At 46.0% G+C, this 60,948-nt stretch overlaps 1 protein-coding gene across 1 annotated transcript; it reads left to right on the top strand.

Moving 5' to 3' along the window:
* Window positions 1–3,603: 3,603 nt before the first annotated feature.
* TMEM64 (transmembrane protein 64) lies at window positions 3,604–34,875 on the top strand. The gene is made up of 3 exons (XM_044294708.1): window positions 3,604–4,351; window positions 26,332–26,487; window positions 31,154–34,875. The coding sequence occupies exons 1-3, from the start codon at window positions 3,716–3,718 to the stop codon at window positions 31,337–31,339; spliced, it is 978 nt and encodes a 325-aa protein (XP_044150643.1). The 5' UTR covers window positions 3,604–3,715; the 3' UTR covers window positions 31,340–34,875.
* The last annotated feature ends 26,073 nt before the right edge of the window (window positions 34,876–60,948 follow it).

Below are 60,948 nucleotides of genomic sequence, written 5' to 3'. Positions count from 1 at the left end.
GGAGGGAAAAGGGAAGGCTCTGTCCAAGGGAGAGGGAAAGGTGGTGACCCCTATCTCACCTTGAGGCTGGCACCTGACTGCCCTGACGTCCCTAGACGGGTTCCTCACCCGTACGCTGATCGCGTGCCTAAAACCTGGCTTTCCCTAAGATGAGCCCTAGATAGTGAATAGGGCGGTGGGAACACTAGTCCGCACCACTAGCTCTAAAGGAAAACACCAAGGGGAGGACAGACAATACAGACAACATATAATACTTGGTGGGCGACAACAGAAGACAACAAAAAGCCCAACAGGGATCCGGAGGGTAGCACTCTGGAACAACAACCAGGAATCACAGCTCCAGTGGGTCAGTATAGAAGTCCAGGCAGGAAGCTCTATATCTGGCAACCAGAGAAGTGGGAGAGGAGACTATAAGGAGGTTGGGAGTGCTGGACAAGGAACAGCTGAGGAGAAGGAGCTACGGATCCCTGAGTGAGACAAAAAGGATAGTAAGGCAAACACAGAAAACTATCATTAAGAAACAGCGTGATCTTTAGACATAGAGCGCGCAGCCACCCGCTGCGACTTCCTGACCCCGGGTATAACGGAGTCAGACGTGGCTCTTGACACCCTCGTGACACCCACATATTGTAATTTCCAGGAAGTGCATGCTAATAATAAACTGTGTATGTGATGTTACAACATATATTGAGAAAGAGGAAATGTGTGGATATAGGCAGTTATCGTGCAAACTGTGTCGTCTGCATTTAGTTACAGCAAACACATCTTCTGTACCTACATTTGTAGCATGGGTAATGTTATATAGCATTGTGATGGGTAATGTTATAGGGGCTGTGATGGGTAATGTTATAGGGGCTGTGATGGGTAATGTTATACGGGCTGTGATGGGTAATGTTATAGGGGCTGTGATGGGTAATGTTATATAGCACTGTGATGGTAATGTTATAAGGGCTGTGATGGGTAATGTTATAGGGGCTGTGATGGGTAATGTTATAGGGGCTGTGATGGGTAATGTTATAGGGGCTGTGATGGGTAATGTTATATAGCACTGTGATGGGTAATGTTATAGGGGCTATGATGGGTAATGTTATAGGGGCTGTGATGTGTAATGTTATAGGGGCTGTGATGGGTAATGTTATAAGGGCTGTGATGGGTAATGTTATAGGGGCTGTGATGGGTAAAGTAATAGGGGGCTGTGATGGGTAATGTTATAGGGGCTATGATGGGTAATATTATAGGGGCTGTGATGGGTAATGTTATAGGGGATGTGATGGGCAATGTTATAGAGGGCTGTGAGGGGTAATATTATAGGGGATGTGATGGGTAGTGTTATAGAGGGCTGTGAGGGGTAATATTATAGGGGCTGTGAGGGGTAATATTATAGGGGCTGTGATGGGTAATGTTATAGGGGGCTGTGAGGGGTAAAGTTATAGGGACTGTAATGGGTAATGTTATAGGAGCTGTGATGGGTAATGTTAAAGGGGGGCTGTGATGGGTAATGTTAAAGGGGGGCTGTGATGGGTAATGTTATAGGAGCTGTGATGTGTAATGTTATAGGGGGCTGTGATGGGTAATGTTATAAGGGGCTGTGATGTGTAATGTTATAGGGGGCTGTGATGTGTAATGTTATAGGGGCTATGATAGTGTAATGTTATAGGGGGCTGTGATGGGTAATGTTATAGGGGCTGTGATGGGTAATGTTATAGGGGCTGTGATGGGTAATGTTATAGGGGGCTTAGATGGGTAATGTTATAGGAGCTGTGATGGGTAATGTTATAGAGGGCTGTGATGGGTAATGTTATAGAGGGCTGTGATGGGTAATGTTAGAGGGGCTGTGATGGGTAATGTTATAGGGGATGTGATGGGTAATGTTATAGGGGCTGTGATGGGTAAAGTTATAGGGGGCTGTGATGGGTAATGTTATAGGGGCTGTGATGGGTAAAGTTATAGGGGGCTGTGATGGGTAATGTTATAGGGGCTGTGATGGGTAATGTTATAAGGGCTGTGAGGGGTAATATTATAGGGGCTGTGATGGGTAATGTTATAGGGGATGTGATGGGCAATGTTATAGAGGGCTGTGAGGGGTAATATTATAGGGGCTGTGATGGGTAATGTTATAGGGGGCTGTGATGGGTAAAGTTATAGGGGGCTGTGATGGGCAATGTTATAGGGGGCTGTGATGGGAAATGTTATAGGGGGCTGTGATGGGAAATGTTATAGGGGGCTGTGATGGGCAATGTTATAGGGGGCTGTGATGGGCAATGTTATTGGGGGCTCTGATGTGTAATGTTATAGGGGGCTGTGATGAGTAATGTTATAGGGGCTGTGATGTGTAATGTTATAGGGGCTATGATGGGTAATGTTATAGGGGCTATGATGGGTAATGTTATAGGGGCTATGATGGGTAAGGTTATAGGGTGCTGTGATGTGTAATGTTATAGCGGCTATGATGGGTAATGTTATAGGGGTTGTGATGGGTAATGTTATGGGGGCTGTGATGGGTAATGTTATAGGGGCTGTGATGGGTAATGTTATAGGGGCTGTGATGGGTAATGTTATAGGGGCTGTGATGGGTAATGTTATAGGGGGCTGTGATGGGTAATGTTATAGGGGCTATGATAGGTAATGTTATAGGTACTATGATGGGTAAGGTTATAGGGGGCTGTGATGGGTAATGTAATAGGGGGCTGTGATGGGTAATGTTATAGGGGCTGTGATGGGTAAAGTCATAGGGGGCTGTGATGGGTAATGTTATAGGGGCTGTGATGGGTAATGTTATAAGGGCTGTGATGGGTAATGTTATAGGGGGCTGTGATGGGTAATGTTATAGAGGGCTGTGATGGGTAATGTTAGAGGGGCTGTGATGGGTAATGTTATAGGGGATGTGATGTGTAATGTTATAGGGGATGTGATGGGTAATGTTATAGGGGGCTGTGAGGGGTAATATTATAGGGGATGTGATGGGTAGTGTTATAGGGGCTGTGATGGGTAATGTTATAGGGGGCTGTGATGGGTAATGTTATAGGGGGCTGTGATGGGTAATGTTATAGGGGGCTGTGATGGGTAGTGTTATAGGGGGCTGTGATGGGTAATGTTATAGGGGATGTGATGTGTAATGTTATAGGCGGCTGTACAGCTTGACCCAAAAACAAACAAAAGCCCACCGAAACACAGAGGGGGGAAGCTGAAGGTAAGGCACCAACTAAAATAATGCCCATGGAAGTGTGTCACCATGTGGCAAGGCTAAACGCTCTGCCATTCTCAGGGATAGCCTGGAGCAGAATCTCCACACATCATGTGCTACTCACCACTATGACAAGTACACAAGTCATACAGACAAAAGGCTTGTGCGCATGCGCGGAGTAGCTCGTGCTCTTGCCTACGAGGTGATTGCATCACATGGCAGAGGGATCCTTCTAACTGTCCACATCTGTATGCCGTGGGCGGGGTAATGCCGGTGGGCGTGCCCTAACGATCCCGCCCTTCGTATTCAGAGAAACAGTGATTTGGTCCTGCAGCCCCGCCCATCAGCCAATCAGGTACGTCCTGGAGGCGGAGCTTTGCGTGACGTCGTCCCACAGTCGCAGAGCTTTGGATTTTTGGAAGCCGCTAGTAGGACACGAAATCTGCTCCCGTGTTGTTGTGCACGGCGCTGCGCGATGTACCGGAGCCGGGCGCCCCGGAGCTCGGACAGGCTGCGGAACTGAGCGGCAGGATGCCGGGCTCGGCGCTGCAGTTCCTCGCCTCTCATGGGCGCCAGACCCTGGGCCGCTGGATGCACGGCCGGGAGGACAGTGTGCTCACCTGCTCCGAGCTGGGAGAAGATGAGCGGCCGCTGATGCACGCTCCCCCGCCGCACGAGGGCGCCTCTGCCGGCGGGGGGGATCCGTGGGGCTGCCCGGGGGCGTGCTGGTGCCGGAGCCTGGTGCTGCTGTGCGCGGTGGGCGCCGTGTGCTGCTTCTCCCTGGCGCTGGCCCGCCACTACCTGAAGGACCTGCTGGTGTGGGTGGAGAGCCTGGACAGCGTGGTCGGGGTGCTGCTCTTCATCGTCGGCTTCATCCTCGTCTCCCTGCCCTGCGTCTGGGGCTACATCGTCCTCAACGTGGCCGCCGGCTACCTGTACGGCCTGGTGCTGGGGATCGGGCTGGTCATCGTCGGGGTGCTGATCGGCACCTTCATCGCCCACCTCGTCTGCAAGAAGCTGCTCACCCACTGGGTGCTGGCGAAGATCGAGAGCAGCCAGAGGCTGGGAGCCGTCATCAGGGTGGTGGAGGGGGGCAGCGGGCTCAAGGTGGTGGCCCTGGCCAGGCTCACCCCCATTCCTTTCGGCCTCCAGAATGCTGTCTTCTCGGTAAGTGCACCCACCTACCTGTGTTCGGTTAAATTGAGATGGTGGAACTACAACTCCCAGCGTGGTATGTGATAGTGCTGTCAGGTGACATCTAGGTGGAGCGGTCATCTCCAGCTGTGGGCCCTGCAGACTGTAACTCCCATCATGCTGGAGGGCCCCTGATGGGAGATCACATCTGGAATATTACTTTTTGCCGCTGCTCCAGGGGTCTGTGGTCACAGGGTCTCCATCTGCCCTGTGATCAGGACGTGTCCTCAGATCTCTGTATGTCACCGACGCGTGTAGACGGCGGTACGGTCCGGCATACGTGTCGGTGACATATACAGTAGCTTTCAGTCACTGACAGGCTATGGCCATATGTTTTAGATGCTGACCTGATGCAACCCCCCCCCCCCCCCCCCATACACATGCATGCTCTGATCAATTGAGGATCCATGTGTTCTAATCTCCGGTGGCAGAAAAAGGATCAGGCATGCTGTAATCTAACAGCCCCATCCTTATCTGCATCTCTGCTGTCGCGGTAGTCGGGAGGCCCCCGTGTGTGTTACGTGGCCGTGCACGTGGAAGAACTGGTTTTACTGACAGCTGTCTCTCCCTATTGCTCCGTACACATGCACGTGTAGTGAATGGGGAGAATCCAGTACCGGACACCTCTGATAGCCGCTTATCTCCCCAAGAGCAGAAGGATCAGGCGTCGAAATCCAGCATGTCCGATCCCGATCGCCTATTGGGCCGCACCGCCATTTATCTGATGTGGGGTCTTGTAATCGCAGACAACCCCCATCCTCCATAAGGCAGAGGGAAGAGCCTGACACATCCATCGTACAACGTTCTGATCTACTTTATCAGTGTTTCACCATTGACAAAATCTCTGCTTGGTGTCAGTGACTGGAAAGCTTCCTGCTTGCATCCAGAGGCTGGATCCCGTACAAGCCTAGTACTTCCCATATTGCTGTGAGGAGCAGAGGGCCAGGAGGGGTTTTGCTGGGTTTCACTCACGGCAAGAATTTTGGGGAGATTTATCCAACTGGTGTAAAGTAGAACTGGCTTAGTGGCCCCTAGCAACCAATCAGATTCCACCTTTCGTTTTCCAAAGGAGCTGTGAAGAATGAAAGGTGGCATCTGATTGGTTGCTAGGGGCCACTAAGCCAGTTCTACTTTACACCAGTTTGATAAATGACCCCAGAATGTAGTAGAAAGTAGCACAGCTTTAAGTGGCATGAAAGCACGGTGACACTCTGCTGGTCAGGTTCTATTCAAATCCAGCAAGAAGGCTGGATTCGTCTGTGACTGATTAGCTGCTGATTTTCACGTATAGCACCAGCAAAATAGATGAGAAATGTATATCTGATGGTCAGAGCCCCACCTTCATGATGCTGGCCCCCTCTTCTAAACGGGTTTTCTGATTTGCTCACGCCCCGACAAAAAAACACAGGGGACCTGGAAAGTATACAAAATAAAGAGAACCTGATTCACCTATTCGGTGCCGCCCCGTTCTCTCCAGCAAAGGCTCAGGAACACATTAAGGCTAGGTCTACACAATGACATTTGTCGCGCGACAGCGCACAACTACACGGCAACATTTGTAGTGCAACATTTTGTTGCACCAATGTTGCGCAACAATTTCTATAATGGCAGTCTATGGTGTCGCACTGCAACATTCAACATGCTGCGACTGTTGCGTCGCAGCATGTTGCAGTGTGACACCATAGACTGCCGTTATAGAAATTGTCGTCGTGTAGACCTAGCCTAAGGCCCCATGCACACAGCCGTGTTTCACAGCCGTGTGCGGGCCGTGGAACCGCGGCCTGAATCCCTCCTGAGATCAGGAGCGCACGGCGTCACTGGTTGCTATGACGCCGTGCGCTCCCTGCTGCCGCTGCAATACAGTAATACACTGGTATGATCTATACCAGTGTATTACTGTACTGTGCCGGCAGCAGGGGGCGCACGGCGTCATAGCAACCAGTGACGCCGTGCGCTCCTGATCTCAGGAGGGATTCAGGCCGCGGTTCCACGGCCCGCACACGGCTGTGAAACACGGCTGCAGTGCTGCACATGATCACAGGTAGGAGGTCACATTTGCAGTCCATCGGGAAGGAGCGGGGGACAGGAGCACTGCCACTAAAAATAAATGGCTTTTAGCAGGTGGTTGGGTTTTTCCCCCCCTTAATTTTAAACACTTTCTATATATATATATATATATATAATATATATATATTTTTTTATTATTATTACTCTTTCAGTTTAAGTGGTTTAAAGGGAACCTGTCACCAGGATTTTGTGTATAGAACTGAGGACATGGGTTGCTAGATGGCCGCTAGCACATCCGCAATATCCAGTCCCCATAGCTCTGTGTGCTTTGATTGAGTTAAAAAAAACGATTTGATACATATGTAAATTAACCTGAGACGAGTCCTGTCCCTGACTCATCTCACGTACTGGACTCTTCTCAGGTTAATTTGCATATGTATCAAATTGTTTTTTTTTTTTACACAATAAAAGCACCCAGAGCTATAGGGACTGGGTATTGCAGATGTGCTAGCGGCGATCTAGCAACCCATGTCCTCAGCTCTATACCCAAAATCCAGGTGACAGGTTCCCTTTAAGACTAGGCCATCAGTATCGCGGTCCTAGAAACCCCCTTTATCGCTGCTTTCCCTGATGAGGCATTTGCCCCGATACGGGGATCTAAGTTCCTGGACCCATGTTCTCTGTTCATACTTGTCACCTGTCAAGAAGATACATTTCCGCTGAGTTTTCCGTTAGGCCAGGTTCACATGCAGCAGATTTCTTGCAGATCTGCCTACGCTTGAGTAGTCGTTCCTGCCGTCGGTGCGTGGGTTTCAGTCACAGAAAGTTTGGCTACAAATCTGCCGCATGTGACTGGTGACATGGGCGATGATCACTTTGCCTGACGTTTCTTCTGCTTAGTTTTCTGCTCCTCTCTGTTCCCGTCCTTCCCCCGCTTTATCTTCCATGTCCAGGACTGGTGTGGAGATCCTCGGGTGTCTGCTCTGACAGCGGTAAAGACTTGGAGGAGATGGTTACTTTACGTTCCAGGCATCTGGAGGAACCTCGGGCAGCAGACCCGGGAAGGCAGATGTTTGCAGAAGATCAGTCGAGCGTTGTGATAGAGACCACATTCACATCTCTGTTCGGAGATCCGGCCCAGAACAGCTACTTCCCCACCGGATCCCCGCTGACTGCAGTGAGGTCCCGGGATGATCCGGCTGATTTCCGGCATAAATGCTGGGTTTTGACCGGACAAAAACCATTGTGTGCAACGGTTTTTGTCCGGCTGACGTTTATCTCAGTAATCGACTGAATCACCCCCTGACCTCATTGCAGTTTGTGGGGATCTGGTGGTGAAGTAGAGGATGCGGCAGGCTGCTCTGTGCGTTTTTTCTTTTCCGGCATAGAGTTCCGTCCTAGGGGCTCAATTCCGGAAGAATCCTGACCAGTTTTATCCTAATGCATTCTGAATGGAGAGCAATCCGTTCAGGATGCATCAGGATGTCTTCAGTTCAGTCTTTTTGACTGTTCAGGATAGAGATAATTCCGCTACGGTTTTATCTCCGGACAAAAAAAAACTGAACACTTGCCTGAATGCCGGATTCGGCATTTTTCTTTTTAATTTTATAGGAATGTATTCGTGCCGGATCTGGCATCCAAAATCCTGGAATGCCACATCCGTCCGTCCTGCGCAGACCGAAAAATCATCATTTCTGGCAGGCAGATCCTGCTGTGTATACAGTGACCTGCTTCTCAGAAACGGATGACATACGGAAACATTTTCAGAAACAACGGATCCGCAAAAAACGGACCGAAAATCGGGATATAGGAAAATACTGACGTGTGAATGTAGCCTAAAACTGAGCCCGCAAAGTGAAGGAGAGTGGACTGCGCAAGTGCTGTCGCCCTGCATTGACATGTATGGGAGTCCCATAGAAATGAATGGAAAGCGCACCGTGCAAGCACACCACCGTTCACTTCTAGCTCTTGGTTATTGTCAGCAGTCCCATAGAAGTGAGAGAAGAGCAGCCGCGCATGCGCAGTCTGCCCTCCCCTCTGTTCTAGAGATAGCTGTGGGACCTGCACTTGTCTGTCATTGGTGACGTATGCTAAAGACCCCCCTTTGGAGTTCTTTTACACATGCCTATGATTACCCAACAACTAGCATGAATAGAGGTGACCACACGTCCGGTGGTGACTCTCCCTCTACTTCTTGGCACGCTTACTCGGCATCCGAACTTCCATAGATGTGCATGGACAGACCCTCCATTTGCGGCTTCATGAGACAGGATTCCCATTCTCGAGACGGGTGCCCGTTGGCAGATCCTGTTGTCCAGGTAGAAATACTCCTTTAACCCTTAGTATAATAATAGTTGTGCAACTTTCTAATACTTTGTTTCAGTTCCTCACCATTTTTTTTTAATTTATTTTTGGCTTTCTGTCAGTGAATGAAAACCCTCTGGCTTATATTCAAAGGCTGCTGACCCTATAGAGGACTAATTCTGTTCTAAGAGGAGGAGTGGATACAGTTGCGTTCAGTGCGGGCAGTGCTCTGTGAGCTAAATACGTCAGCCACAGTCGATCAGAGCTCTCTGGTAGTTTGTTACAGTGTATCAGTCAGCAGTCCAGGCTGTTTGAGCCGTGTCTCCTCTTTCCGATTGTACTTTGCATTCATTCATGGAGGACGTGAAGCGTCAGCGCTGTACAAAGGTTAGAAGACAAGGCTTGTACTCTGGGATGGATAACACGGGAAACCATGGCGACTGTCATGATACATTCCTATGGCATGTGCTCCGTGTGTAGCCAGGTAACACCAGAACGGCCATTATAGAACGTAGGTTTCATCTCCCCGGTAGTCTATCTCTCCGGGTATCTGTAGACAAAATACTGACTATTCTGTGGTTTGAGTATGATGGGGGTAGGGTGCCCAGTTGCCATCATAGTTATCGGCCAATCACTTCTTTGGCTGACATCTCTCTTCCGACTCCCCCCATACACGTGCATGCTCGGGTCGGCCAAGCGCGTATGTGTTGTCAGCAGGGATGGGACATTGAAATTAAAGGAGCTTAACATACACATTAGATTGTCCTACCCCCTGGGACCTCACTGATCGCGAGAGCGGGGGCCTCGTACCCTGTGGAAAAGTGCCCCACTGCTCCATTCATTTCTGTGGGAGATGAGCGCTGTACTCACTTTACGACCAGCCACCCCATCCATATTGGGGGGGGGGGGGGGGAAGGGGGGCTCCACAGGTAAGACCCACACCAATCTGTTAGGTTTTTCTGCCAACCTGTGGATGGTGCATAACTTTCTATAACCGGAATGCCCCTTTAGAATGCATCTGTCAGCATATTTTCTAAGGGCTGTTTCACTCGAGTGGATACCGTGCGCGGATCACAGCCAAGACCCGCTGCGGACGGCAGAGACACGGAGCAGTAACATGACTGATAATGCTCTTTGCCTCTCTGTGACCTTTTTACTACAAAATCACAGTGACCACTTTATCTCGCTGTGAATTTGTAGTAAAACGGCCACAAAGAGTCACGGAGCACTAGCCATCATGTTAATGCTTCTGTCCGCAGCGGGTCTTGGCTGTCATTCACGCAGCGGATGTCACACATGGCATCTGCTCGTGTGAACCAGCCCTAAGGCTCATCTTATTGCACGTGTGGGGACATACTCTCCTCACTGGAGGCAGCAGGACCTGCGCTCTGTGATCATGTGACCTCATGCTGGGAGCGCAGGTCCTGCTGACTCCAGTGAGGAGCTAGCGCCCCTGCATGTGCAAGTGGATGAGGCGAGCATTTGGTTTAATTTAATCACTGAAAGACCCATTATTATTATTTTTTTTTCCCTCCAGCGTACCACTTTTTACCAGCCATTAGACCGGTGCGCTCCTTTCTAAACCACTGTTAAAACTGGTCCCATTATTTCCAGTGGGGTCCGCCTGGACATGAAAGCGGCCAAAAATAGGATATGCTTTATTCTTTGACGGCTACTATTCACTTGCTGTGAAAGTGTTTTTCCAGGATATTTTCATTGATGACCTATCCTCAGGACAGTTCATCGATATCAGATCGGCGGGGGTCCGACACCTGGCATCCCCACCGATCAACTGGTTGAAGAGAAGGCTGGGTGCTGTGCCAGCGCCTGCTGGCGTAATTGCACAAAGCTGCCCAGTTCACTTCTATGGGACGGCACTGTAGTAGACACTTGTATAGGAAGAGCCGTCCCATAGCAGTGAATGGGGGCAGAGCTGCAGTATCCCGCGTGGCCTCTACATGGTAGATGTCCCCTTCTGCTTTTCCATCCCTTCCACTGTTTTGTTCCCAGTGCCGGCGGCTGATTATGGGGGTGCTGGGTGTCAGACCCCCACCAGTCTGATATTGGTGACATATCCTGAGGAAAACCCCTTTCGTGACTGGGTGCAGCCAAAATCAATGCACCTTGTTTATTTCAGAGCTGATTAGCGGAAAGGGCTGTTTGCATATGGATCAGCAGATGCTATAGTACGGTATATGTATCATCTGCTCACTCGCTTGCGGTAGGTGCCTGTTCTGTATTACGTGGTCATTATGGTCTATAATTTGTTTGCTTTCCTGCTATTATTCTGCCTCCTTTGTATGCCGGAGCAATTCTAGTAAAGATGCCGGGCAGACGTATTGACTACTCGCAGCTTTACCATTAGTGTGGTTGATGTGATTTAGCGCGGTTTATTAGCCTTTTGTTCCTTGTTGTACAACTTTCTATTTTTCTCTCTCTCATCTGTAATGAAAAGCGCACGCACTGACCTTTCTTTTATCTGTGCAGTTCTATGGAGCGGCGTGATTTGTGGCTTCTCGGTGTCTGACAAGCTCGTTCCCACTGCAGATCTACAGGTGAAACTCGAAATTAGAATATTGTGCAAAGGTCCATTTATTTCAGAAATGCAAGTTAAAAGAAATTGCATTAATGCAGCTTAAAATAGAATTTTGTGAAAAGGTTCAATGTTCTAGGCACAGTGTCACACTCTAGTCAGCTAATTAGTCCGTACCCCCTGAGCAAAGGGGACCTCAAAATCGAGACTTTGGGGTTTCATAAGCTGTAAGCCATAATCATCCAAATTATAGCAAATATAAAGGCTTGAGATATCTCACTTTGCATGTAATGAGTCTATCGCATATATTAGTTTCACCTTTTAAGTTGCATTACTGAAATAAATTATCTTTGCACAATATTCTAATTTTTCGAGTTTCACCTGTATTCAGTAGTGGCCGCAGATCTGATGTCTGTAAAGGGGGTGGGGAAGAATTAATAAAACATGGCTGCTTCCTTGGGCTGTCTGTGGTATGACGACCGTATACGTTATTGGGATTGCGTTGCAGTACCGGTTACAACCATTGACAAGAGTGGCAGCTATGTTTTCTAACCTCATATAACCCCTTTAAAGTGGTTTTCTGGTCCATTTAGGCCTCATACACACACAACCGTATTTTTAGTCTGTGACTGATGCACACTTTTTGCAGATTGTACATGGACTTATTCTTGTCCGTTTTGCGGCAAAGAATAGGCATTTGTAAAGCCTCATTCACACGTCCCCGTTCGTTTTAATGTGTCTATTCACACATCAGTGATTTAGCACTGTTCGTGGGTCCGTGTTTTCAGCACGGATGCATACTCTTTGAGCACGGTTGCATTTTTTTTTTTTTTTTTTTTTTTTTTTTTACACGTAGGATACCCGCCCGATCAGCTGCAGGGGTCCGACAGTCACTGATAGCTGGACCCCTGCTGTATGTGCCGGCGTTGGTGAAAACACTGATGCCGATGCATTAACCATTGCACGGCTGCATTCGGCGCTGAATGTGGCACGTTCGGTATCCTGACGGGTTCGCTTGTCCATCGGGACCCGTGCTGCTGTGGCAGGGAAGACAGCCCGATGCCTTCCCCTGTAATACACTTACAGCTAATGCATTACAATACAGAAGTATTGTGATGTATTGTAAAGGGGATCAGACCCCCAAAAGTTGAAGTCCCAGAGTGGGACAAAAATAAAAAAAAATGTAAAAAAAATTTGTTTACAAAATGTATTTTTAAAGTTTCAAGTAAAGGGGAGAAAAAAAGTCCTTTTCCCAAAATAAAGTGTAAAAAAAAAAAAAAAAAAAAATAGGGAAAAATGAAAATTAGACATATTGGGTATCGCCGCGTCCGTATTGACTGGATCTATAAAAATATCACATGACCTAACCCCTCAGGTAAACACTAAAAAAAAAATTTTTGTCGCCGTACATCGCTAAAAGTGCAACACCATGCGTTCAAAAAGGCGTATGCCCCCCCAAAAAATGGTACCAATCTAACCGTCACGTTATCCTGCAAAAAATTAGCCCCTACCTAAGACAATTGCCCAAAAAACAAAACAAAACGATGGCACCTGAGAGGTTAATTGCCGGTGATCGCAGCACCCTGTCATAGAGGACAGGTGCCGGGTATGTGATACTGGCACCCACTGTCTACACTTAAATTAATGTGTTAATTATATTCATTGATAGCACAGTGGCCACAGTCCCTCCCTTCCTCCGCAGTACTAAACTCCCACTGGTGGTAGCGGAAAAGTGGGGAGGGAGGGACTGCCTCCTCCACTGTTCTGCTGAGGAGAATGCGGCGCGTGCCATGTTCTCTAACAGATACTAAGCTGTGGAGCAGCGCAGCCTAGTATCGTTAAATAGTAAGGCCCAGTATCGTATCGATCTGGGTCTAAAAGTATTGATTGGGTATCGCAACATCGATACCTGCTGCAACTCTACCGTGAAAACCACAGATGCCATCCGTGTTGCATCCCTGTTTCACGGATCTTTAGGAAGAGATATTTTTTAAATGATTTTTCACACTGACAGATGGATCCTTCACAGATCTATCACTAACCACGGATCTATCTTGCGGATTTGAGCACGGACATGTTAATGAGGCTTAACATAGTGCGGGACCTGCGGAAGGGGAAAGTACGGGATGCGCACAGTTGGTTTTGGCGCTCAAAGCTGCACTGGAATACCTAGGGGGTGATTTATCAAAACCAGTGTAATAGAAAAATGGCTTAGTTGCCCCTAGCAACCAATCATATTCCACCTTACATTTTCCTGAGCAGCTCTGAAAAATGAGGTGGAATCTGATTGGTTGCTATGGGAAACTAAGCCAGTTTTCTTTCCTTTACGCTAGTTTTGATAAATCTCCTGCATAGTCAGGACTGCTGTGCTTATGTAATCGAGAGGACAGCAGTCCTGACAATGTATTTCATTGCAGCTGAAAACCCTGGCAATGGGGGGGGCAGTAGGAAAATAAAAAATGGCGATCTGAACGCCCTATCTGCAGTACTGGTTATCATGTAATACAGCCGATAACAATGCAAGATTGTGGTGACAGATTCCTTGTAAATTAATAATTGTCCATTCAGCAACGATCGTGCTGAACTTATGTACAGGGGAGGGGGCGCACTCTGACACCCCTGCTTTGGGCACCTAGACCTCTTATCCCAGCCTGTTGGTTATAATCCAGAGGGAAGACTGGCATGGCCTGGTTGATGCTGAGGGGCGCAGTCTGTTTGCTCCCTTACTAATCCATGGTACAGAGCAGCTGCCTGCCATCATGCTGTATGCCGGAGACAATGCGCTCCTCCAATCTGAAAGATTATCTTCATGAAAGCGTGAGATTGCCCGTCCCTAGAAAATGGCTTTATTTAAGGCACCACTCCGCATTAAGACTTTCTTTTTATCTTGGAAAGTGTACACTGTAATCTTCTTACCACGATGAGGTGACTTACTCTGAAGTCAGCTTCTATTAGCCGCTTAATCCTCCCAATCCTGGCTTTACATGGTATCACTTTTCAGGATGGCGGTGTAATTACTTCTCCTACAAACTTTTATCTTTCCAGTTACACCAGTATCGAGCCCTGTAAAAGGCTCATCATTGTGATATTACTTCTTTCCCTCCTGACGTTCTGTGCCCGCAGGAAAAGGCTGCGTGAAAAGGTGACTATGGCGGGTTTTACAACCATTGCGCTCTATGGGGATATTCGCGTGGCCGTTTTTTATGGCAAGTGAATAGCGGCCAATCAAAAAATAGGACATGATGGCCTGACTGACATAATTTAAATTAGGACCCTTTTCAACGGCCATGCAGACAGGAGTGCACCCTGGGCATTAAAAACGGTAGAGTAGCTTTCAGGGTTTAAAATAAGTACAATCTGTATACTCGCCTCATCTAGTTGACACTCACTTTACACTGGAAGGGCCTGACGCTCCCAGAAAATAGATGCACACGTGGGCGCAGAATGGCCATGAAAACTGACAGCCAGTCCATTTTAATGGCTTTTTTTTTTTTTTTTTCAGTATCGTGTGCGTGTAGCCTTAAGGGCTCTTGCAGATGAGCGTGTCCTGTACGGAAATCATGCTCCGTTTGTGAGTGTGATCCCCCGTTGGACACCGCTGGTTTAGCAGGAGTGCACGGCATTATACTGATTTAGGCTACTTTTACACTAGCGGCACGGACCTGCTGCTAGTGACCGTGTGCCTTCGGACTGCCGCTCCATCCCCATTGACTATAATAGGGGCTGAGGCGAAGTTCAGGCGAGGCACGGCGAGAGGCTGCCGGAATAAATGTCGGACATGTCGTAGTTTTATTCCGGCAGCCTCTTGCCGTGCGCTGCCTTGCCTCCGCCCCCATTATAGTCAATGGGAACGAAGCGGCAGTCTGGAGGCACACTGTCACTAGTGGCAGGATGGATCCGGCAGGCTGTTTACCCGACGGAACAGCCTGCCGGAGGTCCGTGCCGCTGGTGTGAAAGTAGCCTTGTAGTGCTATGTGTCGCTGCATGACCTTACTTCTACAGAATCATGCTGACAGCGTTATGTCAGTGTAATTTAGTAGATGCAGGTGATGCAGAGACGCACAGCATTATAAATCTGTATGTCCATAACAGGGGATCACACTCGCACATAGAGAATGATTTCCGCACAGGACACTCTCGTCTGCAAGAGCCCCAACGGGGTTTTCTGGAAGTAAAATATTGATGATCTGACCTCAGGATAGGTCATCAATATCTGATCAGTGGGGGTCCAACTCATACCAAGTTCACCAATCAGCTGTTTGAAGAGGCCACAGCGCTGTAGTGAGCACTGCGGCCTCTTCGTTGGCCAGTGATGTCACGGTCATCGGTCACATGTCCTATATGTAGCTCGGTCCCATTCAAGTGAATTTGCCTGGACTGTAATACCAAACACATGCAGTATACAATGTATAGTTGTGGGGAGGCCACAGTGCTCCCCGGAGCACCCAAGCCTCCAGTAACAGCTGATCGTTGGGGTGTCAGGAGTTGGACCCCCACCTATCAGATATTGATGACCTATTGTGAGAATTGGCCATCAGTTTTTTTTTTTTTTTTTCTCCTGGAAAACCCCTTTAAAACTTGTGCATGTGGCAATATTACAGCTCTGGTTATTATCTATCCAGGGCTTTCATCGAGGAGATGCCCTCTACTATGCCTCCGATTTCACACAGAGGCATAGGCGAGTTTTATCTGTTAAATTTATACGAAAAAAATTGTGACCTAATCGTTGAATCTTTAGTGGAAGCCTCTGCTCCACATTGGACCTATCTGGGCCTATCTCAGAGGTGAGACCTGTATCTCTCAGACTTCTATGACGTATCCTGTGGAAATAAATCTCCATTTAGGCAAAACTGGAATAATTTGCACTTGTTTTTGTGGAAAGAATGACTTCTTATTCCAGTTCTCAGTATATAAAACCTAGAGTAGGAGCAGGATCCTGATAAGACCTCTACAGAAGACTAGACTGGTGAACTTGTATATTTCATGAGCCTGTGTCTGGCGGCGACGCAGGACAATCTTGTAAGTGTCAGCCGTCTCCGCTAGTTTCTGTTTGAAATGGAATTTTTACGTGAACTGCCGAATAGAGGAAGGTGCATCCCTTTATTACTGTTTAAACCAACACCAGCCATGGTCGCCGTATGCTTGGCGTGTAGCTCCTGTAACCCCTGAGGCAGGACAAACCTGTTCTACCACAGTTCAGTCAGTAGCTGAGAAATGCTATGTAAGTCAGTGTTTACCTGGCAAGGTTACCTGCTGCTTAATACTTATTGCTATTTCTATTTGCGTTTACTGTCCGTGCCTCTTCACCTAGCTGATCGGCGGGGGAGCTGGAAGTTAGACCGCCACTCATCTGATGTTAAAGGGTTTGTGTCATCACAGACAATGGGGGCATATCTCTAGGATATGCCACCATATCGGAACGGAGCCCCGAAAGTGTTGGAGGGCGCACTGCGCATGCGCAGCAGCCCTCCATTTATTTATGGGGCCACTGAAAATAGCCGAGCTCGGCTATTTCCGTCGGGGCCCATAGAAGTCAATGGGAGCGCTGGCGCGGTGTGCTCCCATTCACTTCTATGGGGAGCGTGCTTGGTGGTGGCCGGATCGGAGTCCTCCAGCCACCATTTCGCAGGGCTTTGTTCCTGATATAGGTGTGGATTCCAGTGGTGGGACCCGCACCTCTAAGACAATGGGGGCATATCCTAGCAATATGCCCCCATTGTCTGTGATGAGACAACCCCTTTTAAAGGGGTTGTCGGGGTTCAGAGCTGAACCTGGACATATCCCCTTCACCAAGGCAGCCCCTTTGAGTGGAGCATTTAGTGCTCTGATGCTCTCCCTTGCCCTGCGCTGAATCGCGCAGGGCAAGGGCTTTTTCAGCAGATCCAATGACATACCGGGTCTCTGTATGGGAATGCTGGGTTGACCCCATTTAAATTACCAGCACTAATGGGTAGGCTTTAGCTCTGACCTAGCCTGTAAAACAGCCTATTGCAGTGCTAAAGCCCGTCCATTAGTGCCGGTGACGTAACCAGGAACACTGCTAGGCGGAAGCCCCCGTCTAGCAGTGTTAAAATAGGAACAAAAAGCCCTTGTCTTGTGAAATAAAAGAAGAAAAAAAGAGAAAGTGTGGGCCTTTTGAGAGGTTTATCCATCGCACAGTATAGTAAGGGAATGTGTCAACTCCCACAGCACATTTGCGTGTTTTCTGTCATCAGAATTGGTGAATTCACTGTCTATAAAGATGAGGGCTTTGTTCACACTAGCATTATGGCTTCCGTGCATTACGTAGCTTATTAACATGATGGGTTTCTGTCAGGGTTGTGGTTTTTGACTATGACATAGCTGTTTGTGCAGTCAAAAATACCAGAACCTTGACTAAAACCTAAAAATACCAGTGTAAACAGAACCCAAGATCGTATCTAATGAATATCAATGCTGTGGAGCTAGCTACCAAACATGGGGGAAAAGCAGAGATGTGAAAACATGAAGGAAATTTCCCCCGACCTCACGAGAGTTTTCTACTTTGGTAGACTTGTTGCTTCATGCTTGCTACAATATTAAGTCTTGCACTATTCATAGGATATGCCATAAATGTCTGATAGGTGTGGGTCCCGTCATATCCTAAGGCCTCTTGCACACGACCACGTGTCCCCTGTGGCCGTATTGCGGCCCACATACGGTGGGTCCGCAATACACGGGACACCGGCCGTGTGCATTCCGCATCACTGATGCGGACCCGTTCACTTGAATGGGTCCCCAAATCCAGAGATGCAGTGCGGAACAGAAGCACTACAAAGTGCTTCTGTGGTGTTGCGTTCTGTGCTTCCGTTCCGCAAAAAGATAGAAGTAGTCCTATCTATTTGCGGAACAGACGAATCGCGGACCCCATTCAAGTGAATGGGGTCGCAATCCGCATGCAGCTGGCCCACAGTCGGTGGCCGTGCATTGCGGACTACAATTTGCGGTCCACAGCACACGTTGGTGTGCAAGAGGCCTAACAGGAATGAAGAGATGGACGCATATTGACAGCTCTTTCCATGCTCTTTAGTAACACTTCTGAAAATAAGCAAGAGTGTTGACCTATCGGACATTTATAGCATATCCATGTTCCAGGTGGGATTTACCCTTTAGGAAAGGATTGATAAAGTACTGGAGAGTGTAGGAGCTAGGTGAGAATGGTGATAGCCATGGGAAGAACCCTGGAAGATGGCATTAGAAGTTTATAGATGATGTTTTGACCTTGTGTCTTCTCAGCTCAAGTACCGAAAATATTTCTCGGCCCTTGTCACCTTCTCTAAACTTTGCTAAAATGAAACATGGACTTCAGGAATCCGCCATCCTCTGACAACATACTCCTTGGCACAGCTGTCACGTGTTCTGTTGTAGTCAAGGGATTGTTAATAGTTGACTAGTGATGGACTGTGTGTGAAAATGGAGACTTGTCCCTCAATGTCACCTGAGACGGTGAATTCTGGCATTGGGGGGATCATCGATCTTGATCGATGCACTACTTATGGTCTATGATCGATGGTCCCCAATCTGCATCTCTCAAGCTGACGCTTGACTACAACTCATAACCTCTCCTGACAGCCTGCAGCTGCTGGGAGTTGTAGTTTTAGCAATGGTTGGAGGTTCCTGGTGTTTGAGTATTAAGACCTGTTGCTGTGTCTTCACCTTTTAAGTGGAAGAGCTATAGAAATTGAACTTGCTCACAATCTAATGATCTGTAAGGCTGAGCTCACACTTCAGTAATTTGATCAGTTATGGTGAACCAAAACCGGGTGCGGGTCAAAAACACAGAACAGGTGCAGATCTTTCCACTATTCCTGATCTCTGTGTAGGCTTCACTACTGGTTTTGGCTCACAATAACTGAGGTTTGTACTCCGCCTTAGGGCTCATGCACACGACCGTATGTATTTTGCGGTCCATACGGGAAAACAGCTGGCTTCTAATAGAACAGTCCTATTTTTGTCCGTAATGCAGACAATAATAGGACATGTTTTATTTATTTGCGAAACGGAATTGCAGACCTACGGAAACGGAATAACTGAATGCACACCGAGTACCTTCAGGTTTTTGTTTTTTTTGCGGACCCTTTAAAATGAATGGTTCCGTATACGCTCCGCAAAAAAAGAAACGGTACGGACACGCAAAGAAAATACGTTCGTGTGCATGAGCCCTTACTGTGCTCTCCACCTATACATGCTGCATACTAGTAACAGACACCATTGAATTGATATATAATAGACCCTTGCTGACGTCATGTTGCTTCTGTGTAGGAGGAAGAGCGCACAGCTGATTCCCAGCCGGCACGCTCCTGTGGACACGGGAGAGGGCCAGGGACATACACAGAAGCCGCCCCTCGCTGAGTCTGCCCATCAGTGCTGACATCACATTGAAGGGCAGTCCTGCCCTTTGGGGGGTAAAGGGGGCATGTGATCCGTCGATGTGATGTCAGCAAGACAACCAACCGGGTCACATGACTGGTACTTGTGGAAGAGAACGCCAGTGGTTTCTATATACATTTGTTGTGTTACAGAAATTGTGTAGCAAGCCCCCAAAATGTGGTCATAGGGGGAGATTTATAATCGTTGAAGTCCTGGAAGTCTCTGCCATCGTTCCTGATAGTTGTGAGCCGCGCTCCCTGGCGCTTCCACTCCTCTCCAGCCGCTGGTGTTTGGCAGGTGCTGCTGGGTTCCGTGTGATGGAGGTTTCCTGTACATGTGGATCATGATTATTGCTGTAAAAGCCATATGTAATAGTTTGTACGAGTGATAATATCAACCGTTAATTATTTACGTATCACACGATGCTATGCCCACGGCGTCTTTGTACACCAGGATGATTCACACCAGTTTTCCATATTAGTTTAAATTATGTTTATTTTTCTTGGGGCTCATTTCCCTCGATAAACTTTTCCCTAACCCTTAGGATACCGGAGGTTTTTTGTTTTTGCGGTTTCCAATTTGTTCCCCATCTTTCTTGAGCTATAACTCCCCCCCCCCCCCCCCCCCCCCCCCGTTCACAGAGCTGTAAGAGCTTTTTTGCGGGACAAGTTGTACGTTCTAACGTTCTAATGCCACCATGTATGCCATATTAAAATGTAGTGGGAATGGGGGGAAAAACTAAATGGGGTCGGAATGGGGAAAAAACCTCATGGGTGGGGATGGGGGAAAAAAAACCCGAATGGGGGAAAAACCCCAAATGGGGTGGGTTTTGGGGGAAAAAAACCAAATGGGGGAAAACGCAATTCCTCCTTTTACGGCTTTTGTTCCCATGGCTTTCCCTTTGCGGCAAAACTGACTCGTGCTCTTCATTCTCTGATATAACGGTACCACATACTTATAGGTTTTTTATGTCTAAATAGTCTAAAAATAAATGTAAACTTTGAAAAAAAAAAAAAAAATCGCCATATTCTGGCCCTATTCCTTTTTAGAGTTATAGCTACTGAGCTGTGTGGGGGCTCATTATTATTATTTTTTATTTTTTTTGCTGGATGAACTGTAGTTTTTATTGATAACATTTTAGAGTGTGACTTTTTGATCACATTTTATAAAAAATTTTGTTGTGTAAAAGAAGCAATGGGAAAAAATGGCAAATTGGCCATTTTGTCCCTTCATTAGCAGTATTGGAAAAATATTTTTATATTTTAATGGTGCAGAGGTTTTTGGACGCTGTAATGCCCATGAGGTTAAAAAAAAATTTATGTATTTTTTTTTTTTTTTTATTCTATGGAAAAGGGGGTGATTTCAACTTGTTTTTAATATTTATTTTATTTATTTTTTTTATATTTGTTTTTGAAGCTTGTATTTGAGCCTACAAAATCCTTAATCTAAAGGCTTTAATGACCGTGATTGGCATTATTGCTGGTCGCGGTCATTAGCCACGGGTCTCTGCTGTTTGAAACAGCGTAGACCCGCCGGCCATGACATTTTTAACTCTCAACCTATCCTCAGGATCGGTCCTCAGTATCTGATCGGTGGAGTTCTGACACCTGGTACCCCTGCTGATCCTCTGTTAGAGAAGGCACAGTTGCTTGCAGTAGCGCCGCAGCTCACCAAGCACAGTGCCGTACATTGTATAGCGGCTGTGCTTAGTATTTCACTTCTATGGGACTGAGCTGAGCCTAGGAAATGTGGCCGATGAACGTGACATCACAAGGCCTGGGAAAAGCTCCAAGTAGGCTGCAGCACTACCATGAGCACCATGCCTTCTCCTTTAGCTGATCGGCAGGGGTCCCGGGTGTCAGACCCCCACCAATCAGATACTGATGACCTATCCAGAGGAAATCCTTGTAAAATCCCATTAATATTTCTACAGTTCCTCAGCTGGTTAGGCCGGCTTGTTATTCATACATGGCTGTTAGGGTTATCCATTGCCCGTATCTAGGTGGTCTGTACCTCGGAAGGTAAAGACTAGCTGTTGTGACACTACAACTCCCATTATGCTGCCTTCACTTCAGTGGGAGTTCAAAGAACAGCTGAGCAAGTGTGCATACTGGGAGTTGTAGTTTCACAACAGCTCGAGTGCAAAGGTTGCTGAGCAATGTTGTCTGGGAAAAGGGGTCCATAAAGAATAAATGGTCTCTCTACCTTGCACGTTAATGTCAGACCCTTTTAGAAAGTTTTAAAGGAGTTGCCCCCTAAAAAGAACTTGTCCACAGGTTTGGGACTAAGGGGCACATTTATTAGGACCAGTGTTTTTAGACGTCGGTCTAAATAAGCCCTATAGCTGGAGGTGGATCTGCCGGAGTTATGTAGAGGCACCGGCCTCTACATAACTTTGGCGTATTTACCTCCAATGCTAAATGTTAGACTGCTTTCTAGCTGACTTACATTTGGACCATTTTCTCCACCTAAACCAGAAACTTGCACCCCCGGTGCATATGATTTCCTACTCGTTATGTTGGAAAGTTTCAGCAGCTTTGGCACTGGTGGGTAGAGGCACAGCTAAATCCAGAGCCGGTCGTTCCCCAGCCCTTGAGAGGCTGATAGAGGGGGAGGTTTTTTTTTTTTACAGCACAGGTTTTTGTATGTTGATGTTTTTGTCTTCACAGACAATGTAAGTGAAGTATTGGTAATGACGTGTGATAATTTCTGTGTGCTCTGAGTTATCGTCTAAATTACTTCAATTATGCGGTTACCAGCAGCGCCACATAGATTTCTGGCAGTGCGGTTTCTCTTTAATTAAATTTCACTGAGTATTTTGCTGCAGACTGCTGGATTGAATAGCTCAAAATACAAACAGCAGCGCCAGCATCTCATTAAAGTAGGATCCTGAAGTCCTCCGAATGGGGTTGCTGAGATGTCAACCTGGGAGAGCGGCTTACTGGGTGAGGCTGTAGCGGCACGCTGCAAAAAGGGTGGGATCCTTAACGTAGCAAAAAAATTATGAGCATTATCATCAAGCACCTATAGAAACCTTTTTTTTTTTTTTTTTTTTATTGCTGCTCAAACGTTTTTGTTCAATAAAGGAGTTCACCTGTTTTATAATTACATTTTTCTTTTTCCACTCTAAGCACTGCATAATTATACCCCTTATACCTGTATTTCATGTCAGCATTTTCCTTCCCCTGTTCTCGGCATCCCTGCATCCTGGCAGGATGTTTACAAGCAGAGCTTCCTGTTTTCATCAGCTTCTTTTTGGGTTTTCTAACCAAACCCAGCATGCTTTGCCCTGTAATATTTCTCAGGGCTTGATCCTCCAGCCATGCTGCCACCTCTGCAGTGGGCATGTTTCCTATGACTCCTCTCTCCATATTAGCTAGACAGAGCAAGTCCTGTGAAACATTACAGAGAAAGCATGCTGTTTTTTGAAGAAACCCCAACAGGAAGCTGATGAAATCAGGAAGTTCTGCTCGTAAACATCCTGCCAGGATGCAGTGATGCTGAGAACAGGGGAAAGAAAGTGCTGACATGAAATACAGGTATATGGAGCAAAAATATGCAGTGTTTGGGCTTCTCTTGAGCAGATAAAAATTTAAACTAACTATAAAACTGGAGAACCTCTTCAATCATTACCATAATTTATTTCAGTGAACAGAGCGTGCTTCAGCCTAATAACACTTAAAATGAAGACTGGGAGCCGTCCATTCCACCAGCCTTTTTCTTTAAATTTTAAACTTTGCACGATTCACCTTGCTGCATAAATAATGCATTCTGCTGGTCACTCATTAACGAAGCAGAGTTCAGCTTCGTATTTTAATACAGTAATTTATGTGAATAAATTAAGTGATACATAATAGCGGCAAGACAAAGTAAGTCTCCGTAATAGAACGGAGACTATATTCTTAGCATAGTTTTTAAAAGAATTGGGTTTGGATACAGCAATCTGAAACCAATTCACTCAATCCGCCATTTCCTGAGCCATAATTTTTTTTTTTTTTATAGATATATAGATAGATAGATATAGTGGTTCATAGGATCCACTCTCCTGCTGTGCCATACATTTACAATGCATGATGCGAAGGGGTGTTAAAGGGGGAATCCTGTATTAAATAAATATATCAACTAGCCATGAACCATGGTCTCCATCATATGACCAGGACAGATTTTTATACACAGGTAGTAAACAGTGAAGGTTCCAATACAATGTCAGCAAGCAGAGATTTTAAAATTGTGGGGAATCCCAGAAAATATGATTTATAATTCTCATTTAAAGTATGAAGTACTATCTATTGGAAGCATACCTGACTGTATTATTGGCTGGGGACATCTGTGTTCTCTGACCTGTACTCTTTATAGAGCTGTTCTCTTGGTTTGTAGGTTCCATCCTTAGAGGAGGTTTTTAAATGATTTGTGATTTCCTTATTTATTATAACTGGATTTATGCAGCAAATCCATAATATCTGGATTTTTATGAATTTTTTATTTGATTTTTAGGATGCAAAAAAGGGTGAAACACACAATGAAAATGTGAGAAGGCCGCAGCGCTACTGCGTGCGTGTCTGCCTTCTCAAACAGCTGATTGGCAGGAGTTCCGGGTGTCGGACCCTCACTAATCGGATACCAATGACCTATCCTGAGGGTAGGTCATCAGTATATAAGACTTGGAAAACCCCTTTAACTTTCTGCCAGTCATCTAATAACCCTTATCTCTAAATTACCAATAGCGCAAAAACATTTATTGTAGCCACATTCTGATCAGTAAGATAAGAATTGAGCTGTTAGCCAGTTTTTGGAAACGACAAGACAGGCCTACTCGCTCTGACCTTATAACTAAGGCCTCTTTCACACTTGCGTTGTCCTTATCCGGCGTGTACTCCACTTGCCGGAATTACACGCCGGATCCAGAAAAACGCAAGTGTACTGAAAGCATTTGAAGACGGATCCGTCTTCAAAATGCGTTCAGTGTTACTATGGCAGTCAGGACGCTATTAAAGTCCTGGTTGCCATAGTAGTAGCGGGGGAGCGGTATACTTACAGTCCGCTCGGCTCCCGGGGCGCTCCAGAATGACGTCAGAGCGCCCCATGCGCATGGATGACGTGCCATGTGATCACGTCATCCATGCGCCTGGGGCGCCCTGACGTCATTCTGGAGCGCCCCGGGAGCCGCACGGACTGTAAGTATACTGCTCCCCCGCTCCCCGCTTCACTTTACCATGGCTGCCAGGACTTTAGCGTCCCGGCAGCCATGGTAACCATTCAGAAAAAGCTAAACGTTGGATCCGGCAATGCACCGAAATGACGGTTAGCTTAAGGCCGGATCCGGATCAATGCCTTTCAATGGGCATTAATTCCGGATCCGGCCTTGTGGCAAGTGTTCAGGATTTTTGGCCGTAGCAAAAAGCGCAGCATGCTGCGGTATTTTCTCCGGCCAAAAAACGTTCCGGAACTGAAGACATCCTGAACGGATTTCACTCCATTCAGAATGCATTAGGATAAAACTGATCAGGATTCTTCCGGCATAGAGCCCCGACGACGGAACTCTATGCCGGAAGACAAGAACGCAGGTGTGAAAGAGCCTTAATGTATTAGATGTTAGAAGAATGGTCGTGAGGGCAGTTAAGTATTCCAATCAGGTCGGACGATTTGACAAAATTTGGAAACCCTGGGATGATTATATTGATACGCTTGGTTAATACCATACTGTGTTTTCTTTGGCATACCTTCTCCCTCCTTTCCCCTTGTATCCTGTCTTGTCTGTCTGTCTCTTCTCCCTGGGTGACATGACTATGATTGCTGGCAATAAAATGCTCAATAACTTGATATTAGTCACCCAATAGACATCAACATGTCAAGTGCTGACCTACATTGTAAACTTGCATTGAAATCTGTTATTAAGATTCCATATGTTTAATACCTTGGAGAACACTTTTGGGCAATGGCCCAATGTTTTTATTGTCCCTTGTATGTATAAGTATCAAAAGGATAAGGCAGCACTCCAGGTAAAGTGAAAAAAGGTGGATCTTTAATCCCTCTGCGAGGGATTAAAGATCCACCTTTTTTCACTTTACCTGGAGTGCTGCCTTATCCTTTTGATACTTATCTACATATAGCCGCCTGAGCCCACGGCTGTGAGGACGTGCACCGGTTTTCTGTCTTGTGCTGCTGAGACCCGCATTTTGTGTGTATGTGTGTATATATATATATATATATATATGTGTATGTATGTGTAATATATATATATATATATATATATATATATATATATATATATATATATACACACACACACACACACACACACACACACACACACACACACACACACACACACACACACACACACACACACACACACACACACACACACACACACACACACACACACACACACGATTTTGGGGCTTAAAATGAGTACAATGTACAGTAATATAAAAAAAAAAAGATTGCCTCCCAAAAGTGTCCATAACCTTTAAGTCTCATAATATTATCAGAATTGTACTGTGTAAACCTAGACTCTAGCACTGCTGCTCGGGGGCCAGTATTGGGAAAGTATCTGCATTGCCTCAGCAGTCCATCAGTTTTTTTTTCTATATCATGTTTGATAATAAATGGACTGATCTGACTCCAAATTATTGTATTCTTTAAACTGCAAAAAAAAAAGGATGCCATATATGTTTGTTTTTATCACTTTTTAATTTTTTTTTTTCTCTCTCCCCCCTAGATTACAGATCTCTCATTACCCAACTACCTTGCGGCATCCTCAGTGGGCCTGTTCCCAACCCAGCTCTTGAATTCCTACTTGGGAACAACTTTACGTACGATGGAGGATGTCATTGCGGAACAAAGTGTTAGTGGATACTTCATATTCAGCTTACAGGTAGCGTTCACTTATCGTATTCAGACTTTATTTTTTGGGTATGTGCACACAGTGTGTATTATGTGTGAGTTTTCATGTGGAAAATCTGCAGCGTGATACAGTACCAGCTTAAGTAGATGAGATTTTCAAAATCTTGTGTGCCCGATGCAGAAATCTTCTTCTTGACCCGCGGTGCCGATTTTGGAATCTGCAGCATGTGAATATTGTGCAGATTTTTAGTCCATTGCAAAGACCTATCTGGGGGAAAGCTGAATCAAAATCCATAAGTAACAACATATGCAGATTTGGTGTGGAAAGGGCGCACTGCTTAGTACTCGCCATGGAAAGTCACCACCACAACAATGGTCCTGGTAACATCTAAAATTGCATGACTCCTTGCATTATATGCCCACTCTTGACATATTACATCCTCGTGGCATAAAAAGCAACAAAAGGAGTCTTTCACGATTGTGACATTCCGATATGTCATACGATAGTTCACGTTTTCCGGTGGGATCTACTATGTCTTCTGAATGGAATTCTCTACAGACATCATGGATACCCATAGACAAGCAGCTACGCATAAGCACCAACCTGATAAAGACATGGCACAAGTTATTCTGTAGATGTATGACACTGTACAAGTTCATTGAAATTCAGAAATGTAACACTATGAAAGTATTCTGAAAAGTAAGCCTATGCAGATGTTAAAGGGGTTGTCCGGGTATAGAGCTTAACCCGGGCATACCTCCGTTTTCACCTAGGCAGCCCCCCCTAACTTGAGCATTGGAGCAGTTCATGCTCTATGCTCTCCTTTGCCCTGTGCTAAATCGCGCAGGGCAAAGGCATTTTCAAGAGTTCCGGTGACAAACCGTGCTTTCCATTGGGCTGCGCTAAAGCACGCCCGTCAGAGCCGGTGACCTCACCGAACACGCTGGTATTGCGATTTAGAGCAGGGCAAAGGAGAGCATCGGAGCATGAACTGCTCCGATGCTCAAGTCAGGGGGGCTGCCGGGGTGAAAATGGACGTATGTCCGGGTTCCGCTCTGAACTCTGACAACCCCTTTAAGTGATAGTTTATTTTTATCAAATGGACAAAAGAGAAATCTAAATGAAATAAATATTCAGCGTGACCATCCTTTGCCTTCAAAACAGCATCAGTTCTTCTAGGTACACTTGCACGCATTGTTTGAAGGAACTCAGCAGTGGTTGTTCCAGACATCTTTGAGAACTAACCACAGATCTCCTGTGGATGTAGGCTTACTTAACCCCTTCTGTCTCTTCATGTAATCCCAGACAGGCTTGATGATGTTGAGATCAGGGCTCTGTGGGAGCCATATCCTCACTTTCAGGGCTCCTTGTTCTTTTTCACGCTGAAGATCGTTCTTAATGCTACTGACTGTATGTTTGAGGTGGTTGTCCTGCTGCAGAATAAATTTGGAGCCAATAAGACACCTCCTTGATGGTATTGCATGATGGCTAAGTATCTGCCTGGATTCCTCAGCATTGAGGAGACTATTAATCTTGACCAAATCCCCAACTCCATTTGCTGAAATGCAGCCCCAAACTTTCAAGAAACCTCTACCATGCGTCACTGTTGCCTGCAGACGCTCATTATTCTACTGCTCTCCAGCCCTTCAGCGAAATAAACTACTTTCTGTTGCAGCCAAATATTTTAGATTTTGATTAATCGGTCCAGAGCACCTGCTGCATTTTCCTGCACCCCAGTTCCTGTGTTTTCATGCATAGCTGAGTCTCTTGGTCTTGTTTCCATGTCGAAGGTATGGCTTTTTGCCAACAATTCTTCCATGAAGACCACTTCTGGCCAGATTTCTCTGAACTGTAGATAGGTGTACCTGGGTTCCACTGGTGTCTTCAAGTTCTCAATCTCTTCTGATTTTGAAGGGAAGTAAGCACGATGTGTCTTTCATCTCCTGCACTAAAGTTTAAAACAAATAGTTGGGGATTTGGTCAGGATTAATAGTGTCCTCAATGCTGATAAATACCGATGGATACTTAATCGTTATGCAATATCATCAGGGAGGAGTCTGGCTCCAAATTTATTCTGCAGCAGGATAACGACCCATAACATACAGCCAATTTTAAGATTTATCTTCTGTATAAAGAACGAGGAGTCCTGGTAGTGACAATATGGCCCCCGCAGAGCCCTGATCTCAACAGAGCAAGTCTACATCCACAGAAGATCTGTGGTTAGTTCTCAAAGATGTTGGGAGCAACCTCCCTGCCGAGTTCTTTCAAAAACTGTGTGCAAGTGTATCTAGAAGAACTCATGCGGTTTTGAAGGCAAAGTGTGGTCACACCAAATATTGATTTGATTTAGATTTTTTTTTAGATTTTTTTTTTTTTTATTTATTTTTTTATTTTTTTAAAGCATTCTAATTTAGCAGCAGTTTTTCCATACCTGCTTACAAGTTTTGTATAGTGCTGTATATCAGCAGAAGGTGGGGGACAAATGGAATAACATATGAGACTGCAGGGTTATGCCATACATAGTTTGCACAGGAGCTGTAAGAGCAACATTTTATTTAAAATCTGTTGCCAAGTTGCTTCATTTTAATTTTGACGCAATAAAAACGGTTTGTGATGGTGAGCAAAAACATTGATTTAAGGCTGCCTTGTTCTTCAAAGTTTACCTACACTTTCACATGATATTTCAGACTGTGGTGTTGTATTTACCTGTATTCTTCATTTTCACCAGTTTTCCTCTCTGCAGGGGCTATCTCCAGTCCTTAGTTGTCCCTTAGCTGGTGGGTGGAGGCTAGCTGCTATGATATCTTCCATAGACTGCATATGGAGAAAACGGGAGACTCCCTTGCTCATATGTACCCTATAGGACATTATGTAAAACTACTGAGCAGTATTAATGTCACTAAAGCACTTGTATCTGTAAAGAATAAATAAAGGCAACTGGACGTACTGTAGATTTCTTGAAAATGTCTTAGGGCTCTTTCACACTTGCGTTCTTTTCTTCCGGCATAGAGTTCCGTAGTCGGGGCTCTATGCCGGAAGAATCCTGATCAGTTTTATCCTAATGCATTCTGAATGGAGAGAAATCCGTTCAGGATGTCTTCAGTTCAGGACCGGAACGTTTTTTGGCCGGAGAAAATACCGCAGCATTAATTGAAAGGCATTAATCCGGATCCGGCCTTAAGCTAAACGTCGTTTTGGTGCATTGCCGGATCCGACGTTTAGCTTTTTCTGAATGGTTACCATGGCTGCCGGGACGCTAAAGTCCTGGCAGCCATGGTAAAGTGTAGTGGGGAGCAGGGAAGCAGTATACTTACCGTCCGTGCGGCTCCCGGGGCGCTCCAGAGTGACATCAGAGCGCCCCACGCGCATGGATGACGTGCCATGTGATCACGTCATCCATGCGCCTGGGGCGCCCTGACGTCACTCTGGAGCGCCCCGGGAGCCGCTCGGACGGTAAGTATACCGCTCCCCACTCCTACTATGGCAACCAGGACTTTAATAGCGTCCTGGCTGCCATAGTAACACTGAACGCATTTTGAAAACGGATCCGTCTTCAAATGCTTTCAGTTCACTTGCGTTTTTCCGGATCCGGCGTGTAATTCCGGCAAGTGGAGTACACGCTGGATCCGGACAACGCAAGTGTGAAAGAGGCCTTGCTCGTTCTTTCAATGAGCTTTCTCAATTCTGAGTGACTGTACAAGAATTCTCTGGGAATAAATATGTAACTGAATCAACATCTGGTAATTATACCCAGCATGGGGTCAAAGGTGTTGATTCCATTATCCTAATTGGAGTCAGTGGGTGATAATGACCTCCCAGAAAAAGGTGTCAAGACAGCATTGTATGTGGCAGACAATAGATGTCTAACCCTCCCGCCTTTATTCAAGCTTGGCTTCTCCATTTTTACGTAGATGGCCTCCTTAACACCTCGTTTGTACCAATCTGCCTCCTTATCCAAAACATGTACTTGACTGTCTTCTGAGGTGTGACCTGTTTCTTTTAGATGTAGGTACACCTTTGACCCCATGCTGGGTATAATTACCAGATGTTGATTCAGTTACATATTTATTCCCAGAGAATTCTTGTACAGTCACTCAGAATTGAGAAAGCTCGTTGGAAGAAAGAGTGAAATGTTTTCAAGAAATCTACAGTAAGTCCAGTTGCCTTGATTTTATTCTTTACAGATATACCATGACCTGGATAAATGAGAACCCTAAAGCACTTGGTTTGAGATATAACACTTAGGCCTCTGTCTTTTACGATCTGCAAATTATGGATACCGGGCGTGTACGTTCCGAATTTTGCAGATCAGTACGTCCTGCCCTCTGTTAGAACTACCTATTTTTGTCTGCAAAATAAATGTGGATTGGATGTGGACCCAAACCACGGTCGTGTGCATGAGGCCCTACTATTAGCTACTGCCCTATCAGTGCAGCTCACTCCTCCTCCCCTCTCATAGCCCCTATAGGCAGCTGTAATTCGATGTTCTGTGAGCTGACAGTCTATCTTGGTCTCTCAAGACATAGCAGAAACTTCAGAGAGGCTGTTATTTAAAGAAAGGGGAGATATGATAAGTGGAGAAAGGAGGATTTTTCTCTGATAAGACAAATATAAGAAACATATAGCTTAATTTATGCAGGGTTGTGTGAAAAGTTTGTGACTCTTTTTTATATATATTTTTTTCCTTTGTCCACAGATTGTAATAAGCATAGCGCTTATGTTCTATGTTGTTCACCGGGCCCAAGTTGAGCTGAATGCAGCTATTTTGGCTTGTGAAATGGAGCTGAAGACCTCTCTGAAGGACAGTCAGCTCAACGGCGGCAGCTCTCTATTTTGCAGCAAAAGAACCTTGTTATCTATGGGTGGGATCAACATCGTATGATTTCTGCTTGAGTCGTGCAGCCTTTTGTTATTGCCAAGACTCCAGTGACTTTCTCTTCGTTGAAGGAAGATTTTGGGCTCCTCCAGAACTTTCCAAATGAACCTTTTAAGTGGTTTTCCTTTTTCAAGGATGCCCACCCGGATCTCCATGTTGGCAGCATCCTTTTGATCTTCACAATCTGTGTGCCATGGCATATACAATGCACTTTTCCTGCACAGCTCTTAAGAACAATTCACATGGCATATTTATTTATTAATGCACATTGCAATTTCTTACAAAATTAAGAAAACGTGTAAAAAAAAAAAATATGCTAAATTGTATTTATGATTTCAAGTTTTTTGTTTTTAAAGTATTTTTAGAGGATTATCCCACCTGAAATATAGGGTGAATCCTAGAAAACTTGTACAGAAATCGTACATAAGTCAAAGAAGGACAGCTTTTTGCAACATTATTTTTATATTGTCCCAATACATCTAACAACTTTGCAGCTTCTTTGTGCCCCTGCTCTAATACAGACTGATGTGTCGCTATGGTAACAGACTAATAACAAACCCTGTGTAGTCAGATCCTGCTGTCACGCTCCCATTCAGCTGTCCCTACTTCTTTCTATCATACATTTAGTAGGTTAGCAAGAAGGACGTAAGATACAGAAGATCAGTCTACACTAAATTTGCTTGTAGTCTATTACCATGGAGATTCATTGGTCTGCATAAGAATTATAGACAGAAAAATATTTTTTTGAATGATTTGCAAAGCTGCTTTAAAGGGGTATTCCTATCAGACAGTGGGGGCATATTGCTAGGATATGCCCCCATTGTCTGGTAGGTGCGGCTCCCACCTCTGTGACCCGCACCTATAACGAGCATGGAGTGGGAAGAGCTGTGGCTGAAGGACCCCGTATTTCCCGGGGTCCGTCCACCACCAAGCGCTGCTCCCTTAGTAAATGGGAGTGCAGTGCGCATGTGCGGCCCCTGCTTCCATTCATTTCTATGGGGCAGACGGAAATAGTCGAGCCAGCGCTCTATTTTCGGCGGCCCCATAGAAATGAATGGAGGGTAGCTGCGCATGCACAGTGCGCCCTCCTTTCGTTTCCCCGCCCCTTACTCATTGTAGGTGCAGGTCCCAGAGGGGACACACACCTATCAGACAATTGGGGCATATCCTAGCGATATACCCCCATTGTCTGTGATGGGAATACCCCCTGGATTTTCATTTTAGATACATTGAACAGTATACAAAACTTGGATTTCAAGGTGGGTCTTCCCTTTACAGTTGGGTATTGGGGCAGAGGTTTCTCCTATGTAGAGTAGACTTCTCGCCCTGAAATCCGACTAACCACGTTAGACATTTTGTTGGCTGCATGTGGTGTGGGGGACGTTTACTTGCATATTTCCGAAGGTTTTAGTTAGTCCTTTTATATGAAGTAATTTGTTAGACTTTTATTAGTTCTTTTGACATTTGCCTAGTGATAGTGTTCGACAACCACAGGACCACTTTTCTTGTCCAAGGAAAGCAATTCAGAATTACCCCCTACAAAGTGCTCTTAAACCAGTTGTGTTTTGTTAACCTGTTGAGTTCCTTAGATACAACTGGAGTTTTGGCTTGTTGCGGGTAAAAGCCATGTTTATGTCAAGGGCTAGGTTTACAGATAGTTGTCGCTTACCTAAAAGAGTTCAAGCTGGGTATAGTCGGTAGCTAAACTGGGTTACATTAGGCTCCATACTCTGCTATAGATGCTGTGTGGTGTTCTCCCCTAAAACCAGCAAGAAGCGCCACTGTAATATGGCATCTGAAGGGGCATGCAATAGTTTTTTTTTTTTTTTCTGACAGATTCATCACGAATCCTATATAAAACCCCTTTTTATGCCTCTGTATGAGGTATAAAGTAGCGTCCCATACAGTTTTATGGGTACAACTTGGAAACTGTTGGAAGTATAATACTGTTAGGCACATGATTCTTTAGGGTAGTAAGGCAGTTTGTGAATAAATGGAGAGGTTATAATTCGAGGAAAATTATATCTCCTTATGGAGAGCGCCTAAAGAGCGTGAGGAGTTTGATTGGCCAGACAACGCTCCTCTGGAATTCTGGGAAGAGGATATGTAACTCAGTAGCTGCGCCATTTATCCAGGCAGATAAATGAGCTCTTAGCCTCTGATGCCACCAGATGTAAGACACCAGATGATGCCACCAGATGTAAGTCGGTGTTTGACCTTTTAAACAGGCCTTTAGACATGACTCTGATATTAAATAAACCAGCAACTCATCTGCAGACAGCCTTTTTGGGAGCTGGCTTAATTATTATCCATGTCTCAAGACCTGTTGAACAGGTTGAACATTGACTTGTAGGATCGCTACCTTACATCTTGTGGCATTAGAGGCAGAGTTTGCTAAGAGCTTTTTTGCATTCCCTCTTTCCAGAATTCCATAGGAGCGTTGCCTGGCCTATAAGACTCCTCACACCATTTAGGTGCTCTCCATAAGGAGAGAGAGTTTCCCCCGAAACCTGACCTGGCCTCTCACCCATATGAGATGCTGGCTTGATTATTATCCAAGTCATGTTTCAAGACCTGTTTAAAAGGTCGAACACTGACTTGTAGGATAGCTGCCTTACATCTGTGACATTACAGGCAGAGCTTGCCAAGAGCTTGTTTGCATATCTTCTGGAATTTTAAATTTTGACTTGAATTTTGTCTATATGGAAGGCAGAGTTATTGGTTGTCTTTATGACAACTATGTTGCTATTTGCTCACTTTAACCTTTAGGTATTTCTGGCCCTCTTGACTCTTTTTAGACTTGACATCTTCTCGTTGTGTAGGACTTGCCGATACACAAGACTTATTTACTCTACGGTACATGGCAATATGTATTGTACAAGTCCATTTTGGTATTCTATTTTTGTAGACGTAGTTGTAACAGTATCGCTTACTTCTTTACAAGGAACCTCGACAATACATGTATAGAAATTTGTGGAGATGGCAAGATCTTCAGATTTTTAAATGCTGGACTGTGTGCAGCACGTACTATTGAGTGGCCTTCAAATTTTTATGCCTCTTTTGTTTTTATTTCCACATGTAATATAAGCTTTAAAACTGTATACCCTATAGCCTTTGCTTGGATTTTGTATTTGACGTCTGCATTTGTTGCTTGCACACGATGGAGGGAGATGCTGTGGAAGAAAGCATATTTTTTTATTTTTTAGGTTCTTGTCAAATTTGGTTCCGCCCATAAAACGTCTTTCTCCATTATGTGTAGTGCACAAGTGAGCTTTGGACTTCTACATCCCTGTTCTGTTTCTGTTCCACTCGCTTTGCACATATTTTTCCATTTCAAAGGTAAGGTATCTGCTAAATTTGTATTCCGAGATGGTGAGACCAACCCGCCCCCCTTTTTTTACTCAGGACTTTTGAAATGTGAATTTTCATCTGAGTTACTACAGTTCGAGCTATGGAATATTAAACTCTAATAGAACAGATGTGTTGAGTAAATCTGTAAAAATCTGTTCTTGTGGGAACAAAAATAAATAAAATCTTCCTTGAATTTTTTTATCGTTTTATTTTCTATATACTGTACAGAGTATAAGGATTGTGTGGAAAACCCCTTTTAATACTCTTCCCATTTGTGAAACCAAACTTATCCCATTCAGCATGTACGGTAGAAGTCCGCACTTGAAAGATGGTGCCTGCTCAGAAGCTTGCCGGGTGCCTTCTGTTTTACACAGTAGGAGGTGTTGGTCCATGATTGGCAACAATGCCGATCATGGACATTTAACCCTTCAGATGTGGAGGTCAATTGCAACCACGGCATCTAAACGGTCTTTTAACTCCACTTCCGGGGCCCAAACTAGACTCACTCTAAATAGAATTATGAGCGGCACACTCCACGTCTTTCCTTTAACTTTAACCCAAAATTGCAGATCCCACAAGGTTTTCCTGATACCACGATCTCAGCGGTGCATGAGCCCAAACAACAATTAGACTAGGACAATATTCTTCTTTGTAGAGAGAAAGCGGGCGGCACTCGCCATCTTTAAGATATAAGATATTCCTTTATTGCTGCATCAAGTTAGGAGTCACTTCCCTGCACACTGAATGCCGCGACGGCCGTTTCATACAGTATGCGCTTCGTCAGGCTGCTACAGGTGTGTGCACCTGTCTCCACCTCTTAAAGCAAATTACGTCAAAGCATCAGCTGTGCAATCAGTGACGCTCTCCTGGTGCTGATACACATTGGTTACAATTAAGAACAAATTGCTACATTTACCATATTTGTGACATGTTATATAAGTTACAACAGAACACTGTAATCTAGTCCATCATTCAGGCCTGAGTTTCCTGTTGCCTGCGTCCGCAATATCCATCGCGCTTCGCACTGCAACAACTGGCGGTCTATCTCCCCATTCAAAGGAGGAGGGACAGACTCAATACCTGCACATCTTAATGAACTTGCATCTCCAGCGTGCACTTCCCTAAAATGTTCAATGAGTCTGGGTGATCTCTTCCCTGTGTCGACATACTCATGAATGTAGGAAAGAGTGAGCTTTTTTTGTAGATTTATTGGTGAGGGGTTGACGTTCATACTCGCCAACAATGTCTTCAAGTTTGACGATAAATGGTTCAGGCAAAAGTTAGAGACGGCCATGGGGACCCCGCTCTCCTGTATGTTTGCCAACATGTATTTGGCTAGATTAGAAGACAGATGTGTTTTCTCTTTCCAATCCAGATCTAAAATACATAAAAGTATTCCTCCGTTTCGTGGACGATGTCTTTTTGATTTGGTCAGGAACCGAAGAGTTATGTGGAGAATTTGTGGCATATTGAACAATAATAATATGGGAATTAAATTTACACTGACTTTTGGTGGCACGTACTTGGAATTTTTGGATGTGGCTGCCAGTGGTGAGGGACAACGAGTTGGTCACGGAGGGCTTCAGAAAGCCCACGGCGACCAACTCCTTGCTCCACCATGACAGCTACCATCCTAATTGGGTGAAAAGGTCCCTTCCATATGGACAGTTTATTAGGTTGCGGAGAATCAATAGTCATACAAGTGGTTACCTCCGCCAAGCCACAGAGTTGAAGCAGCGTTTGGTGTCTAGAGGGGACCCGGAGCGTGAGGTGAGCCGAGGGATGCACAAAGTGCTGAGTGATTTTTCTCAGCATGATTTATTGAAAAAACCGAGAGGTAATAATAAACAATTGACGAGTAAGGGGCATCGGAAAGAGGACAAAGAAATGGACAGGTTTACTTTTACCTTTAGGCTCAGCCCGATGGCTGAAAAAAATATTTCTTGTGATTGGAATATCTTGGAGAGGGATCCATCCCTAGCAATGATCACTAGTAACAAGCCCCGTATTTCTTTCAGAAGGCGCCATAGCCATACCATAAAGGATAAAATAGTGAGAAGCAGATTTGTCACTCCCCCAAATACCACTTGGCTCACTAGGAACATCCCAGTAGGAAATTTTAGATGTGGGGGCTGCTCCCTGTGTAGACGGAACTCAGTCCAAGTTCATCAGGGTGGCTGGTTTGAACTATAGAGTCCGCAGCACATGGTGACCTGCGGTTGTGGCCGATTTTTATATTGGCAAGACGATTCGCTGCATGTTTGAATGTGTTAGGCTGGGTTCACACCTGAGCGTTTTACAGCGCGTTCCTACGCGCTGTAAAACGCTCAACAAGGAGAAACCAATGATTCCCTATGGGAATGGTTCACACTTGGGCGTTTTACAGCGCGTACGATCGCGCTGTAAAACGCCCGACGCTCCAAAAAGTACATGAGCGACTTTTGGGGCGTTTGTGGCCATAGGACACTGTAGTGAATCACACAAACACGCGTTTACTATTACAAAAACGCGCATAAAAATGCGCGTCAAAAACGCGCGTAAAACGCGCGTTTGCGCAACGCTCAAGTGTGAACCCAGCCTTAGAGAACATTTGAGTTCAGTCGACACAGGGAAGGGATCCCCCAGACTCATTGAACATTTTAGACCTCATGCACACAGATGTTTTTTTTTTTTTTTTTTGCGGTCCGCAAAAACTGTTTCCGTTTTTCCGTGATCCTAGTCTGTTTTTTCTTCCGTGGGTCTTCCTTGATTTTTGGAGGATCCACGGACATGAAAAAACAAATCCTAAGTCAAGTTTGCCTTTGTAATGATAGGAAAAAACGGACGCGGATGACAATCTTGTGTGCATCCGTGATTTTCCACAGACCCATTGACTTGAATGGGTCCGTGAACCGTTAGTCCGTGAAAAAAATAGGACAGATTTTTTTCACGGACTGGAAACGGATCACGGACGCGGATGCCAAACGGTGCATTTTACGATTTTTCCACGGACTCATTGAAAGTCAATGGGTCCGTGGAAAAAAAACGGAACAACGGCCGCGGATGCACACAACGGTCGTGTGCATGAGGCCTTAGGGAAGTGCACGCTGGAGATGCAAGTTCATTAAGATTTGCAGGGATTGAGTCTGTGCCTCCTCCTTTGAATGGGGGAGATGGACATCACCAGTTGTTGCAGTGCGAAGCGCAATGGATATTGCGGACGCAGGCAACAGGAAACTCGGCCCTGAATGATAGACTAGATTACAGTGTTCTGTTGTAACTTATATAAATGCTCTGTGACAAAATATGGTAAATGTAGCAATTTGTTCTTAATTGTAACCAATGTGTATCCGCACCAGGAGTGCGTCACTGATTGCACACCTGATGCTTTGACGCAAAGTGCTTCAAGAGGTGGAGACAGGTGCACACACCTGTACTCCTGCGAAACGGCTGTCGCGGCATTCAGTGTGCAGGGAAGTGACTCCTAGCTCCGGTGCCGCGTGCGTTTTGCTTGATGCAGCAATAAAGGAATATCTTATATCTTCACGATGGTGAGCGCCACCCACTTTCTTTCTACAAAGAAGATCATCAAACTAGACTCGGTTGTGGGTGACCCCCTTTGATATGCAAGATTTACATGAAGCTTTTTTGCAGTAAGTACACCCGAGCGGCAAACGGGTGCATCGGACAGTCCGAATTTTCTGCTGCTGAATTAGCTTGCATAATCCACATTCAAAACACCATTGACAGCTTCAACGTAGAAAGCTCAACGCGCACACCTTATGCTCGACCGTGTGGGTTTTTGGTTTGTTTTTCAGCAGCTGATTGGAAAAAAATGCTCCGAGAAGTATCCTGCTACTTGATGGTGGTTTTCCATAGACCTCAATGGGGAAACAGAAGGGAAAATCTCAAAAGCTCTTCTAAAATGCTTATAAAAATAAATAAAAAGTCCAGGTGCCACACCAAATTACACAACCACAATCAAAGACGACCTTCTCAGCTGCCACAAATGTCTCTGCTGCGGATTTTGCTGTTTGCACAGAGCCTCCTGGTCCTGACGTAAAGGGATTATGGATTTTGCAATGTGAGCTTTGCCCTGCCAGTAGCGTTGTCTCATTTCATCAGTAGTAGGGTCGTTTCCAAACAGCCATAGATAAGCAGAGCGTCCAGTCACCTGCCATATCGTGTAATGACCGCTGTTTACCAGGATTATTCATTCGCTGCCTGGTGATGAGATGTGGACTCTGAATCCCTGAGTAATGTGGGAATTGGTTGAGTTTTTATTTGCTAGATTTGCATTCTTTGGATTATTACACATTATTATCAGCTAGACGTGATTACAGGATGGTCTGTATAACCAGTTCTCCTCTCCTCACACACGAACTTTGCTTCCTAGTGACTATTTAGGTAGGTTGTTTCCACAGTCAGTGTTTGGTCAGTGATTGTGATCCAAAACCAGAAGTCGGGCAACACAGAGACCAGGCTTTGTTCACATCACCGTTTTTTTTTTGTTCTGACAGATCAGAAGAACAGAAAACGAAACAGTGATGTGAACGAAGCCTAAGGTACAATGGAAAGATTTCCCCTCTTCTCTGGTTTCTGACCTGCACCTGGTTTAGGGTTCTTGCACACGACTGTATGCCCTCCGAGACATACGGTCCGTGAGCGGGTCATGTGTCCCGGAGAGGCATTGATCGTGCGCACGGGAGTACACAGCATCAGAGATTACAATGATGCTGTGCACGTCGGGCCGCCCGCGGGGCTATTGTCCTGCACTCATATGATCTTAGGGTCCATTCACATGTCCGTAAGTGTTTTGCGGATACGCAAAACACAGACACTGACAATGTGCTTTCCGCAATTTGCAGACCGCACATCGCCGGGACTATAATAGAAAATGCCTAATTTTGTCTGCAATTGCGGACAAGATAAGGACATGTTCTATTTTTTTGTGGAAACAGAAGTGCGGATCTGCAAATGCGGATGCAGACGGCACATTCCGGCCCCATTGAAAATGAATGGGTCTGCACCAGTTCCCCACCTATTTTGCGGACGTGTGAAGGCGACGCTCCATGCGAGTCCGCTTCCTCTTCATTACACTGCCCCTTAAAAAATCTTTCCCCACAAAATATCAATCTGCGCAGCTCCTTGTGCTTTATAATGTGCTGCTGACAGGTTTATACACTGCTCGTTTCCAGGGGTTACAACCAATCTGGCAGCGGTGGTCGTGCTTGCACAGCATAGGAAGAAGCGCCGACCTCTTTGGTGTGCAGGACATGGGAGCGCGTATAGACATGCATGTGCAGCAGCTCCATCCATGGACACCTATACATTAGTAAGTGGCTTGTATTAAAGGGGTTCTACAGTTTGTTTTAACTGATGATCTATCCTCTGGATAGATAATCAGCATCTGACCGGCGGGAGTTCGACACCTGGGACCTGCGCCGATCAGCTGTTTGAGAAGGCAGCAGCGCCGCGGCCTTTTCACTGTTTACCGCCGGCCCAGTGACGTCACGACTAGTATCAACTGGCCTGGGCATGGGCTAAGCGCTATTCACTTGGAGCGCCGCTGCCTTCTCAAACAGCTGATCAGCGGGGGTCCTGGGGGTCAGACCCCCGCCGATCAGATGCTGATGAGCTATCCAGAGGATAGCTCATTAGTTAAAACAAACTGCAGAACCCCTTTTACTTTGTCTACATAATAAATGCCATTTGTTGAAGTCAGACAACCCCTTTAAGGCTTCTTATATTATACTACATGTGACTTGCCACCCTTGGCACAAAATCCATCAGGTCTGGAATTTTGCGACTGTCAGTTTTGCGACTCCATTTCACAGTCATTAGATGCAATGTTGTAAAACCCATGCCGTCGTGTAGCCCGAACCTATGGAGTCTGCTGGTCAGTGGCAAATCCTCACTGCCAACCTGGATTTTCTGCAGCAGAAATGCTTCAGGTTTATGCCATGGATGTGCAGATTGCACTGCCGCCGATCCGCACAAGTATTCGCTCCATTGTCATTTAATGGGACTGATCATCGGCTTTCCTGTGGGAGTCCGCAGAAGTAAGTAGCATGCTACTCATCTCCATACTAGATGTTTTCTGCAGCGGCACCAACAATCCATGTGAAAATTAGCATTTTACGTGAATGGGGTTTGGGATTTCTGTGCCAAAGTCCGTATCAAATCTGACACGTAACCAAACAGTGTGCACTGAAAGGAAGGTAAAGACGCTGGACAGGGACTAGTCTGCATGGAGCGAATAAAAAAAAAATTATACCATGGAAATGAACCATCCATTGTATTTACTTTTTATTTTTTTTAAATGAACATACGAGTCACATTTTTCTAAGTTATATCCGAAATACCCTGGCAGGGATGATGCAGTAACATTTCCCTTACTGTGGAATTCTTTACATAGTGTGTTAGTAGAGTATTTTTCTTATTATTTTGTTCTTATTTTTCAGATATTGTCTACCCGTGAGAAGTGGTTGTATTTAATGGCTGCTAGGGCTCATGCAAACAGCTGTTGCCGTTTTTGAGGTTGGCAAATTGCGGATCTGCAAAAACACAGATTCCGGATGTGTACTACGGAACGTCCTACCCTCTATAGAACTGTCCTATCCTTGTCCATCAAACGGACAAGAATAGCACCTTCTATTTTTTTGTGGGGCCACAGAATGGACATGGGTGTGCTGTCCGCATCTTTTGCAGCCCCATTGAAGTGAATGGGTCTGCATCCAACCTGCAAAAAATGCGGATCAGATGCGGACCAAAAATAAGTTTGTGAGCATGAGCCCTTATGATGTAGACTCTTTCTGCATGTGTCCCTTACCCAATGCCTCATAGATATGGTCATATTGCATTTGTAAAAGCAGATAATCATAACTCTCCGTAATACATGCTCGTACTTTACTGCTATATCATATTAAAATACCGTATGATGAGGAAGCAGATTCTTTTTTTTAACATGATTTATTAAAATACAATGATCACACCTAAGAACGTATTCACATGTCAGTGTCTGTGATGCCATCCGTGACAAGATGGTCAGTGGTTCATCCATGAAGACGTCCGTGAAGGATCCGTGTTTGGTTTGTGTGTCTGTTTTTGCCCTCCATGTGTCATCTATATGTGTGAATAAACACATTAAAAGTCAGTGGGTATGTGTGCTGTCCACGGAAAACGTGGACAGCACACTTCCGTGATTCATTGATGGCTGCAGAAGGCTGAGCTCACTTCACCGTTTTGTTTTCCGTTCTTCTGATCTGTCAGGAAAAAAATAAATAAACAATCCTTTAGGGCTCATGCACACAACCATATGCCCTCCGAGACATGCGGTCCGAGAGCGGGCCGTATGTCTGGAGCGGCATACATCGGGAGCGCACAGCATCATAGGTTACATGGTTATAAGGGAAAATAATTGCATTCTTAATACAGAATGCTAAGTAAATTAGAGATGGAGGGGTTAAAATATGAATAAAAAAATTAAACTCGCCTCATCCACTTGTTTGCGCAGCCTGGCTTGTCTTCTTTCTTCTTTGAGGACCTGGAAGGAAAAGGACCTTTAGTGACATCACTGCGCTTCCTTCCAGCTCCTCAAAGAAGAAGAAAGAAGACAAGCCGGGCTGCGCAAACAAGTGGATGAGGCGAATTTAAATTTTTAATACGCTACGTGTATTATTAGGCAAATGAGTATTTTGACCACATCATCCTCTTTATGCATGTTGTCTTACTCCAAGCTGTATAGGCTCGAAAGCCTACTACCAATTAAGCATATTAGGTGATGTGCATCTCTGTAATGAGAAGGGGCGTGGTCTAATGACATCAACACCCTATATCAGGTGTGCATAATTATTAGGCAACTTCCTTTCCTTTGGCAAAATGGGTCAAAAGAAGGACTTGACAGGCTCAGAAAAGTCAAAAATAGAGAGATATCTTGCAGAGGGATGCAGCACTCTTAAAATTGCAAAGCTTCTGAAGCGTGATCATCGAACAATCAAGCGTTTCATTCAAAATAGTCAACAGGGTCGCAAGAAGCGTGTGGAAAAACCAAGGAGCAAAATAACTGCCCATGAACTGAGAAAAGTCAAGCGTGCAGCTGCCAAGATGCCACTTGCCACCAGTTTGGCCATATTTCAGAGCTGCAACATCACTGGAGTGCCCAAAAGCACAAGGTGTGCAATACTCAGAGACATGGCCAAGGTAAGAAAGGCTGAAAGACGACCACCACTGAACAGGACACACAAGCTGAAACGTCAAGACTGGGCCAAGAAATATCTCAAGACTGATTTTTCTAAGGTTTTATGGACTGATGACATGAGAGTGAGTCTTGATGGGCCAGATGGATGGGCCCGTGGCTGGATTTGTTAAGGGCAGAGAGCTCCAGTCCGACTCAGACGCCAGCAAGGTGGAGGTGGAGTACTGGTTTGGGCTGGTATCATCAAAGATGAGCTTGTGGGGCCTTTTCGGGTTGAGGATGGAGTCAAGCTCAACTCCCAGTCCTACTGCCAGTTTCTGGAAGACACCTTCTTCAAGCAGTGGTACAGGAAGAAGTCTGCATCCTTCAAGAAAAACATGATTTTCATGCAGGACAATGCTCCATCACACGCGTCCAAGTACTCCACAGCGTGGCTGGCAAGAAAGGGTATAAAAGAAGAAAATCTAATGACATGGCCTCCTTGTTCACCTGATCTGAACCCCATTGAGAACCTGTGGTCCATCATCAAATGTGAGATTTACAAGGAGGGAAAACAGTACACCTCTCTGAACAGTGTCTGGGAGGCTGTGGTTGCTGCTGCACGCAATGTTGATGGTGAACAGATCAAAACACTGACAGAATCCATGGATGGCAGGCTTTTGAGTGTCCTTGCAAAGAAAGGTGGCTATATTGGTCACTGATTTGTTTTTGTTTTGTTTTTGAATGTCAGAAATGTATATTTGTGAATGTTGAGATGTTATATTGGTTTCACTGGTAAAAATAAATAATTGAAATGGGTATATATTTGTTTTTTTTTAAGTTGCCTAATAATTATGCACAGTAATAGTCACCTGCACACACAGATATCCCCCTAAAATAGCTAAAACTAAAAACAAACTAAAAACTACTTCCAAAAATATTCAGCTTTGATATTAATGAGTTTTTTTGGGTTCATTGAGAACATGGTTGTTGTTCAATAATAAAATTAATCCTCAAAAATACAACTTGCCTAATAATTCTGCACTCCCTGTATATACAGATCTGTGTGGGAGTTCATTTTTTGATACAATTTTGGGATGTGTATAACTTTTTGATCACTTTTTACTACATTTTTTGTGGGAGGTGAAGCGACCAAAAAATGGCAAATTGGCCATTTTGACTTTTTTTTCTGGTTTGCCATATGGGATTAATATTTTAATAGTACAGGCATTTTTTCATTCGGCGATGCCCATGATGTTTATTTTTTTAATTGATCAAAATGTACACTAATGCCTCATTTAGCATGTAGCATGGAGGTGGTACACATGCGCTATTCAGTGCTGTCTCCTGCAGGAATGCAGGGATGAGATCATAGCATTAGCAGTGGATGTGCGATTCATTTCTTTCTTTCTCCCATTATCTATTTTATTTTTTCAATTGTTTATGTATTTTAATTTTGGGGTGATTTAAATTTTTTTATATATGTTTTAAAAATATTTTTAAAAACTTTTATTTTTTCTTCCTCGGGAACCCATTATCCTGATCTTTATCCTCACAAATGCCGTGGTCACAATTCTTCACGGCATCTGAGGGGTTAAGTGTATGCAATCAACTTTATCATCAATTGCATACATTAGTCCCAGGTGCCTGCTGTTTAAATAGGCCGTGTCTTTGAGGGGTTAAAATTCTACTAAAATCTATGGAAACTGTCAAAAGATCATACATTTTTACATATTGTGATCACATGCTGCAGATTTGTCCTAATAATTTGTGACTGTCCTATTCCTCTAAATGGGGGTTACTGAAGCACAAATCTGCCAAACATATTCCAATTTTCTTTTCAGCACTGCAATAACGTGTATTTGTAGTCAAATGTGCATGAGAATGAAGAAGTTGGGGTGACAGCTGTTGGCTGAATGACTATCGGCTAAAAAAGTTGACCTAATGTCTAGGACGGGATACTAGCACAGTACAAATCTAATTTAGCAGACGTTAGACTCTGTGTGCCACCTAGTGGTCATGCTTATGTTAGCACAGGGGCTGGTAATGGCTGTACTGTGATGCACACTGACCAGTTAACAGTAAATTTGTTATCATATAACCCTAGCCACATAATCACTTGATGTTTTCTGTCCGGTTAATGAATAATTTTTGGGCCCTGTACTCCACTGGCCTGCAGTAAAATTGATATCCATCAACCGTCTAATATACCTCCAGCCACATGACCACTTGATCTTTTATGTACAGTGAAGGCATAATTTTTGGGGCCTGTAATCTAACTGGCCAACAGTAAAATTGTTATACGGTGACCGCCTAATGTACCTCCAGACACATTATCAATTGTTCTTTTCTGTACTGTGAATGCCTAATGTTTGGGGCCTGTACTCCCGTGGTCTAAAATAAAAATTTTCTAGGCTCCAGCAGGGCACATTTTTGACAGTTTCCCTTTAAGGCCTCATGCACATGACCGTTGACTTTCAATGGGTCCGTTGAAAACTCGGAAAATGCACCGTTTGTCATCCGCCTCCATGATCCGTGTATCCTGTCCGTCAAAGAAATATGACCTGTCCTATTTTTTTGACGGACAACGGTTCACGGACCCATTCAAGTCAATGGGTACGTGAAAAAACACGGATGCACACAAGAATGACGTCCGTGATCCGTGGCCGTAGGTTACTTTCATACAGACGGATCCGAAGATCCGTCTGCATAAAAGCTTTTTCAGAGCTGAGTTTTCACTTTGTGAAAACTCAGATCCGACAGTATATTCTAACACAGAGGCGTTCCCATGGTGATGGGGACGCTTCTGGTTAGAATATACTACGAACTGTGTACATGACTGCCCCCTGCTGCCTGGCAGCACCCGATCTCTTACAGGGGGCCGTGATCAGCACAATTAACCCCTCAGGTGTAAGAGATCAGGGGCTGCCAGGCAGCAGGGGGCAGTCATGTACACAGTTTGTAGTATATTCTAACTAGAAGCGTCCCCATCACCATGGGAACGCCTTTGTGTTAGAATATACTGTCGGATATGAGTTTTCACGATGTAACTCAAATTCGATGGTATATTGTAACATAGAGGCGTTCCCATGGTGATGGGGACGCTTCAAGTTAAAATATACCATCGGATTGGAGAAAACTCCGATCCAATGGTATAAAAGGGACTCCTGACTTTACATTGAAAGTCAATAGGGACGGATCCGTTTGCAATTGCACCATATTGTGTCAACGTCAAACGGATCCGTCCCCATTGACTTACATTGTAATTCAGGACGGATCCGTTTGGCTCCGCACGGCCAGGCGGACACCAAAACAACTTTTTTTTTCATGTCCGTGGATCCTCCAAAAATCAAGGAAGACCCACGGACGAAAAAACGGTCACGGATTACGGACCAACGGAACCCCGTTTTGCGGACCGTTAAAAAATACTGTCGTGTGCATGAGGCCTAAGACGCATATAAATGGCCCCTGATTAAAATACATATTTTTGGGTGGGAATTTTTGACAATCCCCCTCTGGTATGTCAGTGTCCATGTTGGGGGACTATTTGTGCACTTCTAGTAAGTATTTGGTGGCTGCAAATATGACCTGAAGGTTTTTCCGGTTCGCCTGCCATTAAAGTGAATAGGGGCCCGCCGTGAACTTGCGGTTTGCGAACATTTGATCGCGCTCGCGAATATTCCCAGCCGATGTTCGTCCATCACTTTTTGTAGATGAACTACCTGCCCATCAAAACTTGGTAGTATCTAAATACCCCCACCCCTAGACCTATGCTCTACAGGGAACAACAGTGTGAGTTCTGTCTGGTTTTCCAGAACAACGATACAGATGCCTTGGATTGTTTTCCATTTAGCTGAATTTCAGCCTGATGTATGTATTTCCCCTCCAGAGTCCTGGCAAAGGTCAAGCAAGACAAAGCCTCAATCATAGCAGTCGTACCTTTCTGGCCCTAGAGAGCCTTATTTTCCTCGGTTCAGGGAAGTTGATGGGGGTGATGCTAATTTATACAGTGGCCTTTCTAGTTGAGATCTCACCGGCTAACAGAGTTGGTGAGATACAAGCACTGGCCGTACCCATCTATCTCAGCAAAAAGAGTGGTTCCTAGGACAGTACTATTTCCAAAGTCACTGTCCTTTGAGAATATATAGGAGGAAACCACCTCATTTGAAATGGAGTACTTCTTAGAGGAGTGAGACAGACTGTCCATCAGAGTGCGAGCTCATTCCACTAGACCCATGGTAGCATCTTGGCTATGAGTAGGGATGAGCGAACTCGAACTGTATAGTTCGGGTTCGTACCGAATTTTGGGGTGTCCGTGACACGGACCCGAACCCGGACATTTTCGTAAAAGTCCGGGTTCGGTGTTCGTCGCTTTCTTCGCGCTTTTGTGACGCTTTCTTGGCGCTTTTTGAAAGGCTGCAAAGCAGCCAATCAACAAGCGTCATACTACTTGCCCCAAAAGGCCATCACAGCCATGCCTACTATTGGCATGGCTGTGATTGGCCAGAGCACCATGTGACCCAGCCTCTATTTAAGCTGGAGTCACATAGCGCCGCCCGTCACTCTGCTCTGATTAGCGTAGGGAGAGGTTGCGGCTGCGACAGTAGGGCGAGATTAGGCAGATTAACTCCTCCAAAGGACTTGATTAACTGATCGATCTGCAGCTGTGGATCATTGAGCTGCTGATCCTCAATTGCTCACTGTTTTTAGGCTGCCCAGACCGTTTGTCAGTCACATTTTTCTGGGGTGATCGGCGGCCATTTTGTGTCTTGTGGTGCGCCAGCACAAGCTGCGACCAAGTGCATTTAACCCTCAATGGTGTGGTTGTTTTTTGGCTAAAGCCTACATCAGGGTGAAGCTGTCACACCAAGTGCATTTAACCAGCAATAGTCTGTTTATTTTTTGGCCATATACTACATCAGGGGCAAGCTGCGCCTGTCACCAAGTGCATTTAACCCTCAATGGTGCGTTTGTTTTTTGGCTAAAGCCTACATCAGGGTGAAGCTGTCACACCAAGTGCATTTAACCAGCAATAGTCTGTTAATTTTTTGGCCATATACTACATCAGGGGCAAGCTGCGCCCGTCACCAAGTGCATTTAACCCTCAGTAGTGTGGTTGGTCAAGCTATCACACCAAGTGCATTTAACCAGCAATAGTCTGTTCATTTTTTGGCCATATACTAAATCAGGGGCAAGCTGCGCCCGTCACCAAGTGCATTTAACCAGCAATAGTCTGTTCATTTTTTGGCCATATACTACATCAGGGGCAAGCTGCGCCCATCACCAAGTGCATTTAACCAGCAATAGTGTGGTTATTTTTTGGCCATATCCCAGTCTAATTCTGTCACTAAATCCATACCGGTCACCCAGCGCCTAAATACTAGGCCTCAAATTTATATCCCGCTAAATCTCTCGTTACCGCTGTCCTGTTGTGGCTGGGAAAGTTATTTAGTGTCCGTCAAAGCACATTTTTTGTTCTGGGTTGAAATACAATTCCCAATTTAGCAATTTAAAAATTTAGTGGTTTCTGCTGTATCAGAGCTATTTGAAATCTATCCCTAAAAGGGTATATAATATTCAAGGTGCACATAGGGTCATTCAGAATAACTTCACACACCCGCTACTGTGCATTTCCAAGTCTAATTCTGTCACTAAACCCATACCTGTCACCCAGCGCCTAAATACTAGGCCTCAAATTTATATCCAGCTAAATCTGTCCTTAGTGCTGTAGCTGGGCGAGTTATTTAGTGTCCGTTCAAGCACATTTCTTGTTCTGGGTTGAAATACAATTCCCAATTTAGCAATTTCATAATTTAGTGGTTTCTGCTATATCAGAGCTATTTGAAATCTATCCCTAAAAGGGTAGATCATATTGAAGGTGCACATAGGGACATTCAGAATAACTTCACACACCCGCTACTGTGCATTTCCAAGTCTAATTCTGTCACTAAACCCATACCTGTCACCCAGCGCCTAAATACTAGGCCTCAAATTTATATCCAGCTAAATCTGTCCTTAGTGCTGTAGCTGGGCGAGTTATTTAGTGTCCGTTCAAGCACATTTCTTGTTCTGGGTTGAAATACAATTCCCAATTTAGCAATTTCATAATTTAGTGGTTTCTGCTATATCAGAGCTATTTGAAATCTATCCCTAAAAGGGTATATAATATTCAAGGTGCACATTGGGTCATTCAGAATAACTTCACACACACCCGCTACTGTGTATTTCCAAGTCTAATTCTGTCACTAAATCCATACCGGTCACCCAGCGCCTAAATACTAGGCCTCAAATTTATATCCAGCTAAATCTGTCCTTAGTGCTGTAGCTGGGCGAGTTATTTAGTGTCCGTTCAAGCACATTTCTTGTTCTGGGTTGAAATACAATTCCCAATTTAGCAATTTCATAATTTAGTGGTTTCTGCTATATCAGAGCTATTTGAAATCTATCCCTAAAAGGGTATATAATATTCAAGGTGCACATTGGGTCATTCAGAATAACTTCACACACACCCGCTACTGTGTATTTCCAAGTCTAATTCTGTCACTAAACCCATACCGGTCACCCAGCGCCTAAATACTAGGCCTCAAATTTATATCCAGCTAAATCTGTCCTTAGTGCTGTAGCTGGGCGAGTTATTTAGTGTCCGTTCAAGCACATTTCTTGTTCTGGGTTGAAATACAATTCCCAATTTAGCAATTTCATAATTTAGTGGTTTCTGCTATATCAGAGCTATTTGAAATCTATCCCTAAAAGGGTATATAATATTCAAGGTGCACATTGGGTCATTCAGAATAACTTCACACACCCGCTACTGTGCATTTCCAAGTCTAATTCTGTCACTAAACCCATACCTGTCACCCAGCGCCTAAATACTAGGCCTCAAATTTATATCCAGCTAAATCTGTCCTTAGTGCTGTAGCTGGGCGAGTTATTTAGTGTCCGTTCAAGCACATTTCTTGTTCTGGGTTGAAATACAATTCCCAATTTAGCAATTTCATAATTTAGTGGTTTCTGCTATATCAGAGCTATTTGAAATCTATCCCTAAAAGGGTATATAATATTCAAGGTGCACATTGGGTCATTCAGAATAACTTCACACACACACGCTTCTGTGCATTTCCAAGTCTAATTCTGTCACTAAATCCATACCGGTCACCCAGCGCCTAAATACTAGGCCTCAAATTTATATCCCGCTGAATTTGAATACAATACATTGGGCCAAATAATATATTTGTTGTTGTGGTGAACCATAACAATGAGAAAAACATCTAGTAAGGGACGCGGACGTGGACATGGTCGTGGTGGTGTTAGTGGACCCTCTGGTGCTGGGAGAGGACGTGGCCGTTCTGCCACATCCACACGTCCTAGTGTACCAACTACCTCAGGTCCCAGTAGCCGCCAGAATTTACAGCGATATATGGTGGGGCCCAATGCCGTTCTAAGGATGGTAAGGCCTGAGCAGGTACAGGCATTAGTCAATTGGGTGGCCGACAGTGGATCCAGCACGTTCACATTATCTCCCACCCAGTCTTCTGCAGAAAGCGCACAGATGGCGCCTGAAAACCAACCCCATCAGTCTGTCACATCACCCCCATGCATACCAGGGAAACTGTCTCAGCCTCAAGTTATGCAGCAGTCTCTTATGCTGTTTGAAGACTCCGCTGGCAGGGTTTCCCAAGGGCATCCACCTAGCCCTTCCCCAGCGGTGAAAGACATAGAATGCACTGACGCACAACCACTTATGTTTCCTGATGATGAGGACATGGGAATACCACCTCAGCATGTCTCTGATGATGACGAAACACAGGTGCCAACTGCTGCGTCTTTCTGCAGTGTGCAGACTGAACAGGAGGTCAGGGATCAAGACTGGGTGGAAGACGATGCAGGGGACGATGAGGTCCTAGACCCCACATGGAATGAAGGTCGTGCCACTGACTTTCACAGTTCGGAGGAAGAGGCAGTGGTGAGACCGAGCCAACAGCGTAGCAAAAGAGGGAGCAGTGGGCAAAAGCAGAACACCCGCCGCCAAGAGACTCCGCCTGCTACTGACCGCCGCCATCTGGGACCGAGCACCCCAAAGGCAGCTTCAAGGAGTTCCCTGGCATGGCACTTCTTCAAACAATGTGCTGACGACAAGACCCGAGTGGTTTGCACGCTGTGCCATCAGAGCCTGAAGCGAGGCATTAACGTTCTGAACCTGAGCACAACCTGCATGACCAGGCACCTGCATGCAAAGCATGAACTGCAGTGGAGTAAACACCTTAAAACCAAGGAAGTCACTCAGGCTCCCCCTGCTACCTCTTCTGCTGCTGCCGCCTCGGCCTATTCTGCTGCTGCCGCCTCGGCCTCTTCCTCCGCCTCTGGAGGAACGTTGGCACCTGCCGCCCAGCAAACAGGGGATGTACCACCAACACCACCACCACCACCTCCGTCACCAAGCGTCTCAACCATGTCACACGCCAGCGTTCAGCTCTCCATCTCACAAACATTTGATAGAAAGCGTAAATTCCCACCTAGCCACCCTCGATCCCTGGCCCTGAATGCCAGCATTTCTAAACTACTGGCCTATGAAATGCTGTCATTTAGGCTGGTGGACACAGACAGCTTCAAACAGCTCATGTCGCTTGCTGTCCCACAGTATGTTGTTCCCAGCCGGCACTACTTCTCCAAGAGAGCCGTGCCTTCCCTGCACAACCAAGTATCCGATAAAATCAAGTGTGCACTGCGCAACGCCATCTGTGGCAAGGTCCACCTAACCACAGATACGTGGACCAGTAAGCACGGCCAGGGACGCTATATCTCCCTAACTGCACACTGGGTAAATGTAGTGGCAGCTGGGCCCCAGGCGGAGAGCTGTTTGGCGCACGTCCTTCCGCCGCCAAGGATCGCAGGGCAACATTCTTTGCCTCCTGTTGCCACCTCCTCCTTCTCGGCTTCCTCCTCCTCTTCTTCCACCTGCTCATCCAGTCAGCCACACACCTTCACCACCAACTTCAGCACAGCCCGGGGTAAACGTCAGCAGGCCATTCTGAAACTCATATGTTTGGGGGACAGGCCCCACACCGCACAGGAGTTGTGGCGGGGTATTGAACAACAGACCGACGAGTGGTTGCTGCCGGTGAGCCTCAAGCCCGGCCTGGTGGTGTGTGATAATGGGCGAAATCTCGTTGCAGCTCTGGGACTAGCCAATTTGACGCACATCCCTTGCTTGGCGCATGTGCTGAATTTGGTGGTGCAGAAGTTCATTCACAACTACCCCGACATGTCAGAGCTGCTGCATAAAGTGCGGGCCGTCTGTTCGCGCTTCCGGCGTTCACATCCTGCTGCTGCTCGCCTGTCTGCGCTACAGCGTAACTTCGGCCTTCCCGCTCACCGCCTCATATGCGACGTGCCCACCAGGTGGAACTCCACCTTGCACATGCTGGACAGACTGTGCGAGCAGCAGCAGGCCATAGTGGAGTTTCAGCTGCAGCACGCACGGGTCAGTCGCACTACAGAACAGCACCACTTCACCACCAATGACTGGGCCTCCATGCGAGACCTGTGTGCCCTGTTGCGCTGTTTCGAGTACTCCACCAACATGGCCAGTGGCGATGACACCGTTATCAGCGTTACAATACCACTTCTATGTCTCCTTGAGAAAACACTTAGGGCGATGATGGAAGAGGAGGTGGCCCAGGAGGAGGAGGAGGAGGAGGAGGAGGAAGAGGGGTCATTTTTAGCACTTTCAGGCCAGTCTCTTCGAAGTGACTCAGAGGGAGGTTTTTGGCAACAGCAGAGGCCAGGTACAAATGTGGCCAGCCAGGGCCCACTACTGGAGGACGAGGAGGACGAGGATGAGGAGGAGGTGGAGGAGGATGAGGATGAAGCATGGTCACAGCGGGGTGGCACCCAACGCAGCTCGGGTCCATCACTGGTGCGTGGCTGGGGGGAAAGGCAGGACGATGACGATACGCCTCCCACAGAGGACAGCTTGTCCTTATCCCTGGGCAGCCTGGCACACATGAGCGACTACATGCTGCAGTGCCTGCGCAACGACAGCAGAGTTGCCCACATTTTAACCTGTGCGGACTACTGGGTTGCCACCCTGCTGGATCCACGCTACAAAGACAATGTGCCCACCTTACTTCCTGCACTGGAGCGTGATAGGAAGATGCGCGAGTACAAGCGCACGTTGGTAGACGCGCTACTGAGAGCATTCCCAAATGTCACAGGGGAACAAGTGGAAGCCCAAGGCCAAGGCAGAGGAGGAGCAAGAGGTCGCCAAGGCAGCTGTGTCACGGCCAGCTCCTCTGAGGGCAGGGTTAGCATGGCAGAGATGTGGAAAACTTTTGTCAACACGCCACAGCTAACTGCACCACCACCTGATACGCAACGTGTTAGCAGGAGGCAACATTTCACTAACATGGTGGAACAGTACGTGTGCACACCCCTCCACGTACTGACTGATGGTTCGGCCCCATTCAACTTCTGGGTCTCTAAATTGTCCACGTGGCCAGAGCTAGCCTTTTATGCCTTGGAGGTGCTGGCCTGCCCGGCAGCCAGCGTTTTGTCTGAACGTGTATTCAGCACGGCAGGGGGCGTCATTACAGACAAACGCAGCCGCCTGTCTACAGCCAATGTGGACAAGCTGACGTTCATAAAAATGAACCAGGCATGGATCCCACAGGACCTGTCCGTCCCTTGTCCAGATTAGACATTAACTACCTCCCCATAACCATATATTATTGGACTCCAGGGCACTTCCTCATTCAATCCTATTTTTATTTTCATTTTACCATTATATTGCGAGGCTACCCAAAGTTGAATGAACCTCTCCTCTGCCTGTGTGCTAGGCCTAAATATATGCCAATGGACTGTTGCAGTGGTGGCTGACATGAAGCCTGATTCTCTGCTATGACATGCAGACTAATTCTCTGCTGACATGAAGCCAGATTGTCTGTTACGGGACCTCTCTCCTCTGCCTGGGTGCTGGGCCTAAATTTATGACAATGGACTGTTGCAGTGGTGGCTGACGTGAAGCCTGATTCTCTGCTATGACATGCAGACTGATTCTCTGCTGACATGAAGCCAGATTGTCTGTTACGGGACCTCTCTGCTCTGCCTGTGTGCTAGGCCTAAATATATGCCAATGGACTGTTGCAGTGGTGGGTGACGTGAAGCCTCATTCTCTGCTATGACATGCAGACTGATTCTCTGCTGTCATGAAGCCAGATTGTCTGTTACGGGACCTCTCTGCTCTGCCTGTGTGCTAGGCCTAAATATATGCCAATGGACTGTTGCAGTGGTGGGTGACGTGAAGCCTCATTCTCTGCTATGACATGCAGACTGATTCTCTGCTGACATGAAGCCAGATTGTCTGTTACGGGACCTCTCTCCTCTGCCTGTGTGCTAGGCCTAAATATATGCCAATGGACTGTTGCAGTGGTGGCTGACGTGAAGCCTGATTCTCTGCTATGACATGCAGACTGATTCTCTGCTGACATGAAGCCAGATTGTCTGTTACGGGACCTCTCTGCTCTGCCTGTGTGCTAGGCCTAAATATATGCCAATGGACTGTTGCAGTGGTGGGTGACGTGAAGCCTCATTCTCTGCTATGACATGCAGACTGATTCTCTGCTGTCATGAAGCCAGATTGTCTGTTACGGGACCTCTCTGCTCTGCCTGTGTGCTAGGCCTAAATATATGCCAATGGACTGTTGCAGTGGTGGGTGACGTGAAGCCTCATTCTCTGCTATGACATGCAGACTGATTCTCTGCTGACATGAAGCCAGATTGTCTGTTACGGGACCTCTCTGCTCTGCCTGTGTGCTAGGCCTAAATATATGCCAATGGACTGTTGCAGTGGTGGGTGACGTGAAGCCTCATTCTCTGCTATGACATGCAGACTGATTCTCTGCTGTCATGAAGCCAGATTGTCTATTACGGGACCTCTCTGCTCTGCCTGTGTGCTAGGCCTAAATATATGCCAATGGACTGTTGCAGTGGTGGGTGACGTGAAGCCTCATTCTCTGCTATGACATGCAGACTGATTCTCTGCTGACATGAAGCCAGATTGTCTGTTACGGGACCTCTCTCCTCTGCCTGTGTGCTAGGCCTAAATATATGCCAATGGACTGTTGCAGTGGTGGCTGACGTGAAGCCTCATTCTCTGCTATGACATGCAGACTAATTCTCTGCTGACATGAAGCCAGATTGTCTGTTACGGGACCTCTCTCCTCTGCCTGGGTGCTGGGCCTAAATTTATGACAATGGACTGTTGCAGTGGTGGCTGACGTGAAGCCTCATTCTCTGCTATGACATGCAGACTGATTCTCTGCTGACATGAAGCCAGATCCTCTGTTACGGGACCTCTCTCCTCTGCCTGGGTGCTGGGCCTAAATTTATGACAATGGACTGTTGCAGTGGTGGCTGACGTGAAGCCTCATTCTCTGCTATGACATGCAGACTAATTCTCTGCTGACATGAAGACAGATTCTCTGTTACGGGACCTCCCTCCTCTGCCTGGGTGCTGGGCCTAAATATATGCCAATGGACTGTTGCAGTGGTGGCTGACGTGAAGCCTCATTCTCTGCTATGACATGCAGACTGATTCTCTGCTGACATGAAGCCAGATTCTCTGTTACGGGACCTCTCTCCTCTGCCTGTGTGTGTGCTGGGCCTAAATATATGCCAATGGACTGTTGCAGTGGTGGCTGACGTGAAGCCTCATTCTCTGCTATGACATGCAGACTAATTCTCTGCTGACATGAAGCCAGATTCTCTGTTACGGGACCTCTCTCCTCTGCCTGTGTGTGTGCTGGGCCTAAATATATGCCAATGGACTGTTGCAGTGGTGGCTGACGTGAAGCCTCATTCTCTGCTATGACATGCAGACTAATTCTCTGCTGACATGAAGACAGATTCTCTGTTACGGGACCTCCCTCCTCTGCCTGGGTGCTGGGCCTAAATATATGCCAATGGACTGTTGCAGTGGTGGCTGACGTGAAGCCTCATTCTCTGCTATGACATGCAGACTGATTCTCTGCTGACATGAAGCCAGATTGTCTGTTACGGGACCTCTCTCCTCTGCCTGGGTGCTGGGTAGTGTTGAGCGCGAATATTCGAAAAGCAAATTTTTTTCGCGAATATCGCAACTTCGCGATTTCGCGAATATTTCGAATATAGTGCTATATATTCGTAAAAACGAATATTCGTTTTTTGTTTTCCCCCCCCCCCCCACAAAATTACAGTACACATATAATTGATTGTTTCCCAAAGGTCCAACAGCTCAGATCTTACTCACATTGCCTAGAAAGTGATTGAGGCGCGAATCTTCGTAAGGCGATTTTATTAGCGCACATGCGAATATCGGCACGTCCCAGAACAGAGGCAAAGGGCTTTGCATTCATACATTAGTGAATTGAGTTGCGAATCTTCGTAAGGCGATTTTATTAGCGCACAGGCGAATATCTACACTTGTCCCAGAACAGAGGCAAAGGGCTTTGCATTCATACATTAGTGATTGAATTGAGCTGCGAATCTTCGTAAGGCGATTTTATTAACGCAAATGCAAATATCTACACTTGTCCCCAGAACAGAGAGGCAAAGGCCTGTGCATTCATATAGTATAGCACCATATTCGCGAATACGTAGAACTTCGTAAAATTCGATTAACGAAAATTCGTATTTTTTATTTTACTTTCCACCTTACAGATTACATTGATCTGTACTCTGTCAACTACTGTCATCACCCCCCACTGTATCTCGATTGATTCCCAAAAGTCTCACATTCCCTAGAAAGTGATTGAGGTGCGAATCTTCGTAAGGCGATTTTATTAGCGCACATGCGAATATCTACACTTGTCCCAGAACAGAGGCAAAGGGCATTGCATTCATACATTAGTGATTGAATTGAGTTGCGAATCTTCGTAAGGCGATTTCATTAGCGCACATGTGAATTTTGCATAGCATATGTATTATGCGATGCGAAAATTCGAATTATCGCATATGCGAAATAATAACGAATTTGAATAATCGCGAATATTTTACGAATATTCTTTCGAATATTCACAAAATTTCGCGAATTCGAATATGGGACATGCCGCTCAACACTAGTGCTGGGCCTAAATTTATGACAATGGACTGTTGCAGTGGTGGGTGACGTGAAGCCTGATTCTCTGCTATGACATGCAGACTGATTCTCTGCTGACATGAAGCCAGATTGTCTGTTACGGGACCTCTCTCCTCTGCCTGGGTGCTGGGCCTAAATATATGCCAATGGACTGTTGCAGTGGTGGCTGACGTGAAGCCTCATTCTCTGCTATGACATGCAGACTAATTCTCTGCTGACATGAAGACAGATTCTCTGTTACGGGACCTCTCTCCTCTGCCTGGGTGCCGGGGCCTAAATATCTGAGAATGGACTGTTCCAGTGGTGGGTGACGGGAAGCCAGATTCTCTGCTATGGAACCTCTCTCCAATTGATTTTGGTTAATTTTTATTTATTTAATTTTAATTTTAATTCATTTCCCTATCCACATTTGTTTGCAGGGGATTTACCTACATGTTGCTGCCTTTTGCAGCCCTCTAGCTCTTTCCTGGGCTGTTTTACAGCCTTTTTAGTGCCGAAAAGTTCGGGTCCCCATTGACTTCAATGGGGTTCGGGTTCGGGACGAAGTTCGGATCGGGTTCGGATCCCGAACCCGAACATTTCCGGGATGTTCGGCCGAACTTCTCGAACCCGAACATCCAGGTGTTCGCTCAACTCTAGCTATGAGGACTCAGGTCTCAGTCTCTAGCATCTGTAAGGCTGGTTTCACACGGGCGTTGCGGGAAAAGATGCGGGTGCGTTGCGGGAACATGCGCGATTTCCCCCCGCGAGTACAAGGCGTTTTAATGCATTTTGCATGCGCGTGAGAAAAATCGGCATGTTTGGTACCCAGACCCGAACCCGGACTTCTTCACAGAAGTCCGGGTTTGGGTTCAGTATTCTGTAAATTTTATTATTTTCCCTTATAACATGGTTATAAGGGAAAATCATAGCATTCTTTAATAAGAAAAAACAGGAGACCGGCAGCTACGCGATCAATTGGAGAAGGTGAGTTAATTTTTTTATTTGTTTTTTTTACCCTCAATTGACCTTCTACTATGCATTTCGTATTAAAGAATGCTATTATTTTCCCTTATAACCGTGTTATAAGGGAAAATAATACAGTGAATAGACTTTCATCCTAGAAACATGCGTGAAAATCGCACCGCATCCGCACTTGCTTGCGGATGCTTGCGGTTTTCATGCAGACCCTTTTCTATGGGGCCTGCGTTGTTTCACGTAACGCATAAGTGATGCGTGAAAATTACCACTCATCTGCACAGCCCCATTGAAGTGAAGGGGTCCGGATTCAGTGCGGGTGCAATGCGTTCACCTCACGCATTGCAGCCGCACGGAATCCTCGCCCGTGTGAAAGGGGCCTAAGGGGTTAAATGGCAGGATAGGTGCTTGCTTCAATCCTAGTCATTACAGCATGCTATCAGCTGCATGTTACTATCGACACTGCTAATGGCACAGATACAGCTTCTGCGCCTGTATCATGCACACCGAGTTGTGGTAATGGGCTAAGAGGTAGATCTCATTGGGGTTTGGACTTTGAAGTCAGCCACCATCAACATCTGCCTGTATGTTCTCCCTGTGTTTGTGTACATTTCCTCTGGTTTCCTCCTACAGCTAAATCACATACTGGATAACATCTGGTGAAATTGTCCCTCGTGTTATAGATTGTTAGGGCTCGTTCACATGGCATGGAATTTCGGCACAAGCTCTGTATGGTGTCCTACTCCCATTGTTTTTAATGGGAAGCTGCACTGCCATTCGCCCGGCCAGCGGTTTAAAGCTGTGACCGTACCAAGAAGGGACATGTCCATTCAATGGGGCTAAACTGCGAACAGGTCCGAACCCTTCAAGGTGAAAAAATGCGGCATTATAGAAAACACATAGGAAAAATTTTAAATGTTAGAACTCACTAGTGAGTGAAATATGAAATGAAATATGAAATAAGTAATACATCATAAATATGGTTATGACTGGTGGAGGTCCATAGAATAAAGCAGCCACAGGGCTGGTTAAGTGTTACATCCCATTCACTGTTTTTCCCTATGATCGTGAAGTGATGGCAATATCCATATTTACCTCCATGGTTATGGCCACTTTCATACAGTCAGTTTTCTGTCAGTATTTTTCATCAGTATTTGCAAACCAAACCCAGGAGCTGGTCCAAAACCCAGAAGAGGCACTTATCTTTCCATGATATGTTCTCTCTATATGCTCCACTCCTGATTTTGGCTTACAAACACTAATGCAAAATACGGATAGTGTGAAAGTGATCTACCGTATGTCTGTATTGTCTGTGTCATTTCGTGCTATCCGGTGTCAGTGTTTTTTTTTAGACCTTCAGCAGTTTGTTAGTGTTAATTTATGCACAGTTAGGCCTCATGCACACGGCCGTTGTGTGCATCCGTGGCCGTTGTGCCGTTTTCCGTTTTTTTTCGCGGACCCATTGACTTTCAATGGGTCCGTGGAAAAATCGGAAAATGCACCGTTTTGCAGCCGAGGCCGTGATCCGTGTATCCTGTCCGTCAAAAAAATATGACCTGTCCTATTTTTTTGACGGACAACGGTTCACGGACCCATTCAAGTCAATGGGTCCGTGAAAGAACACGGATGCACACAAGATTGGCATCCGTGTCCGTGATCCGTGGCCGTAGGTTGCTTTCATACAGACGGATCCGAAGATCCGTCTGCATAAAAGCTTTTTCTGATCTAAGTTTTCACTTCGTGAAAACTCATTTCCGACAGTATATTCTAACACAGAAGCGTTCCCATGGTGATGGGGACGCTTCTAGTTAGAATACACTGCAAACTTTGTACAAGACTGCCCCCTGCTGCCTGGCACCACCCGATCTCTTACAGGGGGATATGATAGCACAATCAACCCCTTCAGGTGCGGCACCTAAAGGGGTTAATTGTACTATCATATTCCCCTGTAAGAGATCAGGGCTGCCAGGCAGCAGGGGGCAGACCCCCCCCCCCTCCCCAGTTTGAATATCGTTGGTGGCACAGTGTGCGCCCACCATCGCGCCCCCCTCCCTCCCTCTATTGTAATAAATCGTTGGTGGCACAGTGTGCGCCCACCATCGCCCCCCCCTTCCTCCCTCTATAGTTAAAAATCGTTGGTGGCACAGTGTGCGCCCACCATCGGCCCCCCCTCTCTCTATAGTAGTAACAACCATTGGTGGCAGTGTGCGGCCTCCCATTCGCCCCCCCCCCCCATCATTGGTGGCAGCGGAGTTCCGATCGGAGTCCCAGTTTAATCGCTGGGGCTCCGATCGGTAACCATGGCAACCAGGAAGCTACTGCAGCCCTGGTTGCAATGGTTACTTAGCAATAGTACAACAGTAGAAGATTCATACTTACCTGCTTGCTGCTGCGATGTCTGTGACCGGCCGGGAGCTCCTCCTACTGGTAAGTGACAGTTCTTTAGCAATGCGCCGCACAGACCTTTCACTTACCAGTAGGTGGAGCTCCCGGCCGGTCACAGACATCGCAGCAGCAAGCAGGTAAGTATGAATCTTCTACAATTGTACTATTGCTAAGTAACCATGGCAACCAGGGATGCAGTAGCTTCCTGGTTGCCATGGTTACCGATCGGAGCCCCAGCGATTAAACTGGGACTCCGATCGGAACTCCGCTGCCACCAATGATGGGGGGGGGGGGGATGGGAGGCCGCACACTGCCACCAATGGTTGTTACTACTATAGAGAGAGGGGGGGCCGATGGTGGGCGCACACTGTGCCACCAACGATTTTTAACTATAGAGGGAGGAAGGGGGGGGGGGGGGCGATGGTGGGCGCACACTGTGCCACCAACGATTTATTACAATAGAGGGAGGGAGGGGGGGGCGAAGTGGGGCGCACACTGTGCCACCAACGATTTATAACAATAGAGGGAGGAAGGGGGCGGCCCGATGGTGGGCGCACACTGTGCCACCAACGATATTCAAACTGGGGAGGGGGGGGGGTCTGCCCCCTGATGCCTGTCAGCCCTGATCTCTTACAGGGGGATATGATAGTACAA

This window comes from Bufo gargarizans, chromosome 5 (genome assembly GCF_014858855.1).
Source record: "Bufo gargarizans isolate SCDJY-AF-19 chromosome 5, ASM1485885v1, whole genome shotgun sequence".
In the NCBI taxonomy this organism is placed as follows: Eukaryota; Metazoa; Chordata; class Amphibia; order Anura; family Bufonidae; genus Bufo; species Bufo gargarizans.
Note: the sequence above shows the minus strand (reverse complement) of the source record. Positions and strands in the feature narration are given on the sequence as shown.

What these genes read in the sequence shown, in the direction of transcription:
- TMEM64 (XM_044294708.1), top strand. Translation starts at nt 3,716, where the DNA reads ATGCCGGGCTCGGCGCTGCAGTTCCTCGCCTCTCATGGGCGCCAGACC. An exon ending in TCCAGAATGCTGTCTTCTCG is followed by an intron (nt 4,352 to 26,331) that starts GTAAGTGCACCC and finishes TCTCCCCCCTAG; the next exon opens with ATTACAGATCTCTCATTACC. An exon ending in ACTTCATATTCAGCTTACAG is followed by an intron (nt 26,488 to 31,153) that starts GTAGCGTTCACT and finishes CTTTGTCCACAG; the next exon opens with ATTGTAATAAGCATAGCGCT.